General features: G+C 38.8%; 6 protein-coding genes and 1 pseudogene across 14 annotated transcripts in view; 3 read left to right on the forward strand and 4 right to left on the reverse strand.

Moving 5' to 3' along the window:
• The window catches only part of LOC113062306 (proteasome subunit beta type-2-like), an 8,963-nt gene extending 8,202 nt beyond the window's left edge, over window positions 1-761 (reverse strand). Inside the window, exon 1 of the mRNA XM_026232060.1 lies at window positions 423-761. Within this exon, the coding sequence (XP_026087845.1) occupies window positions 423-513 (91 nt within the window). The 5' untranslated portion in view covers window positions 514-761. The remainder of the gene's footprint in view (window positions 1-422) is intronic.
• Window positions 762-9,924: 9,163 nt separating this feature from the next.
• On the reverse strand, window positions 9,925-13,422 carry LOC113062310 (UPF0500 protein C1orf216 homolog). 3 transcript variants are annotated; one of them, XM_026232067.1, is made up of 2 exons: window positions 12,569-12,709; window positions 9,925-11,737 (listed from the first exon to the last, which is right to left on the reverse strand). In XM_026232067.1, the coding sequence occupies exons 1-2, from the start codon at window positions 12,625-12,627 to the stop codon at window positions 10,717-10,719; spliced, it is 1,080 nt and encodes a 359-aa protein (XP_026087852.1). In that variant the 5' UTR covers window positions 12,628-12,709; the 3' UTR covers window positions 9,925-10,716. The 3 variants fall into 3 exon arrangements, with proteins under 3 accessions (XP_026087852.1, XP_026087853.1, XP_026087854.1); XM_026232068.1 differs by lacking the exon at window positions 12,569-12,709 and adding an exon at window positions 12,730-13,422 and having other exon boundaries at window positions 9,926-11,737; XM_026232069.1 differs by having other exon boundaries at window positions 9,926-11,737; window positions 12,560-12,709.
• A 144-nt stretch (window positions 13,423-13,566) lies between these two features.
• LOC113062307 (claspin-like) lies at window positions 13,567-30,452 on the reverse strand. 2 transcript variants are annotated; one of them, XM_026232062.1, is made up of 24 exons: window positions 30,327-30,452; window positions 29,141-29,252; window positions 28,622-28,965; window positions 28,332-28,490; window positions 28,184-28,240; window positions 28,017-28,089; window positions 27,423-27,525; window positions 26,845-27,329; window positions 26,568-26,756; window positions 26,323-26,477; window positions 25,996-26,183; window positions 25,867-25,919; window positions 24,402-24,586; window positions 22,597-23,122; window positions 22,447-22,507; window positions 22,244-22,334; window positions 21,870-21,985; window positions 21,515-21,676; window positions 21,039-21,160; window positions 15,813-15,940; window positions 15,598-15,715; window positions 15,372-15,442; window positions 15,063-15,224; window positions 13,567-14,771 (listed from the first exon to the last, which is right to left on the reverse strand). In XM_026232062.1, the coding sequence occupies exons 2-24, from the start codon at window positions 29,199-29,201 to the stop codon at window positions 14,655-14,657; spliced, it is 3,726 nt and encodes a 1,241-aa protein (XP_026087847.1). In that variant the 5' UTR covers window positions 29,202-29,252; window positions 30,327-30,452; the 3' UTR covers window positions 13,567-14,654. The 2 variants fall into 2 exon arrangements, with proteins under 2 accessions (XP_026087847.1, XP_026087846.1); XM_026232061.1 differs by lacking the exon at window positions 30,327-30,452 and adding an exon at window positions 29,694-29,937.
• A 120-nt stretch (window positions 30,453-30,572) lies between these two features.
• LOC113062308 (protein argonaute-4) lies at window positions 30,573-44,327 on the forward strand. 4 transcript variants are annotated; one of them, XM_026232063.1, is made up of 18 exons: window positions 30,573-30,727; window positions 34,041-34,212; window positions 34,779-34,899; window positions 35,035-35,216; window positions 35,304-35,440; window positions 35,533-35,667; window positions 36,151-36,238; window positions 36,380-36,527; window positions 36,627-36,746; window positions 36,876-37,037; window positions 38,662-38,810; window positions 39,024-39,208; window positions 40,001-40,160; window positions 40,873-41,188; window positions 41,339-41,473; window positions 42,409-42,510; window positions 42,594-42,793; window positions 42,879-44,327. In XM_026232063.1, exons 1-18 carry the CDS (start codon window positions 30,709-30,711, stop codon window positions 42,985-42,987), a joined length of 2,640 nt encoding a protein of 879 aa, XP_026087848.1. In that variant the 5' UTR covers window positions 30,573-30,708; the 3' UTR covers window positions 42,988-44,327. The 4 variants fall into 4 exon arrangements, with proteins under 4 accessions (XP_026087848.1, XP_026087849.1, XP_026087850.1 ...); XM_026232064.1 differs by having other exon boundaries at window positions 38,677-38,810; XM_026232065.1 differs by having other exon boundaries at window positions 36,876-37,004.
• A 2,284-nt stretch (window positions 44,328-46,611) lies between these two features.
• On the forward strand, window positions 46,612-50,210 carry LOC113062312 (claudin-4-like). Its single transcript, XM_026232073.1, has one exon. The coding sequence runs from the start codon at window positions 48,666-48,668 to the stop codon at window positions 49,350-49,352; it is 687 nt and encodes a 228-aa protein (XP_026087858.1). The 5' UTR covers window positions 46,612-48,665; the 3' UTR covers window positions 49,353-50,210.
• An 86-nt stretch (window positions 50,211-50,296) lies between these two features.
• Window positions 50,297-52,073, reverse strand: LOC113062314 (uncharacterized protein C1orf109 homolog; annotated as a pseudogene).
• Window positions 52,074-52,180: 107 nt separating this feature from the next.
• On the forward strand, window positions 52,181-55,713 carry LOC113062311 (borealin). 3 transcript variants are annotated; one of them, XM_026232071.1, is made up of 11 exons: window positions 52,181-52,304; window positions 52,394-52,494; window positions 52,568-52,696; window positions 52,847-52,884; window positions 52,995-53,067; window positions 53,153-53,217; window positions 53,588-53,670; window positions 53,795-53,890; window positions 54,599-54,728; window positions 54,805-54,891; window positions 55,351-55,713. In XM_026232071.1, exons 2-11 carry the CDS (start codon window positions 52,401-52,403, stop codon window positions 55,381-55,383), a joined length of 828 nt encoding a protein of 275 aa, XP_026087856.1. In that variant the 5' UTR covers window positions 52,181-52,304; window positions 52,394-52,400; the 3' UTR covers window positions 55,384-55,713. The 3 variants fall into 3 exon arrangements, with proteins under 3 accessions (XP_026087856.1, XP_026087857.1, XP_026087855.1); XM_026232072.1 differs by having other exon boundaries at window positions 52,186-52,232; XM_026232070.1 differs by having other exon boundaries at window positions 52,228-52,494.
• Window positions 55,714-70,621: the final 14,908 nt, after the last annotated feature.

Below are 70,621 nucleotides of genomic sequence, written 5' to 3' on the forward strand. Positions count from 1 at the left end.
GGAGGCGCTCTTACTTTCACTTTCACAAATAAATCGCAAACTCATCCGAGGATAATCGACTGACACTATAGGGTTATCATACTACAAGAACTGACGTACTGCACTCGTTAATGTTTAAAAGTGCACCCTAAATGAAGTTTAATAGGTTGATTTTATTACATGGATATGTAAATCAGTTCAAAGCACAAACGGTGTCAGCACAGGGTAACGTTAGCTAAGTTCCTTCAGTTAAAACTTTGTTTTAAATTCCATACATTATGAAATGGTGACATCATTTAGATGCAATTAAGACATCAATGTGTAAACATTGAGGCGGGGTTAATTATTGTGATCTGTAACATTTGTTTTGGTTATTATGAGCGGTTATATTGCTGCGTGGCCGGTTAGCATGCTGCTAACATGCTACTGAACATCAAACTCACCGTGTTTCATCTGGATTATACTGCTGGCTGCTACATTATCTGCCGCAACCAGCACAAAGTCTGGCCCCTGAATCCCGATCAAGTATTCCATATTGCGGAGAGAGCTTAAAGAAAATACAACACACTCTGATCAGTAAGTAAACTAGCAATGCGGCTCTATCGGATATTACACAGCAAAAGCTGAATGGAGTTCAACGGCGGCGCACTGTTCAGACGTCATCAGAGTGTTCGTGCTCTTTTGTCACGTGACGATCTGTTTATGGATATGGAAAACAGGGCTGCGTTCAGTCCTTACAGTCTATGGTTCAGTCCAGAGAAAAAAACGGTGCAAAACGTTTTTTAAACGGAAACGGTGGTGCGTTGAACACCCTGTTCTGATGATGCAAGAGTTGCAACTATGGAAGCTGAGAAGGACATTCTTTGTGATCTTTTTGAATAATTTTCTGAGCCTAATGAAATACACAAAAACCGCTCGATGTTACTGTCACTTCCCTTGCGTACAAAATAAACGAGAACATCCCAATCCAGTGAAGGGATTTGTGGAAACTGTGCTGCCTAATTATTGTGATACATGTGCCTCGCATTTCAGGATGAAAAGACAAACATTTCAGGTGAAGGATAACCCACTTCTCAACTCCGAGACTGTGTTATGATCTATATGACTTTATTATTTTTATTGTGAGGCTTATCATAATTACTGATCACTGTTGTTTTGCTATGTTATTGCCATATTTACCACTATATAAATAGAGGAGTATAGAAAAGTTTAAGTGTCACTCCATAATACAATAGAAACATATTAATATTAATAGTATTTTTATGTTACATATATTAGTATTTAGCATACCTTTCTAACGAAAGGACCAGAAGACATTGCAATTACTAAATGATATTTAGACATACTTGAAGTATCAGATCTATACTCTAGAATCTATGTGCTCTTATTATTTTAGTTATTTTGCCTTTAATGTAAATAAACATGCACAAACAATATACTTGCTCTTTTGAATTTGTTTTGATGTTAATTACATTGTGTGAACAGTCTCTTTAATACCTCATGGTTTGCATACATGTTGCTGCTGACTGGGCTGACATGTTTGACACTCACCAAACGAGAAAATGCATCTCAAACCCTGTTGCACACCATTTCCAGGAAACATGTCATTCAAACTGGAAACTGTAGCAAAACGGTGCACACCGATTTAAGCTTGAACTTGCCCATGGGGCAAAATAACTAAAATAAAAAGAGCACAAATCTGGTCTCTCTAAATATCATTTAGTAATTGCAATGTCTTCTGGTCCATATCCTTTCCTTAGGAATGTGTGCTAAGTACTGATTAATGTAAAATTCTATACATATTTATATATTTTGCTATTGTATTATGGAGTGACACTTTCATAACCTTTTCTAAACTCCTCTGATTATATAATGGTAAATATTACCATATCATAGCACAACAACAGTGATCAGCAAAAATGATGATAATAATTATGTCATATAGATCATAATACAAGGTAAGAAGCAGATTATTCTTCACCTGAAATGTTTGCGAGGCAAATGTTGGATCACAATAATTAGGAACAACAGTTTTCACAAATCCCTTCACTCGAAGGGATGTTCTATTTTAATCTTTTATTTTGGACGCATGGGCAGTGACAGTAACATCAAGCGTATTTTGCAGTATATATACCAATTTCACCAGGCTCCAAAAGTTCTTCAAAAAGAGCACAAAGAATGGCCTTCTCAGATGCCATAGTTGCAACTCTTGCGTCATCAGAACAGGGTGTTCAACGCACCACCGTTTCTGTTTAAAAAACGCTTTGCACCATTTTTTTGTTGGGGCTGAACGCAGCCCTGGTGTGAGCCCTAAATACTGTCAGTTTCTCTGTCAGTTGGATAATATTACAGGGTGCACAATATTATAGTCATTAAAATATAACAGAGTTTTTGGTGTTTTCAGACCTGGAAAAGTCAAGGTAACTAATACAATTTTAAGTCATAAAGCTCTGATTTACATTTACATTTAGTCATTTTGCAGATGCTTTTATCAAGAAAATGCAATCTCTATATTAAATCTTTTAAAGTATTCTCTCTTACACGCACTCTCTGGATCAGAGGTGGGTAGAGTACCCAAAAACTGTACTCAAGTAAAAGTAAAAGTACTTCTACAAATATTTACTCAAGTAAAAGTAAAAGTACTAGTCTTGAATAGTTACTTGAGTAAGAGTAAAAGAGTATTGGATAAAAAATCTACTCAAGTAGTTAGTTACTAGTTACTTTGGGTCATATATACTGAGCCTATTTTTATTTAGATATATAGATAAAATGTATGTTATGTATGTGTGTGTGTGTATAAATGTATATATTTCATCAGCCTTTAATTTATGTAATTTATTATAAAACCCTGTCTGTTTACTTAAGTAACAACAGATAACATATGCCATAACATATTTTTAATACGACTGACTTTATATTAAATGTGAATTTAACATTGAAAGTTAATGTGATATAAATATTGCTACTAATCTTTCATTGTTCAGACAGAGAGTAAATAACATTTGCATTATTAAAGATCATTTTCACTGACAGTCTAGTCTAATCACTCTCAGAAACTCCCATTAAAATCACTGAAACTGTTAACACTGTGAAATCAATATCTTAATTATAGATTCGTACACACATCTGCACTTTGTTGTTTCTGACGAGAGAATTCGCCAGAAAGAGGTATTCAGTCAGTGAGCAATTGAAGGAAGCAACGGCATTTCAGCGATGACTCATCGGAACACCTCTGATTGGCCTGATTGCATTCAAAAGCTCAACAGAATCGTGTGTGATTGGTTAATGCGCAGCGCTGTAAAAACGCGTATATCTCTGTCTCAGCGCCAGCAAGCGATCACAGATCTGAATTTAGCAGCTGATAATATGACTTGCTGAACGTACTCGCACCGGTGTGATTGTATTAAACTTAATAAAACCTTAATCGGCTATTTTTTTTGTCTTTTGGAAGCTGCATTCAACTTGAATACCCTCGGTTATAAGCCACACACGTACAACAAACTAATGTGACAGTGGTATCGTGTACTGTAATCGAATGTAGCCCAAGTTATTACCTGTTAAACAGCAGACAGCACACGCGGTCATTCTAATAAGGATCTCCATCGCAAGCAAATAATAGCCTTTGCAGATTTGCTTTCAATTCAGTGCAGTTCCATGGCCCCGTTTTCAACGCTGCTGATGTTAAACGTTACAACTCTGAGTGAACCACTTCAGACGCTTAGCGCGTGCGGCAGGGAACTGACCGAATCCTTCAAACTGATTCATGAACTCGTTTGCCAATTGATTTGATCAAGCCTTTGAACAGAATTGACTCAAAAGAATGAATCATTAGCGAATGGGCATCGCTCATTGCCCAGAGAAAAGTAGACGGCGCGTTTGGAATAAACTGAAGCATTTATTGCATTAAGATAAAGTAACGAGAGTAGCGTCGCCCACAGTAACGAAGTAAAAGTACAGATTTTTCCCAAAAAATTTACTCAAGTAAGAGTATAAAGTACCCATCTTTAAATGTACTCCGAAAAGTATTAGTTACCCCAAAAAAATACTCAAGTAAATGTAACGAAGTAAATGTAACTCGTTACTACCCACCTCTGCTCTGGATAGATAAAAAGATTTGTTATTTTATGCACTTTGTTATACATATACATGTAGATGGTTTATAAACTTTTTCCAAAACCTGCCAAAAATCCTAAGACTTGTGATTTTATTATATGCGTTGCAGTGCATTAGTTAAAAAAAGTATATATATATATTAATAAACCCTGTTATGCCTATTCCATCCCCAATAGCTTCAGTACGAATGATTGATCATGTTGCTTAGACAGAAAGGGTTTCAGCTGCAGTAGGCACTTCTATAGCCCCCCAACCACGACAAAGACTCTCATTCATGTTCATTAGTTTTGCCTCTTTGTGTCCCTTTCTGTGGTGCAATTAATACACTTCATAGCATGTAGATGTATGGTGAGAAAAATGAAATCTTCTCCTGTCTGAGAGCTTTCGGTCTTCACTAGTTTTGTTTACATAGTGTGCAAATAGTTTTACTGTAGCATTAGAATTTTTTTAAGGTGGAAAATTGTGTATCCGTGTGATTAAAGTATTTCTCTCTCCCCATCTCTCTCTTTCGGTAGTTGTCACTGGTTCACCCTGGCTGCTTCGTTAGGACTCATCATTTGCATTCAGATTAATTATCTAATTACCGACAAATGTCCGGCGGCCACCCCGCACTCCGGCTCGTCAGCTCTGTGCCTGTAATTATTTTAATCATTTACTTTCATCTGGAGTGTTCCTGCCATACTTCTGTGTTTAGAGGCCATTCTTAATTACCCTGCCAAGACACTCTTCCCCTCTTTTCATGTGAGGAAAAGGGGCAGAGCGAAAGAGAGAGAGCCGATGGGGACAAAATCCAGGAATCTTGACAGCATCATAAAAGCTCCAAGCTCTGCTGGTTGTTCACTCTGTTTTCCCCCCTTCAACTTCTCTTTCTCCGTTTCTCTGTCTCCGACTCCCCCACCCCTCCGCCAACCCACATCCTTCTCCAATTCGAACTATTCCTCTCTCTTTCTCTCTCTCACTCCCCCACCCTCCCTCACTTCCTCCAGTTCCCCCTTTATCGCTAGCACACACAGGAATCGCCTCCGGGGCCCAGTGCTCTGACTACTAATACACTCACACACACTGTGACATACATCATGCGCCACGTTCCACGCACATTATCTGTTCAGTAAATCTATACACCTCTCTCTCTCTCTCTACAGCTTCTCTTTATTTAGGCACCACCAGTCTAGATCTTGGCTGCATCTGGTTTGTGTCTGGTAGTTGTTGGCTCAATTCTTGCCATCGCTGCTCTCGCTGTTGTAACCCTCTCAGCAACTGTGAGACACCCGCTGTGCACTGGTGCAAATATATAAGCTATAATTGGGGCCTCTGGCTGTTTAAGGATTATTCCAACTTTGGAATATCTAAAGTCTGGATGGTGGCATTTCACTTTCATTCAGTTTGAACTCATTAACCGAACATGTTTGTTTCCAGTCATCTGAAAGTAAAATAGTGCTCGAGCACTGTAATATACATGTTCAAAGGCATTCGCGTAAAAAAATAAAATAAAATAAAAAAACAGTTTTTGCTCCGTCCAGATAAAATGATGGGTTTACTTCCTCTATTGTCCTAATTTAAGATCAATTCTTCAGCCGGGAAGTCTGTAGAAAAAAAAAACAGCGCTGAGCATTAAGAGACACGTTGACTCCGGAGGGACTCGTCTGAGTTTGGGGATTATGGACTCATAGCCCAAGGGTTTGTTAACAGTAGGGTACGTTTTGAACTCAGATTAAGACTATAGGTGGTGCAACGGGGGCAGAGCAAATGAATAATATTCATGGTTTTTGTGTGGGCCTCACTTCAATCAGTGGATGAGAATTATGGTGGTTACAGTCTTCAGTTTGAAAAATAGTTCAAAATGCTGAGTATGGGGTGGGCAATCACACAATGGATGGCAAGATGTTCCTTTACAATAATATATCAGATCTATTTTTTATTTTACTAGTACCCATTTTATACTACGTTTTCCTTTTCTACTAGTTGCTAAACCAAATTTTAGAAAACTAGTATGAAAAAAAAAAACTGCCATTGAATTCTTTGGGGATCTGTAATTTAGATCTCAATTGTTGACCTCTTGACTAGAATTCTTTATATTCTTTAGTTATTAAAATACTAGGCTCTGTTTAAGTTCTTATACTAATTAAATTGGCAGCAACTCTTATTTCACTAGACACTATTGTGTGTCTTCTTACTGTTACTAGTAACAGTCTCACTAAGATTTTTAATTGAACTTTAAAGTAGGCGTAGTCAGACGGACTAAAAAAAATTAATAAACAACTGTATTAACTGAACTTGAGTTTAACTGCAATACTTAACTGAAAAACAGTATATTTGGATATTTACAAGTAGGCCTAAAAGTACAATAAAATTGATAGGCACCTGTAGCAAGCAGCATATATTTTCATACACTTTGATGGTTTAAAAGACAACATTGAGCATAATTATAGATTCAACTGCAACTACACTAACAGATGAGAGCAACATTTGAAATGAATTAAGCTAAAGCGGTTTCACAGCTGAAATTGAATTTATTTAATAATTGATTAATTCTGCAGCGTTAAAACTGCGACAGATATCAGTTTGAAGGAAAGATGTGAAAACAAATTGCCAAACGCAATGTGTTGCTGTAATATATTTATTCTTACTTTATCTAATCAAAACTTTGATTTTGAAGGTTGCATCAGGGAAAAATGGTCAGCCGTGATGTGAGTGTGTTCAACATTGCAATTTCCACATTTGCATTCTTGAAGAAATGCAACTCTGTGTCACCGGCTCCGCTTTTTCGGTTTAATATGCAATTTCACGGTGCTGAGAGCGCGCCGGGTTGAATTCATTGTTCCGGCCTGTCGTCGTTTAGCGCCGCTTTGCTTTTGTTAAGTGGTAGAGGGCGTCCACAGGACCTGGACACGAGAGGGACCACTTCATCTGAAGGGGCGAAAAAGAGCAAGCTAAATGGAAGTGACAGCCTCTGAAAAAATTCCTACCGGCAGCTGGGAGGATTTGACATGGCGAGCTCCCCCACCACCGTCGGGCCTGTGACCCCCGTGCCTGGCACACGCACCTGCCGCTCTGAGGCGCGCTTTCACCGGCAGAGAGATTATCGCGGGGCGTGGTGTGGCCGACCCGTCGTCAATAAAGTCCTGTGAAAACCCCCTTATGCGTGAAAAAGCCTCCATTCAATCGCCTTTGTTCAACACATTTTTATGGGCCAACATTGGCCATTATGAGGTTTCGAGATTTACATGGGACTCCATAGAGGGGTATAATCCTTTCAAGCAGCAAACGAATAAAAGTTTAAACCCGCTGTTTTCATATTTATTAGCTGGTTATAGCAGACGAGGCAGCTGATCCCACTTAAACCAACAGGCTTCAATATGTCTACTAGATTATTAAACACAGCCAAAACTGAACCAAGTTGTAATGTTCACCAAATAAAATCTGTAATGTTCATCTTTATTTTTAATCTATCTATCTATCTATCTATCTATCTATCTATCTATCTATCTATCTATCTATCTATCTATCTATCTATCTATCTATCTATCTATCCTTTTTTGTCATGCATGGACCCCAAGGCTGTCCACATCCCCCTGACTCTGCCACCCCTTCTCTGTCCAAGCTGATTGTTTCCACGCTAGTGGAGGGCTAGGGGCTACTTCACTGTCACACTGCATCATAAAGAGGGAAAGATGAGGGGAGAGGTAAGAAAGAAAGACAGAGAAAGAGACTTTAAAATCTTTGAGGGCACACATGAGAAGAGACATGGTTCCCAGCATTGATGGCCTTTCACTTGAATGTGACTGCTATTGCCCCCCAGTGTTGAGGAATGTTTAATGCAACCAGTCTCTTTCGCTTCACGTTGGCATTTTACTGGGTTGGAAATAAATGTATTCCGGGTGCCACGTACACCTACAGTTGTTGCAGGATTAAAAGTATTTTTACACAATACGAAAGAAATTTCGGGTTTCGACTTAACATGACTAGGCCTATATTATCTTAATGTAGCCTATTTTATTTTACACATACATGACATAATAATTACACAACTATAAAATATAATTACTAATTGGTATAAAGCCTAGTAGGAGTTGGAATAGAAACAGCGTCAATAATAATTCATAGTTGATTGATAAATAAATAAGCATACATTTGGTTGTGTTCATTTTTAGTTTAAAGTTGGTCCTTATTACATGTGTTGTCTATGAAAATATTATAATATATTTTCCATTTAGGTTTAATATAGGCCATATATATATATATATATATATATATATATATATATATGTGTGTGTGTGTGTGGGGGGGGGGGCATTTTAATTCTACTGTAGATGAGTTTAATGTTCTCTTGAAAGTGGCAGCTAATGAAATGAAATTATGTCCTCAAAAAGGGGCAATTCACCACAAAATTAAAAGTATGTAATTTTCTTGCCCTTAAGCTGTTCCAAACGTGTAGGCCTATGTATTAATTTTTTTCTCCTGAGATTTACATTTAATTTTTAATTTAATTTTCTCCCGAGATTTGAAGAATGTGAGACTTCCAAATAGCGAATATGGGGAGCATCAACTTGAGCATGAACTTTTACCTGAAGAAATGACTAGGCCTCAAATGTAGGCAGACCTGTCAGTTCATCGATAAAACGAAGTAGCCTACTGTCGATATTAGTTTTATTACATATTGAAACATCTTAAAACTTTAGTGCTGTGTTTAAAACGTATTCAAAATAGTTGACGGGTAGCAAACTTTGCTAGGGTCGCCAAAAATTGGGTTGCTCGCGTAAACCTCACCAGATTTCGGCCAGATAATATCACTATTCTAAACATATATCATTGTCCCACTTTGTCTAATATGCAGCGAATGCATAAATGAGCTGTTATTTGTGAAACCAGAAATGTTATACCTTGTAAAACACGCGTTTTCTTTAGCATGCCATTTTGTATCTGGTTAATTCTCACAGAACAGTTGTGCTCCGAGCCATAATGCTTTGTTAGCTCGCACTTTTGGTAGTGTTACATTGATCCAAAGACGACAAACCAAATCGTTAAACATGTTAATTCTTCAGTACATTCGCAAGGGGTGTGATAAGCGCTCACGGTTAGGAGTAAAAACTCCCCGCACTGGGTGAGACACCCTCGGATTATCCCTCATTTCGCCCCGGGGTTTTGGCTGCCGAGTCTGCCTGGACCTGCGGGCTGCTCACCGGGCCGGATTGGACCAGGTGCCCCGGGGCGTGCTCTGTCCAAATCCCTCAGGGACACGAACCAGTGCAACTCTTACCCTGCAGCTCTGCTTTGACTGTGGATTATAGGACAAACACTGGTATCTCCGTAAACACTCAGACACATGCATACTCAGAGAAAGGCCAGACGCTCTCAGCCCTGGGCAACAAGATATAGAGCCCGTACTGTTTAGATTGATGCAGGCCACTTTGATTTAAAACTCTCACCCAGCACTTTTCCCGTGTGATAAGGAGAAACAATTGAACACTGTGTGGTTCTTAAAGGAATCACTGTCATTAAAGGTCAAGAGGGGGTCTTGAATATATAATGCTGAAACAATATTAGGGCTTAGAGCACAAAAATGGTCATCTAATGTTATATAAGGTGTCAGTCTGAATTGTTTTTACACACTGGCTGGAAATGTGATCAAGTGAACATGTGCTGTTGTTACCCTAAGGAACATTTTCAACCTGATCTGACTCCTAAAATTATATATTTTTTTATAGTATAGTCATTGGTTTAGTCACAATATATTTGATTTTATTCAAATAATTAAGATATTATCACATGAAGTGCATTCTTAAGTTAAAATGTTTTTCAATGATTTACTCATCAAAACGGAGCATTTCATAAAAAGACACATTGTGCTTTTATTGTTAAATATAATTTATTACCACACAGAAACATTTATATGACACTTTCTAATTATTTTAACATATCAGGTTGGAGGAGTTCAGAAACATTAATAACCAACACAGTTCTCGGACACAGTTCAAGGTGATATTTGGGGGACTTTTAACCACATTTGTGACCCTTGACCACAAAACCCATTCATAAGGGTACATTTCTTGAAAAATTGAGATTTATGCATATGGTGAAAGCTGAATAAATAATCTTTCCATTGATATGGTTTGTAAGGATATTGCAATATTTGGCTGAGATACAACCATTTGAAGATCTGGAATCTGAGGGTGCAAAAAAAAAAAAAAAAAAAAAAAAAGTTAATATTAATACCACGCCTTTAAAGTGGTCCAAATAAGTTGTTAGCAGGACATATTACAAATCAAAAATTAAGTTTTGATATGTTTACGGTAAGAAACTTACAAAATATCTTAATGGAACATGATCTTTACTTAATATCCTAATGATTTTTGGCATAAAAGAAAACAAAAATTTTGACCCACACAATGGTTTTTTTGGCTATTGCCACAAATATACCCCAGCAACTTAAGACTGTTTCTTTGCTCCAGGGTCACATTTATGATAGTGAGAAAAGTTTGCCATTATGGAACATTAGGGCAAAATAGTTCAGAGACCCAGGAGGTAATTTGATTAAAAAGAATGAGATGCACAAAGATGCAAATATTACTTTACACATGATAATAGTCATCAGATGGTCTCATGAAATTTCTCAAATTTTCTCTGTTATTGGGCAGCAGTGGCAGCACCCATGCGTAGAAGCTCTTTCCTATGTGTAAGAATGACATCGAAACTTGACTGGAGGCGGTTTTGCTGCTCCTGGACACGATTTTGTAAGGTGCGAACCCACCGGATAAGGGCCAGGCGACGATACATGGTCAGCTGGACCTGATGCTTCTCCATCTCCTGTGCTTTAAACCGCTCTCGGTCCTGTAGTGTCCAAACAGCCTCCATAAGGTCCGGTAGCTCAGAACAGGGGTCGATATCAGAGTCGGACAAGTGATCTTCAACTGCATCTGTGCCCTCCAGGCTCTCTCTACGCCGCTCTGCTTTCTTATCCTCATGGTTTTGGTTTTTCAGGGTCTCTGCAGTCGCCTTCCTATTCCCATTGTCAGCTGTTGGACGTTCACGGCAGATTTGATCCCAGATGGAATTGTGGGACCCTGCGGCCCCAATGTCACCACTCTCTGTGCTGAATGGGGAAGAGCTTTCTGACCTGTAGCTGAAATCAAACTCTTCATCACTGTCAGCCCAGTCGATCACTCCATCCACCTCTTCATCATCATCCAGTAGGTCCTCCACTTTCTCACTCTTTCCCAGTGTCTTCTCCTTTTCATCATCTGTCACTCTCCTCATCTCTTCATCAACCTTGCCTTCCTCTGCACCATCTGGAGGCACTCTGCCACCCATATCGTCTCCACTTTCAATCTCTGGAAGAGGCTCCAAAGGGCTCCAGCATGGCAGACGAGACAATGGGGAGAGGGGTCCAGGTCCATAGTGGTTGGAAGAAAGAGGCAGATCACGGCCCAAAGCTCTTGGGCGCACCTGGTTGCGATTTTCATCTCCTGTCATAGTGTCATCATCCTGCCCCAGAAAGTTAAAGTTACCATCTTTCTCGCGTCTCTTTTGACTATTAGTATGGATGTGCAGAGTTAACTGTGGTGCAACCAGAGCTTGACTTCCCAGGACAGGGTTCATGGCCCGATCTTGCTGAAGCATTTTCAGTTTTGTTTGAGATTCAATCGCTCTTTGAAAAGGGCAGATACAAAAAAAAAGTGGTTAGTGGTTTGACAGAAGAGTCTACAAGATGCAAAAGCAAAGTAATACAATATATTGTTATATTTTGTCTGTTAATACAGATTCAGATAAAACAGAAAGTGCTGAAAGGCTACTAACACACTGCAAATAATATCTGTGGCTAAAATCACTTGCTAATAATGGTTAAAATAATACATAAAATATTCAGTGGTGCAATTCCACGGCATGTTCTCCATTTCGGTGACATGAAATATTCATATGTTCTCTCACAGATATAGCCACGCAATAACTTCGGGGCCCTGTCAATCACTCGGCGTGACAGGCGCTGCGCGGCCATGTGGTGCTGAAGAACAGCAACCAGAGATTCAGGGTTGCGCGCCTCAGGCGCCAATAATAAAATGATTGAGGACATAAAATCTGCGAGTAGTTCAGTTCCGCCCCAAGAATGTGTGCTAATCTGAACGACTCGGTGCATTTCGATATATTTAAAATTTCTACTGTATTTTACTCGACGATTTATGCAATTCGATTGGAATACCTCGAAGCGCCACGTTAAAATGAATAAATAAGATGCATGAACGAAATTAATGAACATTAAACCACCAATCAAACGCATTGGTTGGAGCTCGATGCTCGACTTGATGCCTCACGAGCACAAACGTCATCACAATAAATGTTATCGCATTTAGATCGTATTTAGATAATCAGCAAAAACAAACCAGTAACAGTGAATCGCTAAAGCCAAGCTAAAAAGATACTGATGAATAGGATCCAGGTAAATCGAGATTGGATTACGTAAGAACGGCGTTACCAGTCTCACCCCATCTCTCGGCTCCGCTTGCTCGGCCGGGAACGCGGCAAATAAACAGCAGCGCACATCTACACAAAGCCAAAACCTCGCTCCAATTTTATTTATCCGTTACATAAATGTCTGATTGCCAATAACATTTGAGAATCAATTAAAAGAGGGCATTGTCTTACGATTTGTTGTCCGTTTTTCGTCCGCGAATGAGATCGAGTCCTCCCCGTTTTCCCCTCCTTCGACCGAGCCTCTCTAGCGATGTTAATCTGATTCCTCCTCTCTCCCTCCCATCCGCTCTCCTTTCCCGTGTACTGCGACGGACCACTGGGCTATGACTCACTTCCTAAACTGGGAAGGGACCACATAGCTGGAAACCGGTGAAATTAGTGGAAAATAGTGTGGGAAAACAAATTCATGCAAAACATGATTTTAATTTCTGTCAATTCTGGCAGTACATAAAATGTACCTACTGTAATAATTTTATTATAGTGTAACAAATATATTACAGGAATATTTTTATTGTTTTCCTTTAAACTTCAGATTGCAGCAAAATGAAAAACCTTAAAAGTCCTAAACGGTCTAAAATACCCTCAACGTCATCAGACAAGAGTTAAAGACCATTTTACAACCAGGTTAACATCACTTAATGGAGCTGCACTTGTGTTGCTGTAGGTCTGTGGTGGCTAATCATGAGGCACTGTGTGACTGTGTTTTTGTGCTAGTACATCAGACAGACTCCGTAAGTACATTCCCTCCCTGTCTCATGACAAGCAATTGATGGCGACAGAAAAGAACTCTTCTCTCCCCCCGTGTCCAACAACATCCCCATTCAAGTGTTGCACCTTCAGGCTGTCTCTGGTCTCTTCCCCCTTCCATCTCTCAATAATAGCCTTAACACATGAAAAATACATCAAATAAAAAGTCTGCCCGCGGCTTCGTCACATGGAAAATCATCGACATCAAGCAAACAATCTGAGGAAGGAATAGGAATGAAGATGAGAGCAAGAGACAAGAGATGCTTCGCAAAATAAGCTTTAACACTTGCTGGATCAGTTCAAAAACACATTACTTGTAAAACACTACAGGTTAGGAGCAAGTCTATGCCACGATTTAAAAAAAGAAGAAAACAAGGCTGGATTGTGTCAAACACATACATGATAACTTGCAGTAAAAGTGTGCCATAGCCAGAAAACTGAAGCATGTGTTTAGATACGAGCAGCCTGCAGTTATGACCCATTTCCCTCAGTTCAGCTGCACGTCTCGGTCCAGGCGGTGTGAGCAGTGACAGAGCCCAGAGGAACTCACCCCTGGCACTGCTGTCAAAAGCCACCACTCTGATCCAGTATGGCAGCTACTATTCAACTAGTTGCCCAGAAGCTCGCTCTCTCACTCTCTACATATAAAGAAACACACACACACACACACACACACACCCCTAGTTTGACAAGGTCAGTTATCTGCAGAAGAGCATTTCTTTTTGGGATCACTGTTTAAAACGAAATGTGTGATGCAGAGACTCAACAAATCGCTGGAACCAAACTCAGATGTTACAATGAACCCAGAATTATCCAGTGGCTTTTGAGCTGATCTCAATATTCTCTTGACAATATGGTCACAATTCAGTGGCTGTTTCCACCCTGGAGCAAAGTTGATCTATTTATACAAAAAAACAAAACAAAAAAAACCTCCTGCTCCAAACCCAGAGGAGCTGATTAAAAGCACTTACAAAATGGAGTGAAACATACAAAAAGCAGGAACTCTCAAGTCAAACATGTCTGGTTAAACTCAAGTTGATTCAGTTTTTGCAGGTTAGATGAAGAAATTCATAGCCTGAGGGAGCCTGTGCTAACAGCTCAAGGGTTGATCTTTCAAGCATGACTCTTGGCCGAAAAATGCATATGATATTTAAAAATACACTTTAATACACAATTTTATTAAAAAAAACAAATAAAAATACATCACTTAAAAGGAGAAATCACAATATGTACATGATACAAATGGTTTAAAAGAAGACAAACTTTCAATATCATAGCATTTAGTATGGACAATGGGACAAATAGATATGTTTTAATTTTAAGTAATACTGGGAAGTTTGGAAGCAACTTCAGTTTTCGAGGTAGCTGAAAATACTTCGTGGTGGTCCTGTAGGTTTGAGGGAGTTCCCGAGACATGGCCGCTTGGCAGCAGGGCTAAAAGACTCCATCGATCCTCTTTTCTTAATCTGAAAAAGTGATTTACTCATTTTTACTCCTACTTAAGAGATGTCATATTTCAAAAGCTCATAATACATAATTTTACAATAAAACCTTTATCTTAAGTGAAGTAATAAGACATCTTGACTTGTGGCGTCTTAGTTTCAACAATCATTCTAAGACTCCAGCTCCATCCAGTGGTAGAACTATTAACTACATCCACAAATCTCTTTCTTTCCACAAATGTTATTCTAACTCCAAAGTAAAATATCCTTGTAAAAATGTGAATAACATGGAAAAAAAAAAAAAAAAAACTGTACCTGTTTTCTGGGTCCCTCTGATGCAGGTGTCTCTTTTTCCGGTGACAGAGTTTGGAAGAGAAAACCTCGTGTGTTACGAGGGGCCAAAGGGTTACTGTCAGAGATGCTGGCTAACTTTTGCAACATTGCTCGAGGTTGACTGAGTAATGAGCCTCTCTTAACCTAGGAATAAATTACAAGTCAAAAGATTACAAATCTGTCGAATTAAAAAATTGCTTCTTGAAAGCAATTTAAACAAGCTGACAGTGGCATTGCCATAAAAAAATAAAAACCCACTACAAAAACAGGAAGTGTGCTGTGGGTACTGACCATGGTGGACTGAAATGGCTTTGGAAACTGGTTGAGTGCTGCCTTCTCTTGCAGAGGAACAGCTGAAAGGTCTGTAAACGATTGAAAAACACTTCAGTAACATCGTAGTTGATAGTTGTTTAACCAGTAGAAAATGTCCATCATGAAGCAAACGAATAAATCAACCAGCACTTGTCTTAAATACTGTCAGCAAAAAAAAAAAAAAAAAAAAAAGGCATGTAGGTACCTCTCTTTTGAAGGGTCTTAGCAGTGAGCTTCTTGGCTAGCTTCATAAATTGGCTATCCTCTTCTTCGATCTTTTCCTCATCATCCCCATCCTCTCCCTTTTTGGCCCGGGCTTCAGTCTACATAACAGAATCGGAGTCAGATACATGTACACAAGCACGCACACATAACATCAACTTCTCACACACACACACACTCACACACACACACACACACCTGTTCTCTGATCCACTGTTCCCTCTCTAGTCGTTCTTTACGTCTTTGCAACTCCAGTTGATCGATTTCTTCATTTTCTTCTTCCTCCTCTCCATCAGCACCCATTCCATCAAACTCAAAGTTATCATCTGGTCAAAACAGAAAACCCATCAGAAAACACAGACACCTCTACTCCAGTCAGCTGCTTCAAGCACTGTCAGATTTAAGTATCTTTTTAAGTGATCACTTTCCAGGACTTTATTCCTCTTCAAAGTCTTTAAAACCATAGTTTATGGCCGACTCAACTATAAAATCACCTCTTTAATAGGAGTTCTTAATTATACATTAGGGGTGGTTAATCTGTCTGATTTCCCGATTCGATTCGATTACGATTATTGAAGTCCCGATTCGATTACAGTCGATTTTCGATTATTAACGATTCTCGATTAACGATTATTGATTATCCATTTCACAACAGTAAGTAGTAAACAAACTGTGTAAATCATTACTAATAAATGGTAGAAACAAACCGAATGCATGTAGCGGTTGGGATTTTCAGTTTACTACATGCAGCAGGCACTCTGATTCCATGTATGGGGCACATATATATTATTCATATGACACACAAACACAAGTAGACAAGACCTTTTTAGTTCAAAATCTATGCCCCGTGTCACATCGCCTCTGCTTCTGCTATGAGCATCGCGGCCAGATCTGCCTCGCGCACGCGCCGAGTGTGCACAGCTCGGACTACTGTCAGTGTCATTGCGACTCCCCACCTTGCCTCCTAACTGTCCTATGAATACTTCGACCTCGTCTAACATACCCAGAGGCATTAGACAAAGTCTCCACTACAATACTGTCACCGCGATTGCGGAGAGGTGCGGTCAGAAGACAAATATACATGTCTAGCGCGGAAAAAATCTCCCGCTTCGTCCCTGCAACAATAACACGCCTGCTAATTTCGCAATGAACACTCCGACCCCTGCAAACATTGTTCACACCTCTGACATTTGGCAAAGGACCATTTACATTGGGCAAAGGATTCACCGTTTGTGCTTGGTGTACTTTCACTTTCAATATCACCGTCATCTTCTGGATACAGATATTCCCCTTCAGAATCAGTGTCCGCGAATAGAAGTCCCAACACTTCATTGCGGGTTTATTGAAGCTTTATTGATGCCATTAGATAATAATAAAAATAATAATGATAATAATAATAATCTAATGCCAATACTCGCTGACGTTGACAACATTGGTCAGATAAAATGGCTCACTCTCACACTAGCTCCGCTTTTTTTTCGCACTGATTCAATGCGGTCTCGAAGATTTTGTTAAGGAGCATTACGTTTTTTTGAGTCAGAGATTAAGTATTACATGTCTGCTATCTGGTGCAGGGGAGGTCGCGTGAAATTTGACACCCTATTTGACAAAATCGGCCGTTTTATTCAGTGCCGCATCTTGTCGAGTAAACTCGACCATGGCGCCAAGAGGGTTAGAGCTCCTGCCATGAAAACCAAAATAAATCCACACGCTTGCTTTGAACCCAGATGGAGCTGGGTGGTTCGGTTGGTTGCTCGCTCCTGGTTTTTCCATTTTACACACCTGTTCTGGCTGCTTGCTAACGGGAACTGGGCGCGTTCGTGACGTTCAACTCCCGGTATAATTTTTTTTACAAAATAAAATAATGCAAAAAAAAAAAAAAAAAAAAAAAATCGATTTTTGAAAATGTAATAATCGATTCATACTCGTCCATAACATACTCGCGATTAATCAATAATCGATTTTTTTCACCACCCCTATTATACATTACAACAAAGGATTTTCAGAACCACATTCAGTACCATAGCAAAAAAATATTGAAAGTATTTAACTTTTTAACATGGTTCATTATTTATTCTAATGGTGACATTAAAGATAAACCATTGCATGTTCACGGAAAGTGCTGTAAATCTGCACGGAATCATTTAAAAGCAGCTGACTATAAGCAAGTATTGAATTGAGCTGGTACTACTGGAAATTATAAATAAACATTTTCCAGGGCCATATGATTTCCGCGATGCAGAAAACGCAGACGGAATCGCAGAATCCAGTCATAAAAACGGAATTTACAGTTTAACGGCGAATGTCACGGAATTTGCCAAATTTTAAATGAATTAAAAGTTGGTCATTGCACTTACATCAAAATGGAAATATGGACTAATATCTGTAAATATTAAACCTGAAAAGTCTATTTAAATATGAATCCTGCATGTTTGCGTGTCTGTGTTAATGAATGGCACAGAAGCGTGGCTTCGACTATTACACACACTGAAGCGCATGTGACGCTCACGGTGATTTCAGTTTCTGTGGTCTCACTAAATAACGATGTAAACATGAAAAGCACCTCCAGAATTTATCTGAGAGTCACTTCATGAGCATTTGACCATTTGATTTGAATAAAACTAGCATCACTACATACACAGAACTGTAAAAGGTATTCTCGTCAACCTGTCAAAATAAAAGTCCGGTTTGGTTTAAAGACAAGTGTTTGCCATAAATGTTCAGCAGAATGTACAAAGCCTAATACTATGACTACTAAAAACAAACATTTTTTTTAAGGTTTAAAATCACACAACATTTCTTCCATTTTTTATTTTTAGTAGTAAATCTCCTTTGTTTACCAAAAAATAAAGTTTGCTTAATTTTCAATAATTAAAAGATAAATTAAATGAATGTTTTATGCCTTAATTTGATAACCAGAAAAATGGAAATACACAACGGAATTTCGGAGCGGGACAACATTTCATAAGGTTATTTTTAGAAAAAATTGAATAAAATGTAATGATAAATGCATGAAAAAGGAGTGGAGAAAAATTAAAACGGGAAAAACTTAATTTGCAAAAAAATAAAACGAAATTTGAGAAAAAAATAAAACTGATTTCATAGGGCCCTAATTTTCTCATTGGATCTACACAAATCTCGTAGGTAAATTTTTACCAAAGGTGAGGATTTTGCATCTATAATTTGCTTCTACCAGTACTGCAGAACAACTGGTATTGTTGTATTTTTACAATTTCAGCATCGGCTTGGTAAAAAAAAAAAAAAAAAAAAAAACTTTTGACACTAATCAAGATTATTAGTTAAGTTCTTCTCTTGAAGTGGACCACTGGATAGAACATTGGGAAACAGTCAAAAGTCAGTAGTTATGCACCAGTCTTGAATTTTCATGTTTTCATGGCCACAACAGGCAAATTCTGATTAGTTAATATTTTATAAAGCAAGAGATGAGATGAAAATAAGAGTACATGAACAAGATGTTTTTTCTCCATTACAGGCCGAACTCTTTGTAGCAATTTAAAACTAAGAGGCAACCACTGCATCTGAAACAAGCTCTAAACAAAGATTAGGGCTGTGCAAAAAAAATCGAATGCGATTTTCATGCACATCTCATCAGTAAAGACGCTCCTTTAATTAGAAGTATTATCTCCAGCACGTGTGTTCAGATCAGGGTTGCCATGTTTTCACAACAAATCATGCCCTTTTGCTTCTCAAAACTAGTCCAAACCTAATTCGCGATTCCAGGAGGTTCCCAGATAAAAAAAAATTGCTTCCCGGGGTTAAAATATAAGTTTTGTTTTTTGGCATGGTTTTCTTGGTAAAATTAGCATTTTAGGGGCTAAATATCACGTTATTGGTATTGGGGCTGCTTCGAACCGCGGACATGAAAAACAACCGCAAACTTGGCAACACTGGTTCAGGTGGAGCGGCAGTTACTACACAGAGCCGTAGTCTACCGACAACTAACACAAAATCGCTTTCAAAATCGACAAAGAATCGCCACCGATTTTAAAATCGATTGTGTGTAGATTGGTTGGCATTTACTACACAGAGCCGTAATTAACTGACAGTGTTGCCAAGTCTGCGGTTGTTTTTCATGTCCGCGGGTCAAAGCGACAATACCAATATCGTGATATTTAGCCCCTAAAATGCGAATTTTACCAAGGCAACCATGCCATTAAACTTAAAATTTAACCCCGCAAAGCATTTCTTTTTTATCGGGGAACCTCTTGGAAACGCGATTTGGGCTAGTTTTGAGAAGCAACTAGGCAGGATTTGTTGTGAAAACCTGGCAATTATGATCTGAACACACGTGCTGGAGATATACTTCTAATTACAGGAGCGTCTTTACTGATGAGATGTGCATGAAAATCGCATTTGATTTGTTGCACAGCCCTAACAAAGCTGCTGCATTCATGAGCAGTTTCTGATTTGAATTGGTCTGACTTTACACCCTGATGAAGGCTTATTAGCAGCAACGCCTCGGTGCACTTGAATTGTTATTATTATTTTTTTTAAATGTAAAACCATATTCACTACATTTTTGAGTGCCTTGGCTTATGAGTTTTTAGTCTGACAGATTTGTGACATTATGCTACGTAAAACTTCTGGATGAAACAAAAACAGCAGACGGGCTGAATGAGATGCAAATTCATTCTGACACCAGGGGGCTCTTATTCGGTTGTTAAGTGATGACGTAAGAAGCGCTGTTTCCGGGTCCAAGCCTCAACTCACTTCACTTGAGAATACGACCTCAGCAGCCATTTATGAGCACTGTTTATTCATATTGATCATTTAAGCTAAACGCTTTCAAACTTACGGTATACACTACAGTCTCCATGCTCACAGCGTCCTAAACACAAATAATTTTTAGATATTTTTTTTATATTTTAATTGTCTGGCTATCTGGGACTTCGGTATGGAGTTAAAGGTTAAGATTATAACTTCTTCGCTAATATTCTATCACATTGTGAGTTTATATTAGTACCTTTTGTTGTTTTCTCATGGTAACTGATAGAGCGTTTGGACACGGAAGCGCTGCTACGTGACTTCAGACTTAACAAGCGAATAGAACAGCAGTAATACAGCGTTTCCCTGGTTACTGCAGTAAACAAAGCAGCCCTGCTTCTAGAAATACTTATTTTGTCTGCACAATGCAGAGGCAAGGTGAAAGAAACTAATCAGTTCCCCTCAGAGACACATTTATATAAACCCCATCCGCAATTCAATAAAGGATTTTCTTCAAATATTTCATTTATTTTATATATAATTATATATGTATTATATTTAATTTATTAATATACATTTCAATATTTTCCTTTGACATTTTCTCTTATTTTCCATGTGTTTTTCAGGACGCGTGGGAACCCTGTAAAATGATGCCTGTCACACTTTCAAGTGCTTTTCCAGATCACAAGGTGAACTCACCAATGTTTTTCCAGCGGAAACGACGAGCTCGTCCAGGTCCATCAGAATGCAGATCTCCATCAGCAAGGTAACGCTCCTGATAAAGCCGCAGTTTTCGCTTATCATCATCCATGACCTGCTTCCTGTTGGGAGAACATTATGAGCTTCATGTTCCTAGTGAAAGACAATGACAAGTCTATAAAAGTAGTACAGTTATTTTTAAAAGCAATCAAATTTAAGGCATTTATAACACTGGAATTGACTGATCACATGGCATAACAGAACTACCCAGCTTAGCTTTGATAAATAGGTGGCCCCCATGTGGCACATTGATGTAACAACAATTTTTTTGCATCAGACAAGCCAACATGTGAATTGAACTGTAAAATGCAAAAGCTACCAAACAAGCTGGCTTTGCAACTGGGTAACTCACCTGTTCCACCACCTACTAAAAGCACAACTCAAAGTAAGTGGAGGATTTAGATAACATTTCTTACATGTGAATCTTGTTAACTTGGTCCATCAATTCCTCATCTGATGGCAACTCTTCCTGTATCTCCTCCTCCTCATATTCGTCACCACCATCATCATCCTCATCCTCACTGCCCACATCACTGCCAGACAACTCTGCCTCGGATTCCACGAACTCTGCTAAACGGCTGTTGGGACACAAATACCATGCAGAGATATCAATACACACATAAAATGATTGTCATATAAGATCAAATATATTAATTAGCAGTAATTTCTAACCTGCGTCACCCTAAAATGCTTTTAAATAAATTACATTGTTCAGAAATATCATAATATTATAAAATTATAGTTTATAAAAATAAACTAATATAGACATACATTTTCTTTTTGCCAGTGTGTTTTCCAAAGACCGCTTCACGTTCCTCTTCCTGCTCCTCCTCCTCTTCATTCTCAGTTTCCTCTTCTTCAGCATCTGATTTATCCTCATTTTCATCCTTAAATGAAAAACAAATTGTTAACAGCTCTAAGCACTTAAGAGTAGTAACAATTACAAGCAAACATTAAAATGCACAGCTACAGGAAGTAATTTCGTTGCCACTATGCAATATTGCAGAAAAAAAAAAAAAAAAAACACTTTCTTAAAACACCCCTCCATTTTCTTGACAAACAGGTAGTCCCGCCCCAAACTCACACTACTGGTTGAACCAATGTTTACACATTAGGCAAAGTAACAAAACTTCTCTGTTGAGTACCTTTGCACTAAGGCTGTCTACATCTGACAGGAGCCGGAACTCACAGTCACCTTCCTCCTCTTCCTCTTGTTCCTCAGTTATGTTCTCGTTCCTGTGGGGACAGTTGGAGGGTATAAAGCATTTAGTATGTGGAGCAACAATACACAAACTATAATTTTCAAGGATATGCAATGAACCTATGTATACTGATTATAGCTTAGCACCTGTTTGTTTCAGACGGCTTTTCAAAGGCAGGACTTGAGACTGATGGCAGGGATGAAGCAGCTAAAAAGGGGTTAAAAAATTGTTTATCTACAAAACTTAAGTTCAGTATGGATCATTTTAACCCTCAGTATAAACAAAAAAAGACATACACGGGCTTCCTGTGAACTTGCCAGAACAGAGAGCCAGCAGCTGGTCCATGTCTGCCTCTGAGCTGACTTGACTCTCCCCTCTTTGCTCTTCCAGCTCCAAGGTCTTCTTGTTCTCCTTGGGTTTGATGACTGGTTCTTCAGGCTGTGTGGCAAAAGCTCCAGAACACAACCCCAGGAGCTCATCCTCTGCTGCAGGCTGAGAAGCCCCTGGCTGGGTCTTCACTGATCCAAAGCCCCCTGAGCAGAGCCCTAGGAGCTCACCCATGTTAGCATCCATGGCGTTTTCATCCAGACTGTCTAGTATAAGCTGCCGTTTGTGGGAACGGCTAGGCAAGCCACGAGGACCGACGTTTAAAAAGCCATCAGCATCCAGTAGCTGAGAGTGAGTATCCTCCTCCAGTGAGAACCGCCCCTGGGAATCCCCAGCCGGAGGGAGGGCGGACTCACTTGGGGACGAGGGAGCATAAAGGTCTTGAGAATCCTCCACAGGGAGAGAGAGGGAGGGTTCGGACATCTTACCTGAGCTCTGAAAAAGGAGACGTTTATTCATAAATATTTAGTCTTTCTAAAATTAGTAATTCACTAAAATGGCAAATCATTGTCATTTACAACTTACCACTATAACCTTGTGTATTTAAGATTTAGGAGATTAAATAAGTAAGTTTACAAAGGTAAAAAGGTACAGTCACATTAGTGACATTTTGATGAACTCACAGCTTTTTGTTGGTCAAAACTACAAATTTGTGAGAAATGTAAAAAATTTAATCTGTCTGGGGAACTTATTCACCCTTGCATGACTGTTGGAAAAACTGAATATTTCCCCCAAAAAAAGTTCATTTCAAGAGTTCCAACCAGCTTGCCAAAGCAAACAATCCAAAAGACTTTGCTCCAGCTGATAAACACCTTTAAACTACCAGCACATATTCGGCTAAATATGAGGGGGGAGGGGGTGCTGGGATGTTCTCTTTACCCCCAGTTGAAGAAAGACAAAGAGCTTTGCCGTGAGTATATATCAAGGCCTTTAGTAGGGATGCACCGATCATGATTTTTCATGGCCGATGCCGATTTTTTACAAGCAAACTGGCCGATTCCAATACAGATTTCCGATTTCTTTTTTCTTCTTTTAAGCAACAAACAAGACAGAAGGAAAGTGTGCATAAAAAAGATATTTAGTATTTAATAGGCCAAACTTGCTTTTGGCTATTGAAAACAATAACTGTAACCATCTGAAATATGGTCACAAGAGTCGACCGTTTCTGTCAGTGGTGTTTTAATTTTAAATATTGGCGATATCCTAACAAGAAAAGTAGGCTACAATGTTAAGTTAAAATGAGTTGCCGCTTGCTTGAGCACCTTATTATACAAACCTAGAAGTCAAATGCATGAATACGTAGTTTATATTTATTGAGTTTAAACTAATGTCTTTGCCTATTGGAATATTGTTACTGTTATGTGATAACGAGTCACAATGCCGAAAAATATTGTATTTTTTTTTTTTTAAACATGATTTGAAAAAAATAATGAACAAATGTTGTGTGTGGACTAAACAGCCGCGGATCAGTAGTGGACTGCAAACAGGTCCTGTGTGAAAGCACAATGAAGCACGTGCTACTTCTGCACCACATACGTAACGCACACGGACTGCATTCGCTCTGCAGACGGAGTATGTGTGAAACAGGCGTTAGAATGACTTTCATATACACGTCTATACAAATATTCACAATCAAACAAAAGGACTGTGCAAAAATATTCAAAGATCATATAAAAGCCACACTTGGCTTAACAGTCAAGCAAGAGACCCTCACCTTTGAAGCAGAGCCGAGGAAGCTGGATCTGAAGAGGGAGGGAGATGGAGAGCGGAATGCACTGTTGGACAGGCCTCTGCCAGCAGCTCTACTGACTGGCTGGTATGATGGGATCATTGAGCCCATCAGCTCAAAGCTACTGTTATGACTGCTGTCCTTAGCCATTGACAGACTGTCATACTCCTCTGTGAAAAGAACCAAACTTCAGTCTGATTTTACATACATTTGAAATTAATGATACTAAAAGCTTGACCATTTTTTAGAACAACAAATATAATTACTTGTTTTAAATAAAATTAAAAAAATGGAGTGTTTAATATAGGGCTGGGCGATATATTGTATATTAGCAGGATAATCAGAATAATTTTGATGACGATGTAAAATTTGAATATATCGGGAATATCGAATATTTCAAATTCAAGCATACTTTCCCAAAAGAACGCGACGAATGTCCAAAAAAGGAACCTGTAACTGCTAACTGCTCTACGCCCCTCTACTACGAGAGCTTTAATGATAGCGTTTACCAGATAACAAGAGTTTAAATCTCCGAATCAGAGCTCCACTGTTACAAGGATTCATTTTCTACCCGGTGTTTGCTTATTTTAAGCAATCTGGCAACCATGCGCACATGCTCACTCCTCATTGCGGAAGAGCCGCCGACAATAATCTGAAAACACTAATAAGCTTGAGAAATTGAGCGATCTAATGAAAGCGTCATTCAGCCGGTCTGTGTTCTGTCGTGAGATCTCAACTGTATTGTTTGCATTTGTGATCGCAAAATAAATGCACTTACTCGACCGCTGATGTTTGAATAGAGAAACATAGGCTATGGCCATTGGGAATTACTAGTGGGGAATTTCACTGATATGTTTACCAGTTTCCATAATATAGACAGAGAGAATGCAAAAGTCTTTGGTATTCATTTATATATAAGAAATAGCTATGTGCTTCAGCAACTAGCTCCCCATCTAAGAGGGTTTTTAGAGTCAGTAGGAACATAGTTTCATGCCACAGAGCTTCTCTTAAAACCGCAGACAGTTGACAGACTTGTGTTCTTAGCTTAAAAACTTGTTAAAAAAATTAAAATAAAATACTTATCCCAGTTGCATAGTTTAAATTGTGAATTGCATGCACTAAAAAGTTGACAGAATGCACTCTGTACTTAATTTGCACTTTTTCAGTTACATATAGGCCTACATGTATTCATTTAATAAAAAGCAGTAAGTGATCTCCTGGTTTAGATTTTTTTTTAACTGCTTAAATTAGCTGTTTAATCTAAATAGTTTTTTTTTTTTTTTTTTTTTTTAATGGGCAAAAGAAAATCATCATGTTTTTTTTATTATTTAAATGCAAATGCAAACATAGAGATATATATCGAATATCGTAAAAATGGACAATATCGAGATATCTTTTTTTTTTTTTTTTATATATCGCCCAGCCCTAGTTTAATACCATACACACTCACCCATTTTATTGTCAACTTCATGGCAAGATGTGCCTAATCTTCTTACACCATCCCTGGACAGAAAAAGACATTCAGTAAGTATTGACTACCGAGAATGGGTTGCAGCCCAATTAGGAATCATGCACATACCCGGTGCGGGAACAGGAGTTGCCGGCAAACAGCATCAATGTTCCATCAGTGTCTGCTGGACTTGGAGAGGGACTTTTGAAGCCTGGGGAGGGGCATGTTTTCGCTGAAACTTCATCTTCACCTTCCTCTTTGTCCACCACTTCTCCCTCATCTTCATCACCACCATCGCCCAGCAATTCATCAACACCCTAAAAAAAAAGGATTTGACAAATTTTACAATTTATAACTATAAAATTAGAAAAGTTGTGCTAAAAAGTGGCAGATCTGGAGAAGTTATTACACAAGAACACCACGAGAATATCCCAAATTAATGCCAATTTCTAGTACCTCTTCATCCTCTGACTCGGTCATCTCTGCTTCTTCTTCTTCCTCACAATCCTCATTGTCAAGGCGATGCAGAGCAGCTCTGCGCTCTCTCTCCTCCTTCCTGCGGATGGCCATGGCTTGTTGCAAGCGAGACTTCAACAGTACCAGTTTCTCACCTACAAAAACGCAAACAAGAAATATTGAATACACATATTAAAACTGTTCCCACACCTAAAAAGCAATATGATAAAAAATAGTGATTGTACCTGGTTTGACATTTGCGGGCTCATCCTCTCCCTCATTGACAGTAATTGTGATTGATTCAGAGCGCAGTTCTTCCTGTCCTGAGGGGGCGCTGTCTTTCCTCACCACATTAAGCTGCAATGTGTGCTCCCTTTTAGGACGAGGAGCAGGCTGGATGTGCTTCATGAAGCGTTCTTGTAGTGCTTTCAACGCTATATTACACACATACAAAAAAAAATCTATCATCAACTGTGGAAAAGGGTGAAGAACATTTAAAAAGTTATAATCCAAAAATCTCACCTGGGTTTTCCTGAGGTGGCTCCAGCTGGACAAAAGCCCCATCATCTGCACACAGCTTCGCCACAGGAGGAGGATCTAGACCAAGCTCTCTTAGTCTGGCTAGTTTATCCTTGCGAGGTCTGAGCATCTGAGCAGCAGCCTGGGCCTGATCAACTGAGGCCTGTTGCTGTTCTTGGTCCTTGTCTGAATGTTTAGGTCTCTCAGTTTCTTTCTCTTGAACCACAGGGTTGGGTTCACCAGTGCTTATGTTATGTGCTACTTCTGCTTCATTTGAGGTCTGTGGGTCACTTCCATTGGTACAATTGTCCTGATGAGTGCTGCTGGCAATGTCTGCTAGAGGAAGGGGTGTAGTGGAGGACCGGTTATCCAGAGATGATTCTGTTGGGGGGCTTGAGTCCTGCTCAGGCATGTGCTGAGGTCTTGTAGCTTGATCTGGAGGTGGTTGTGTAGTGCTCTCTAATATACAAGCCTGGTACTTGGCAGACCTTGAGGACAAGTGAAAAAATATTATATTGGTTATTTCCACTGTGAATTTATACAGGAGATAAATTAGTTAATTCGTGTTCGTGATCTCATACTTGAGTAAAGCCATGGCACCACCCTCTGGACGAGGTCTTCGCTTGAAGAACTGGTCAATACTTTTGGGCTCTGGCATGTAATATGGCAGATTGAGCATCGACTCTGCAAATGTTAAAGAAAGCGGTGTCAGAAAGTAACTTTTTTTTTCTTTTTTTTTTTAAATCACAAGATGATATTTGCCCCATCTACACATTTCACGAGTCACATAATCCTACAGAAATCATTCTTAATATGCTGATTTTTTTAATTCAAGAAACATTGTCTTATCAATGAAGATAAATGGTACTGCTGCTCATTTTTGTAGAACCTGTGATACAAAACAATTCACTTGAAATAGAAAACTTTTGTGGCATTATAAATGTCTTAAAGTATTTATTTGCATTCAAACCATTGCATGGTAGTGCATACATGTTAGTCCAAATTTTGCAAAGTCAATTTTGCTACAATTTCAGTCTAACTTAAAGCATTTATATAACTTTTTAAAAAGGCAAATAATTGTTTTAGTCAAACCAAAGTCAAACTCTTTAAGTGCATGTAAATGCACTTAGTGAGCCAAGCCTTTTAGCGCCTAGCTGATGCAACTTCAGACTGACCTCGCACAAGTCTCTGACTCTCACTGTGAAGCTGCTTGATTGCCTCCTTGCTGGCTCTTGCTGCTTTTCTCTCCTGAAAACAGTTTGTTCAGGAAAAGCAAGTGAGTGTTTTTGTTACACTAATTTAACCAAATCAATGTGTCTATCTCTATAATAAATAATCTCACCTTGCGTGGTGACCTGTTCTCTTGTTCCTCGTCTCCACTGAAGTCTGATAGCCGAGGCTATAAATAATATGAAAAAGTAACTACAAGTAACAGATTGAAATCAAGTGGAGACTTACACAAGACCGTGGAAGCAAAAGTCTGTGCTTACTTTGTGTCTGGCTTTCTTTTTCACAGCTGATCGGATAGCATCTAGAGACTCTTCCTCTTCCAATTGCTCTTCAGAGTCTTCCTCTAACTGAGCGTCAAATAGATCGGAGTCCCCGAGCAGACAGCCACTGTCATTGAGTGCTTTGATTGGAAGAACCTTCTTAAAAATCAAAAGTAATATTTCAGCCACCAAAAATGCCATTTTTTCATTTCCATTCATTCAATTTTCATTTCGGTGCACCCCTAATTAAATCTAATAACAGCTTGTGGTTTAATGTTCTAAGCACCCACCTCTGTTTTTTCTTTCAGTCGTTTTACAAGGGCAACATTGCGTTTCTCTTTTTCTCTGCGTCTTTGTGACTTCTCCCTCTTTTTCTTTGCTTCTTTTGGTTTGACTTGGACTTCTGCTTTCTCTGGATCACTGTCATCACTGTGCATTGAGATACGGGATACACGTTTTCCTTGCTTCTTTTTGATGCTTTCAGTCTCATTAGTTTTTGTCTCCTCATCGCTGGACTCCGACAGGACCAGAGCATTTGCCATTCCGGCCTCTTCCTGCTCCCCGTCACTGTCACTGTCCTGCAGTGCTTTCCGAGAGCGTCCCTTCCGACTAACAGTGATATCTTCATCTGAATCTGGAACACAATGGATTAAAAAAGTTCTGTCATCCCACAATATATTTTAGGTGTTCAGTGATCAGAAGTGTCAAAAGCATTCCTTTTGCTCATTCATCAACAAATACAAAGCAGTTAGGATGCATCAAATTCTCAAATAGTTAGTTGTCTCTCTTAAAAACCTTCCCTAACTTACCTTGTTGGTCCTCAGTGACCATGTTGTTGTCAATCACAGGATCCTCCACTGGTGAGCCCATTCCACTATCGGAATCACTTCCAGCTGTTCGTGCCTCAGGCAGATCTATAGGCTATACAATATAAAATTTGCCATGCATGTTAATACTACTTTGACAGATTTCCATTGCTAAAATAAACAGTGTAATTTGATGAACCGCGCGTTTTTGTAAACACGAGCACTACACTTCGACTAGAAACCAACCTAAATTGTATTTATTATTATTTTATTTGACAGTTAACACTACATAGAATATAACAAAACGAAATCCAACACTTGGAAACAAATAATATAAAATGGCAAATAAAGTGTGCACAATTCATCCGGTCTTACGTTACAATAGACAGGATGCATAGCTAAGCTGGCTAGCTAAACACAAATAACCTGAAGAATTCATTCAATATATTCATCATCTGTTGGGTGAATTAGTTGTCAACTAGTATTTGTTCAACAAATGTAGTCATTTACATCTATTTTGGAAGTAATTTATTGTTATTTCACTATGATACGTTACCCGCTCAGACAGAAGAGAGCTCATCTTAATGTCGTATTATTCGGTACAAAACTACATCAATTCCACGATGCTGTCACTCCAAAGTCGTGTAAACGTAGAAAACGCAGTCTTTTTTAATCCAAAACTTCATAAAACCTAGATGTAAAAGTTATTTTTGCAATGTCAAAATGCATAAATCCATCTCCCGCCTGATTGTGCTAAACTAAAGCACTTCACTCTTCTTCGCGCGCTGGGCTTGACCGCTTTTCTTTAACATTCTCCGTCATTCTTATTCGAGCTTCGCTATTGGATGAACGGTTGTTAGGCGCTTAGAGGCTGTACTGATTGGACAGGGCGGCCAGAGCTAAAACACCAATAACGCGTCGGATTGGTCAATGCTGACTGTAAATGGTCAACAACAGTCGAGTTCCAGCAAATAAGGCAAGTTGCCATTTGGGGGGCACGGGGCAGGTTATTTCTGTAATAAAATATATAATCTACAAAAACTTTCAAATAAAATATAATATACAACAACTTTCAGTATGCTTAATGGTAAACCGTTAAGATAACAAAGAGAAGGAAAAAGAAAAAATCCACAACGTTGTAAGTGCTTGTCATGCACAGTTTGTCATACACGGTTGAAACGTCACTTACAAATGAAATTAGTGGGCGCGCTGCCTGGATTTACATTGTAAACCGAATGCATTAATGTCAGTGCCAATGAGCCGTTCCTAAAATCAAATTACGTGGTGAGCCCCTGAATCCGTCTACTTCGCCCCAAACCTTTTATCATTTTCCCTGTGTGTGTCAATTATGTGCGCGTCCACCAACCGAATGTCGCGTCCCCGCGCATGCGTACTTACAAATCCCATGGATCTGCTTTAAATCACTCAAAGAACGCAGGCAGAGCGCTGCACATATACGCATCCTTCCATTTCTTAAATTAGCCACTTTAAGCTTCGAGATACCGCCCCCAATTTCAGTGTCGGTACGGAGCCGCCAGGCCGGGACTGAGACGGAGAGAGAGCCCTCGGCCATGGAAGCGCTCGGACCCGGTAAGTGCTAAAAAAATGAGCCGTGTGACAGCGTAGCGCGGGCCGTTGCGCTGCTCACTAGGGCCCGCGGCAGCGCGCTGTTTAGGCCTCGACGTAAAAAACGAAAACAATCTCCTATCACACTACGCCCGCTTGTCAAAACCGTACTAACGACACAAAGCTGTTGATAATCGCTATAAACATCGGGGAACGAGTTTTTAGGTAGCTAACAAGTGTGTGTTTATAACTGAATAAGCGTTACGTTACATTGTTTTAGTCCATTGCGGAAGACAGAACGGCATTGTGTGGTGGTGGGGATTTAACCACACGCATCTTTCTTCCGCGTCTGCCCTGAACACCCCTGCATAGTAAATAGCACGTCCTTTATTTAAAAAATGGCACATTTTTCGTTTCTTCCTCGACGGTTTGATAGTCAAGTGTACAAATATCGTTATGAATGTGTTGCGCGAGCTTGAAACGCAAATAGAACGCTCGGGTGCTTTGTAGTTGATACACGCGCGGAAAAGGTTTTTTTTCTCCCTCTCTCTGGCCTTTTTTTTTTATTGTTGGCGCATTGTGATCACCATGTGCGTTTGTTTATGCCTAAAGGCTGACCATGCCAGAGGATAACGGTTGACAGGACTTTATGCGCCAATATCACGTACCTAACTCTATGGACAGCTAACGATCAGCCGTTCTTACTGTAAAAATGAACTCGCTGACCTCTGGCAAATAGCCTTAATTATGTTTTTAGACCGTGACATGCATGATGATTAAGCGAAGTATACTTTTTGGAGAGCTAGTTTGGTTTGACTTCTTCAGATTGCCATGCATTTGTTTTCATTTTGTTTGTTAATGCTTCAGTGCTCCTGCTAATCTCAAATGATGCTTTAAATTAATCGTGCAGGTCTTCTGGCTCATTAACTTAATTTTTATTCAATAAGAATTGTCTCTAATCACGTTTGTTTATTGGACAAATGTAAAAGGCTTCTAAATGACTCCTAATTAGCACTTTGTTAGTGAGCATGCTTAAGAAAATGAATAGGGTGCATGTTGCTTGGTAAATCTAACTTCTTTTCTTAAGCTGTGAGGTCAGGCAATGCTAACGATCTGCCATCGAAGTGTTTGCTAGAATGACAGTGTATGTTGATTGCAGTATTTAACAGTTGTTTAATTCTGAGCTTGAGCACAATAAAGCTCTGAAAATGCTTGTTCATTGACATTCTGTAGCTGTCAGAGTATTGTGGCCTCTTCCAACCAACACCAGCATTGTTTTGGTCTATTACTACCAAAAAAAAAAGTAATATTTGGTAATCTAAAAAGAGTAAATGTATGAAAGCTCAATGGCTGTACACGCAGCTTTTGTTTGGGTAGCTGCATCCTCTTACAGATCTGGATTTATTTATTGTGGTTGTGGTGTGATTCAGTATGCAGTTAACCTGGATCCTACATGTCTTTGTCATGTCTAGCATCCGCTGTGTAATCCAGGTGATCTGCCTGTGTCATGAGACCTCAGTGTCATTACCGTGTCATCACCTACTCCAGATGCCCCTCAGTTTAAGCCTATCATGCCATTTAGATCACAGCATGACACTTTTAACATGTTGTCCTCCAGCAGAGAGATACTGCATGCAGGATATAGTTTGGAATTTTCATTTTTCATTGCCAAATTACAGGATCTTCTTGTTGACATTTGCAATGCAGCGGAGTAAAAATAAATGTGGCATGTTCATTTAAAGCATCCTTGATTTTTGTATAATTGTCATGTTAAGAGTTGCATTAATTGCATAATCGTTATCGACGTAACCTTTGAAACATAGATGTATTGTTCATGCAATAAATTATTTTAATGGTGTCTACTTGATTTTTTTGGGCTTAAATTTAAACTTCATAAAACCTGCAGAATCCCTGTATGTAATGGTGTATTCTTAACAGTATTCAGTAGATGCTAAGATGGTTTTCCATTTTCAACATGGCCTCACACTTTAAATGACTACTAGTTTGACAGGCAGTTGTTAGATGTTCTGGATCAAATAAGCAATCCAGTGCTTTTTTTGTTCATGGATTACTTTACGCATAATGCATTTGAAAGCATCAGGATACCACAAAGCACATGATCCATATTGAGTGCAGTTAGACCCTGATTGCAGAAAGAAGGCAGTAGCTGCCCACTTTTAGCAACCGTGTCTGACACTTCTTGTGTGTGAAGTGTAACAGCTGAGTGGTCTATATATAGAGTCCTCTTAGTTTTTGATGAATGTTGGTTTTCCCCCATCTCTCCACCCCAGCTGTGTTCATGTTCAGAGCGCTTTGTTGGCGTTGAGGAAGGGGAGCCATAGGCAGACAGTATGTGGAAGGGATGAGAGCGTGGTTATAGAGGCTCCTTATTGTATTTTTTGCCACTTGGCTTGCTAACTGGAGCTTGTGGATCTGTGAGGGGCTTAGACCACTGCAAACATCTCTCTGATGTGCCCCAGTAGCCATTCACCCCCCCCCCCCCAAAAAAAAAAAAAAAAAAACATTTTGAAAATAAGGAGAAACATTCATGTACATTTTGAAATAAGGAAGTGAATGTTCCTGCTTTATTGATGTCTGTTTGGATTAAATAGGACTACATTTCAATTGTCCATCATGTTTTAATATAAAAACAGGAAAATTATTTGATTGGTTGTGTTGGCATAATCCCAGTCTCTCTGCAGTGGTGGACACAATTTTTTATTTTTTTTTGGATGGCTTTGTGGGGCTGCCTGCCTGCCTCATCACTCTTTTTTTGTGTTAAACACAATCCACTACATATACACAACTTCATTTTAATGAATAACAAATGAAAAATAAATAAATAATAATAATCCATGACAAAGATATTACTATTATAAACTAGGTTAGTAGATAATTTAGCAACAAAAGATACTCTAGATTCTAGAAAAATCACGGGTGCACAATAATTTTATAAAATCTAGTAAAATATTTTATTTACAAATAAAAGTAAATCAATATGAAATCTGGTAAAATGTACACATTGCTTTTTGTATTGTTGTAAAATATATTAATGTAAAAAAACATTATATACATTTATATAGAAATATATAAAAGACATTTCTTTTAAATATATAGCACAGTAATAAAGGCAGCAACATATCATAGATAGGACAGAGCAAGAAAGACTATTAATAATATTTGATTGTGCAGAAAAGTATTAATACTAAAGCCAGTATCGGAGCTGAAACTGATCCCGAGTATCGGATCGATGCATCCCTAAGTGGGTTCTACTACATCAAGTGAAAGTTTTGCCTCTTGGCTTCATCTAAATAAAATTATTGTTTGTTTCTTCTAGGCCCGCCTGCCCCTACCTCCCTCTTCCAACCACCACGCCGGCCCGGCTTGGGTACGGTGGGGAAGCCGATTCGCCTGCTGGCCAATCACTTCCAGGTGCAGATCCCCAAGATCGACGTCTACCATTATGACATTGACATCAAGCCTGAAAAGCGACCCCGCCGGGTCAACAGGTTAGTCCAAGCAGATAAAGATCTTTCAAATAAATTAACACCCATTTATATATTCTGAATTGTACACTTACAGCATTCAGACAGTCCGATTTAATTTGCACTACCATTCAAAATAAGAGTTCTATCAAAACTAGTCCCGTAATGAGCTTTATGTTCACCAGGGCTGCATATATTTATTTTCCATCACTCCAGTCTTCAGTGTCACATGATCCTTCAAAAATCATTCTAATATGCTGCTTTGGTGCTCAAGAAAAATGTATTCTTGTCAATCTTGTAAACAGTTGTGCTTCCTAATGTTTTTATGGAAATTCTTTGAGTAGAATGTTTAAATAGAAATCTTTTGTAATGTTATAAATGTCTTCACTGTCACATTTAATCAGTTTAATGCATCCTTGCTGATTAAAAGCATTAGTTTCCTAAAAAAATTAATAAAATACATACGCGGACTCACACACACTATTGTTTAACAGTTTATTTATTTTGGGCATGTATTTGTGAAAATTGCTAATCAGCAGTGGAAATGTATTCAAATTATTGTTAATTTGGGACATGTTTTATTGCTATAGAGAGGTGGTGGACACAATGGTGAGACATTTTAAGATGCAGATCTTTGGGGACAGGCAGCCTGGTTATGATGGCAAGAGGAACATGTATACAGCAAATCCACTACCCATCGGGAGAGACCGGGTAACCAAAGCTTGATCCCATTCATTTTTTGTGTGTCCCCAGATGTTTAAGAAATGTAACCATATCCTTGTTTAACTTCTAATTGCAAGGAGAAAAGCTCCTTTTAAAAATAAACGTTCTTGACCTGTGATGCAGGTGGATCTGGAGGTGACATTGCCAGGTGAAGGGAAGGATCAGACCTTCAAGGTGTCTCTGCAGTGGGTGTCAGTGGTGAGTCTGCAGATGCTCCTGGAAGCTTTGTCTGGTCACTTGAACGAGGTCCCGGAGGATTCTGTACAGGCTCTGGATGTCATCACTCGTCACCTGCCCTCCATGCGGTAAGCCACAGTCTCTGAAACCCTGTCTGTTCAGGTGAGTTGTGAAAACTCATATTTCGGGTTTGCCTTTCGTACTTTTTGATACAGGTACACTCCAGTAGGTCGTTCCTTCTTCTCGCCACCAGAGGGGTATTACCACCCGCTGGGAGGAGGGAGGGAGGTTTGGTTTGGTTTCCATCAGTCTGTCCGTCCAGCGATGTGGAACATGATGCTCAACATAGATGGTATATTTTATCTTCCAAAGTCTTTCCCTTCTATGTGTTTTTGTAAATTTTGATAGTGCCCATTTAAAAAAAAAATCTCCCTCACACTGCAGTGTCAGCTACAGCTTTCTACCGAGCCCAGCCTGTCATTGAGTTCATGTGTGAGGTTCTGGACATCCAGAACATCAATGAGCAGACCAAGCCCCTCACAGATTCACAACGTGTCAAGTTCACCAAGGAGATTCGAGGTGAGCGGTGAAGCATTTTGCTGTAAAATGGTTTATGTAATTTAGCTTAACTTAAACCACTGGTCAAAAGTTTTTTGAAGACTCTCTTACTCTTATGCTCACCAAGGCTACCTTTATTTGATCAAAATTATATTTGAAACAACACTATTTAAATATTATTACAATTGAATAACTGGTTTCTATTTTAATATATTTTAACATTTATTCCTGTGATGGCAAAGCTGAATTTTCAACATACAATTTTTCTAAGATGATTTAGGGTTCAAAAAACACTTCTCATCAATGTTAAAAACCGTTATTGCTTAAAATTTGTGTGGAAACCAGTATTTTTTTCAAAAGAGCAACTATTATTTGAAATGTCAATCTTTTGTGACATCTTTACTGTCACTTCACATCAAGTGACATGATGCCACATCAAGGGCCATGACTGCTTCAATTGTGGTTGTGTATTGAATTGCTGAGTTAATATCATTGTGTGTTTAGGACTGAAAGTGGAGGTCACACACTGCGGCCAGATGAAGAGGAAGTACCGTGTGTGCAATGTCACACGACGCCCAGCCAGCCATCAGACGTTAGTGCTTTTTTTTTTTTTTTTTTTTTTTTTTTTTATCAGCATTTGCTGTAATATATGGTTAAGCATTTAAAATACTATTTATGAGTTATGTTATATACCCCTCAGTGATTTCCACTTATTTTCTGCACATTTCTTTAGATTTCCTTTGCAGCTTGAGAATGGACAAGCTATGGAGTGCACTGTTGCCCAGTATTTTAAACAAAAGTACAGCCTGCAGCTCAAATACCCCCACCTGCCCTGCCTCCAGGTGGGGCAAGAACAGAAGCACACCTATCTGCCCCTTGAGGTAAGAGACACGCAAATCATATGAAGTGTTTTCCCAGCTTCCAGATGTACAGAAATGAATGTGATTTGACTTGGCACTCATCTTGTATCCTCCATAAAGGTTTGTAACATAGTGGCAGGACAGCGCTGTATAAAGAAACTAACAGATAACCAGACCTCGACCATGATTAAAGCTACGGCCCGCTCAGCCCCAGACAGACAGGAAGAGATCAGCAGACTGGTGAGTGGCACTTGCTGAGAAATGCTCAATATGGCAGCAGTACAAAGGGAAGTCAAGTCTCATGATTAAAAGAGCCAGACACTTTGTTTATACAATATTTATCACTAAATCTCTTGTTAATCCTTTCAGGTCAAAAGTAACAGCATGGTGGGCGGGCCTGACCCTTACCTGAAAGAGTTTGGCATTGTGGTTCACAATGATATGACAGAGGTGACTGGGCGGGTCCTCCCAGCGCCCATGCTTCAGTATGGGGGCCGGGTGAGTACAGACACTGGGAGGGACTGTAGCAGGGTGAGTACTGGGGCTCGGGTGCAGGGTGAGTACGGGTGGGCTGGGAGCAATGGCATGTGTGTACGTGTGTGTGTGTGTGTGTTGTCGTGGGATGAATGGACTAACCAAAGGAATGATGATCAGACTCCACTGGTGTGTTTTGGCCAATGCTGTTCAGCAAAATAAACAATCTGTTTTAAAGGGGTCATGAACTGCCTTCGTTTTTATTTTGAACTGTTCTCAGAGGTCTACTTATAATGTTATCAAAATCTTTACATAAAGATACATCCATTAGATGTGCCAGATTGTAGACTCAGAAGTAAACTGCCACTGCTATGATTGGCTAATGTTTGACAGCCTACATCCTTCATAGATGGATGCTGCTGTGATTTATGTAAAAAATGCATAAATACACAACCTATCAAACGATCTGTAAAAACAAAGCAATTGTGACCAAATAATAAAAACAGTTAATCTGTCATGTGGTGCGACATGACTGTCGGATCCAATACAGTCGGCACAGTATCATCTTTTAGATGCAATATTCCTCACAAATTCTGTATTGAATTGTGCTTTGTTTGTAAATGAATCCGCGGTAAAATGAATTAAACTAAGGACCTTGACAGGGTCTGGATATTCCTTAAAAAGAAAGTTCATCCACTATTTTCTGATGTTGCGATCAGAAGGAAGCAGGCTTCGTCTTTTGCGGGGCCGATGTTTAGCCACACTGTTACATCAATAAAGTGGCACATTCACAACCTGTCGTTTTGGCAGATTGGCTTCAATGTAAGCAATTTATAGACTTAACAAGAAAGCCGAGTTCTGAAACTTACAGGATGTTTTTTAAAAGTAACCCTTCCAGTAGAGTTTTATCTTCATTCCTGTGAGATAACAACCTTTTGGGAGATTGCTTTCTCTTTGCAAACAATAGTTGTTTTAGTTAAGTTGGAGAAACTGTTGTATGTAAAGAGATGCAACCTTGTGTCTTTGCTACTAAATTTCACTTATTCGCTGTCACTAACTTGTACTATGCATTAAATATGGGAGCAGTCAATATTATCACTGTTATTAATTTGTAATGAACTAATCTGAAATTTCTGAGTAACCATTATCTCTGACATCTTGCTTGTGTACTTGTTATCTCAGATGCTCCAGTCTTTAGGGCCTTTTTATTGTATTGTATTATATTGTGTAGTAGTAGTATTGAAATTTCATCAAATATAATGTTTTTTCAATGTTTACAATTTACAATGTTTATTGTAAAATTGTTATTGTGGACCTTTTCAGAGTATTTCATACGCCCTGAACACTGGAGCACTTCTTTTTTTGTATTAAATTCAAATAACTCCTGTATTGATATTTCAGATGCAATCCTCCTTGAATGAATGATTTTTGTTATTGCATGAATTTACTTGCTTCATGCTTGACCTTTACAGATAATTTGTACTGCATTTTTAGACTAAATTCTTTTAAAATATTATAAAATTCTGTGTTTAACCAATGGGAGGTTGGCGGTGGGTCTTTTTTGCAGTCTAGGTTCTGCTATTAGCCCAGGCCTGCTTGAGTCGGGTGGGGTTGGGTTTTGTTGGGTATTGGGTAGAATGTGTATCTCTTGATGAGAATGAGAGATTCACTAAGAGTGTAGGGACTCTCTCCCCAGAACAAGACCGTGGCCACACCCAACCAGGGTGTCTGGGACATGAGGGGAAAACAGTTTTATGCGGGTATAGAGATCAAGGTGTGGGCCGTAGCCTGCTTCGCACCACAGAAACAATGCCGAGAAGATTTGCTCAAGTAAGGATTTTCAATTTATAATTTTTCTGTAGTCTCTCTTAATCTTCTCCTAAAGATGCAATGATTTTGAGTAAAACACTTATTATAAACCTTTTGATTTTGAAAATTTGGTTTAAATTTATGGTTTGAAAAGGATATTCAAACATTGAAAAACATTTTCAAACATCTTTCTATAAGGGCTTGATTAAGGTTTATTTTTCTTTGTATGTATAGGAGTTTCACTGACCAGCTGCGTAAAATCTCCAAGGACGCAGGGATGCCCATCCAAGGCCAGCCCTGCTTCTGCAAGTACGCCCAGGGAGCAGACAGTGTGGAGCCGATGTTCAAGCATCTAAAGATGTCTTATGTGGGACTACAGCTCATTGTGGTCATTCTGCCTGGGAAAACACCAGTCTATGGTAAAGAAAGATCCTCTGTTGAAGCATTGAACACTGTGATCTAGGGCTGGGCGATAATCGAATAATGGAATACAATTGCAGTATTTTTTGTAATTTAAGCTATAGCTTTTACACTTTTAACATGATATTGAGGTGCTATGTTTGGTTCTAACTGTGGTTATCATGATCTAAATGTATGCTATTGTGAAAGACCAATGGTTAATTTTTAACTTAAACGTAAACCCCTCAGTCAGAATAAAATGTCTCATAAAAATAGTTGTTCAAATTTTTACAGATGGTACAATTTAATGAACTGTTTTGATAATGAATAAATTGACATCTGCATCCTTAGTCTTGCTGCTACTACTGTCAACTCAAACTACCGTCAAATGTACATAATAGACAAAAAGTGTAATATTATTAGTATTGCAGTCTGCACTGCAAACTTTACTGAAGATGCATGGCATCAAAGTCAGGCAACACAAACTTGTTTCACGATTTGAAACAATATCACGCATTAGAACATGCATAAACTAAGTTACATTTTCTATTACCGTAATATATTATTTTTTAAGGAAAAATGACTGGAAAAGTGGAAAGCATTTTAATATGTGAAGGGTTTGTCAAGTTCTGACCATAAAGAGAGTTTAGTTTAAAATCACAATTAATGATCTGGTTTCTACAACGTTTACTTTAGGAGCAAAAATCTGCCTTTGATAATTATCGATATATATCAACTGGTATGAAAAAAAATTATACTGGCCATATCGCCCAGCACTACTGTGATACTAAAGTGGTTTTGTGCGTCTCCAGCGGAAGTGAAGCGTGTGGGAGATACTCTGCTGGGAATGGCCACTCAATGTGTTCAGGTGAAAAATGTGGTGAAGACGTCCCCTCAGACCCTGTCCAATCTTTGTCTGAAGATCAACGCCAAGCTAGGAGGCATCAACAATGTACTGGTGCCACATCAAAGGTGGGATTTGGAAAAAAGAAATTTGGTACTGAATTATTTGAAATTAATACCCATGCATCTTTTAGCCCAGTTTGTGATTTTCATATTGTAATGCCTATTGGACCCAAACAATGGACTTTTTCACATTTCCAAGTTTCTCAGCAGCAGAAGTCTTCATAGCAGGGAATAGGAGACTATCAAAATATATATTTTTGCATTTCCATTTGCTCAAATAGCAAAAAAAAAAAAAAAAAACGTTGTTTTTATGATTTTCAAAAAAATACAAAAAAGTTTTAATTAAAAAAAAATACAATTGTTAATGGCAGTCAGTAGAAAGAACAATGTCCAATTTGCTGTCACTATCATAGACGCTGTATAAAAAAAACACTCTCTCCTTGGCGTTAACAATGTTTTTTTTTTTGTTTTTTTTTTTGTAATTTGGTAATATAATAGAAAATATAGTTTTATTAATGTACATAACAATTTAAATACAAAAAACTTTGAAGGATTTACGATGCTGATGACCATTGAAACAACATGTCTTGTGAAATGGTTCCATGCTTGCATAAAATGTTCATTTTTAGTCCACAAAAAAAAAACATTGCCTAGCAACAGGATTGACAGTCATAGGCAATTTTAAAGAGCTTTAATGCATTGTCAGGCTGAAAATTCCCCAAACAAAGAAAGGAAACTTATTCTGTTCCTTCATATGTCTGTTTTTGCTTTCCATCAGGCCCTCAGTGTTCCAGCAGCCGGTCATCTTCTTGGGGGCTGATGTCACTCACCCACCTGCAGGCGATGGGAAGAAACCATCCATTGCAGCTGTGGTGGGAAGCATGGATGGGCATCCTAGCCGCTATTGTGCCACCGTGCGAGTGCAAACCTCACGCCAGGACCTGTCCCAGGAACAGTTCTACAGCCAGGAAGTCATCCAAGATCTTACCAACATGGTGCGAGAGCTCCTCATTCAGTTCTACAAGTCTACTCGATTCAAGCCCACTCGCATCATCTACTACCGAGGAGGAGTCTCTGAGGGCCAGATGAAGCAGGTGAGTCATCCGGAGATGAGGCATGGATTCTGACTGCTGCTACATTGATAATATTTGAAAGCTGATTTTATTTAAATAAAATTTTGGGAAGGATAAATGTTATGTTCAGTTTTTCTTCTAAAAGTAATATTTTAATATTGTCTTGTGCAGGTTGCCTGGCCAGAGCTGATCGCCATCAGGAAAGCTTGCATCAGTCTAGAAGAGGACTACAGACCAGGAATCACCTACATCGTAGTGCAGAAACGTCACCACACCCGACTCTTTTGCTCTGACAAAGCTGAGAGGGTGAGTTTCCAGTAGATGTTGTCGGTGTGGTGTTTTTTTTTTTTTTTTTTTTTTTTTTTACTGCACTCCAGTCACATGATCCTTCAAAAAGCATTCTAATATGCTGATTTGCTACTCAAGAAATGTTTATTATAATCAATGTTGCAACAGTTGAGCTGCTAAATATTTTGTGGTAAGTTCTTTTACCACAATCTTACTGAAATCTAATCCGTAAGATTAGATGAGTGTATGATTCCTCATTTTCAATCAAATGTAAAGCTTCAATTTTTTTTGTTTTATTTATTAGGTACTGTGTTTAACTGTTTAAGACCTCTTAAGAGAGTTGTTAAACTGCCTCTTCTTTGGTTAAAGGGGTGGTTGATTTGTAATTTCACTTATTGAACTGTAGTTAGTGCGTAATGTGGTTTTTGTTGTTGTTGTTCGAGCACAAATAACGTTTGCAAAGTTACGATGCTCAAGAGTTCAATGCAAAGGGAGATGGGAGAGATTTTCTTTTAAAGAAATGGCTGTTTAAGGACTACAAAAAACGTCTGGTAGAATTACAACAAGCTGTTTCCTGAGTTTGTGACATCACTAACCCCGATCTTTACATAAACCCTGCCCCTGGGAACACCCAACTACCCATAATGTTAAAAGGGGTGTGATGTTTCTGGATGTGCACTAGGTGGTTAGCGAATCACAAACACTGAGCCCGCATCAGAGCCCATGGTTTAAATCTGAGGGAGGGGCTTCATGGAACCAGCCACTCAGCAGAACGTTTTGATGAGAATGGCATTAGTAGTGTAGAATAAATTTGAAATGTGTGAATAATGTTTTTTACAAAACTGTGGTTTGTCATTTCTGACTGTCTAAGTGGGTGGTTCATGGTCAGAATATGCGTAGTAGACATACAGAGGAAGACTTGTAAATCTTGTATACAAATTTCTTTGACTTAGGTTGGGAAGAGTGGCAATGTCCCAGCAGGCACTACAGTGGACAGCACCATTACACACCCCTCAGAGTTTGACTTCTACCTGTGCAGCCATGCTGGTATCCAGGTGAGTCACAGCCCAGTTGCTTATTTTCTAATTTATCAATTTTTCCATTCAAGATTTCACACATTTGCATTTCCTATCCACAGGGCACAAGCCGTCCCTCCCACTATCACGTCTTGTGGGATGATAACTGTTTCACAGCCGATGAACTGCAACTTTTGACTTACCAGCTCTGCCACACCTATGTGCGCTGCACCCGCTCCGTCTCTATCCCCGCACCAGCCTACTACGCACGGCTTGTGGCATTCCGTGCCCGCTACCACTTAGTGGACAAAGACCATGACAGGTTATTAGCATATCATTATTAATAGGACTATCTTGTAAAGTTAATAAAATTATTTTAATGCTTTCTGTATCATTTCTGTGTGCAGTGCTGAGGGCAGTCACGTATCAGGACAGAGTAATGGCCGAGACCCTCAGGCCTTGGCAAAGGCGGTCCAGATTCACTATGATACCCAGCACACTATGTACTTCGCCTGACGTCAGCCAGCAGGAGACGCAATTCTACACTCCTTCAGTCTGTCTCTCTCTCTCTCTCTCTCTCTCTTCCCGTTTCTCTCTATCGCGTCTTTGTCTGGAGCAAAGCAGTTCTGAAGCCAGGGGGCCATCTGTCAGTCGAGTCAAAATTGGTCGGCCTCAGAAGAACCAACCTCTACCAGCAGTCCTGCACTGAGAGGCTTTTGGCCTCCAATGCACAGAGAAAAAAAAATCAAATTGAGCCATTTTTAACTTTTCATTTCTCTTTTGATTTTGAATGTCTTTTTAATTTGTAATATACACTGAGTATGAGCAAACCTGCGCCATTGGTCAGGGCAGCTCTGGCTCTCTCAGCTAAGCTGGACTCTGTCTACTTTTACCTCAAGCCACCATTGGCTGAATCTTGTCACATGTCTTTTGGGGCGGGTTGGGTGGATCTTGCATGTCGGGGAGGTTGGGTTGAATTGGATGGATTTGTTTTTCTCCTTTTTATGGTCGTATTTTTGACTCTCCTTTCAGTCTTTTACAAACGAGGTGACCTTGGTATACATACCCATTACCCACTGCCATTTTGTGCGCTTGTGTGGATGTGTGTTTGTTTGTGTGAATGTAGGTTTATGTCTCATGGCAGGCCACTGAAATGTAAAGGGAAATCTAGGAGCAAACTGCTGTAAATGCCTTTTTTTTTTTTTTTTTTTTTTTAACAACACACACAGATATATACAAATATATAAATATTTGCAGCTCTATAAGCATATTCTTCTTGATGATCTAACAGGCTTTCATAAGCTGATGGTTTTGTGTAGCAGTAGCATTACCCATCGTCTCCTCTGTGAGAGTTGGGGTTGTTGGACCTGGGCAAACAGGGCTTGGTACAGGTGCTATTCTGCCTGTGGCAAGACTGGAAACACGTACATCTTATTCGGAAGTTTATTTTGCAGGGTTGAAAGGTATGGCCATTGCACAGTTACAGACGTAGCGCTAAAGCACCGTCTGATAGGCTAGGCTTGCAACATACAGCACTCTTCCTTTTATGCATTTATACATAAGATTCAAATCAGATTTGTAAGAGTTTAATATAAATGGTTTTTGTGGTAAACTTTAACAATTTGTTAGAGTAGATAGTCGTTGTTCTTGTCGTTCTTAATGTTGCTATTGATCAGTTGTCTGCGATTCGGTCTAATAATTAATTGATCCAGGAGTCATTGTGGTTGTAAATGGAGAGTTTTTTTTGTCTTTTTTTATACAGCTTAAATTCTTGTAGCGTTGTGGCAATGGTAATGCGGGCCCAAAATGCTTTGGTTTGTCCACGAAGTGTTTTTTTTTTTTTTTTTTTTGACTTTGAACAGATCAAAGTTTTGAGTTTTAGCTCATTTCTGTACCAAGTTAATAGAAAGTAAGTAGTGACAAATCAGAAATTTGGGGGTAAATCTTAGCAATCTTCAGCAGTTATATGAATTTTACACTTAAAGTGTGTTTATTACTTCTGTGTGTATGTGAACTTGAATCTATAATATAAATCTGAATGAACTTTCTCTTCAATATTAAAAATAGGACACCATACATTAAGACACACGAGCATAAGCACTGCCTTTGGACTGAACGGCACCGACCGGTGCAGTTTGAAGGGTCTCCAGCGCGCACGCCTCGGTGGGGGGCCGCTCTGCCAAAACCCTTTTGTAATAAACCATCCATAAAGCAGCAGGTTTGCTATAAATGAGTTTGAGCACCAGCCTGTCGTTGGCGTGGACGCTGGTCCCATGAAAGAAGAACAGGAAGTGGGCAAGGGCATCACATGCAATAAGTTGGATTTAAGCATTGAATGCTAAATTGGTTTCTCGATGTCAAAGCTTCCAGAGAATAACGTGACTGAGGAGTGTGTGTGTGTCCTTTTTAGGCATTTTCACTAAATTATTAATGACCTTTAATTCCAGTTTCTATCATGATATCATTGCAAAGCAATATAACCCAAAATCTAGAACAATATAAAAGCTGTAATACTTTTGTCAGTGTGACTATTGGTTGGATTCTTATTGCCATTTTATATTGTTTATGTACTTCTTTTGCTTGTATCAATCAGTGGGAATGTGCATATGGTGGACTAGCTCTTTAGGCTATGTGGAACATTTTCAAATTTAAACTGCTCGCCTGCATGCCAGAGTATTGTTCTAATCTCTTATAAAATATTTATTATTGTGCAGAATTTTTTTTTTTTAATGTGTAAATCAATACAGTGAGACGGTTTTGTGTAGCAATTGTTATCCAGTCTCATTTTCAAGATTTTAAAAATTTATCCAGAAATGTCAATAACTCTGAGGGACAGATTTGGGGGCTGAAGGGGTGAGGATGTCAGTCTTTGGGAGCTTCAACCCAAACGAGGTATTTTCTTCAATCACTGGGCCGCTAAGACTGACCTCCTCAACCTTTCTTTCCATCCTCATGGTAATGAGGACCCCTTTTACTCACTGTCTTGTTCCCTCTCTGCTCCTGGGCTCTCCAGTGCTGTGGCGCCGCCCTGGTGGCACCTCCACACATGCACTTCCTCTCTGCATGTAGTGGGCCCCAAGGGCCCGCTGCACAAGGATTACCTCTTAAACTTCTTTTTAACCCGTTCTCTGTCCCGATTTAAAGAGAGCATGATTTTTTTTTTTTTTTTTTTCATATTTGATATATAAGGCTTTGTTATTTGAAAAATGTGTATTGTAATTTAATTTTTAGTTTTTCTTACAGGTGTGTAGCTTTTTTTTGTGCTGTTCTATTCTCGTGTTCTGAGCTGTGTGACTTGTCCAATAGCAATAGGGGCACTTTCTTTGACCTGCTGGGGAACGCTCAGGACTCCTGTAGCTTCTCCTATCTTGGTGCCCCATCAGTTGCTGTATTTGCTTTGTGACATTTTAAAGAAAAATCTACCCCCTTTTTTTTTTTTTTTTTTTAGCCTGCAGGGAATATCTGTGTTATTGTGCAAAGTAATAAATTGGTATTTTATGCCTGTAACACACACCTCTGTCTCCTGTCATTTTTGAAGTTATCCTACTGAAAAAAACAAAAGAAATTCATCAATACTAATTGTGTAGTTCTCAATTATTGAAGTTATAAATGATCTAAATGTTGATTGTTTAAAATTTTCTTAATTATAGGACTTTTTTTTTTGTTTTCTAAAAATAGATTGAACTTAGAGCCACTAGATGGCAACACCTGCTTCTACAAGGTAAACCATTCATTCATTCATTCATTACTATCCAGCTTAAATGGTTTTCTCTGCTGTATGTTTATGTAGGAATTATATACATTTACATATGAATTTAACAGACAAACACTTCAAATACTCTATAAAAAATAAAACTTGCTTCATAGCTTTGGTAACTTATAGTTTTTTTTTTTTTATTGTATGATAAAGAGTAGCTTGGACATTTTGCTTTAAATAACTCCTTTTGTGTTCCACAGACAAAAGAACTTGAAAATAGGATTTCTCTCTCTTTTTATTTTATCCCCCAATATCATTTGAGAAGTGTATACTACTTGTTGATCCTTTAAGATAAGCTGTTGATATTACAGAGTTCACATTTCTTTATTACACAGGTTGTCATTTAAAATGCTGTATGATTGTTGAATTACACTTGAGCTTCATTGTGGGCCATCACTCATCCATCTGCTCGCTCTCTCTCTTTCTCTCTCTCTTTTGTGTACCCACTCTCATTTCCTGTTCTGTGCTGTTGTCATGACTACTGTTGCCAAGGAGAGGCAGCCACAAGAGAAAGGAAACCTAAACCAGAGATCTTGTAGCTGTAATATTTAATTCATCAACTCAGACTCTAATGTTTGCATGTTATGGAGAAGAATGAAACAAAGGAAAAGGGCAAAATGACACAAATACAATAAAGCAGAATGAAATAACTAGGTAGTCTCTATCAAATAATTATATTTTAAAATGTAAGTTACAATACGCCCCCCACCCCCACTATCAATTCATCTTTAATCACCTCGCAAGGTAACCTTATATTGCTGTAATCAGATCATTTGTACCTTTGTAAAATATCCCCTTACGACTTGACAGCCATGTTAATTTGCACTTCTGCCTAAAACACTGTTACAATGACAGTGTTTTTGAAATGAAGTAGATTACCGATATTCTCCATCACAAAAAAAATGGACTGGTATACTAGTGAGAGGATTTTGGTTTTTTAGTCATCACAGTCGTCGTTAGAATTGCCCACAACAGCAAACACCCTCACAAGCCTGTCTTTATAAAGCAATTTCTATGTCAAAACAGTCTCATAAATGAAAAGGGCAAGCACTCTTTTCAGCGTCCCTTAAAAAGCGCTGAATGTTTTGAGGCGTATTGTTGACAGCCCCTAGATTGTCTTTGTGCTAATTGATCTGCTAGCAGACACCACTCTCGCCCTCCCTCCTCTGTCTCGCTCTGTCTCCCTTTATATCCAGCCATCCACTGCTTTCCTTTCAGGATGAGAGTGGCTTTACTCGACATTGTTTCCAAAGATGGATGAGACTGGCACACTTGAAACACCTGTAAGTGTTATCGGCCTGCCCAATAGGAGATCGCCACTCTGACAGCAAGAAACCAACCCATGAAGGTTTTGTTGCAGGGAGCAGAACATTGTCTTTGCCTAAGTGTCCTGAAGCACAGCACTTTTTTGTGTTTGCTCTCGATACGACCCTCTCCTCTATAAGAGCAGCTAAACTAAAGAGCTTGAAAGAGGACAACGTCTTTACTTTTGGCATCTATTCACACAGGTTTCACATCTGAAGAACTTTTCTTTTTAATTGTGGATATATATTTTTTTTTTTACGAAGGCCTTTGCCATAGTTCAAACCCTAGTTTAGGGTCTGTTTGATGTTTGTTGGGTGCTTGGAAGTAATGGATCTTTGACCGCCACTGCATCTATGTCACGGTATCAAATTAAATCGGTGTGACCTGTTTGGGTAAGGCAACACCGGACTGGGTTGCAACAGAGGCACATGTCCCTGTGATAAGAGCAGATCTTTCTTTACCGAGAAGACAACAAGTCCACACCACTTTACAGTGGTACAAGACCAACTTCTACCCTCTGGACGTAGCCTGTGATGGTGGTACCCTCACTGAAGTTCAATCAATCCCAATCGGTTGAGTTGACACAACTGCCAGCAGTTCTTCAATTATTCATCACTTCAAAGAAAGACTAGGCGAAAGTAAACACGACTGTTTGAGAAACCAAAAGATGGACTAGAATTTGCCTGAACAAAACGCTGTTCCAAGAAACGTTCCAAGTTTCTTTTTGAGGAGGACTGACCAAGACTATTTGCGCAAGATTTGCAAATCTATCGAGACCAAAAAATGGACTAGTATGCGCCTGAACAAAACTTTGCTTTAAGAAATTTGAAAAAGACAGAACTGAGAGGTCACGAGAGGGACAAGAGGACTGACTGAGACTTCTTGCAGAGAACTGACAAACGTGGCAACCAAAAGAGGGACTAGTCCAAACTTCTGAAAGAGAAAAAACAGAGGTCTAGCAAGGAACTTTCAAAGAAGGTCTGGCCTAAACTTCTTGCTAAGGATTGACAAACGTGCCGAACTCTGTGGGCAAGGAGGACTGAAGCTATTATCTATAGTTGGACCACCTGAAAGCGGAAAAGTGTCGTCGAGGTTGTGGCCCGAGGAGGCGTGGTACTCAGAGGGTGGCGAGATGGTGAACACAGGTATGCAGCTGATCAGCTTCACCTGTGCTGTGACAGGTTGGGTGATGGCTATAGCAGTGACTGCACTGCCCCAGTGGAAGGTCACGGCGTTCATAGGCAGCAACATCTTGACCTCCGAAATTGTTTGGCAGGGGATCTGGATGAACTGCATCTACCAGACCACTGGCCATATGCAGTGTAAGACCTACGACTCCATGCTGGCTCTACCACCTGATATCCAGGCAGCACGGGCACTGATGTGCATTGCTATCTTCTTGGGCTGGTTGTCCTGCACCGTTTCTTGCTGTGGAATGAAGTGCACCACCTGTGCCGGGGACGATCGCCATGCCAAGGCTGGCATAGCACTGTCCGGTGGGGTGCTCTTCATCCTGACAGGCCTGTGCGTCCTAGTGCCGGTTTCCTGGACAGCAAACACTGTGGTGCAGGACTTCTACAACCCCAATGTTCCCCTCCAGCACAAGCGGGAGCTGGGTCAGGCCATTTACCTGGGATGGGCAGCAGCAGTGATTCTTATGATCAGCGGGGCAGTGCTGAGCAGTACCTGCCCGCACATCGAGAGAGGAGGGTACAGACGTGGGTACATAGGTCGTAGTTTTGCAAACTCAAGGTCTTCTACTCCAGATCCGCTAAAGCCAATCACCACCAGTACCATGCCTCTTAAGGAGTATGTATGATTAAGATAAATGAATGAAATGTGGGAAGGTGTGGATAAACCGGGATAATGATTAAATGTGCATTCAGTAATTTGTGTTTCAATGGACAGATGCATTTTGTGTCATTGTCATTGAGGCGATCATGTCCATGTCTGCCATATGAAGTCCCATTTATCTGCTCTTCTTCTTTCATTGCTCATACATGATCGGACACATTGATGCTGTTGACTACAGCTCCTTCATTATGTTGCCTGTAATAGACATATTGTACTTACTGTTATATTGTTTGGTTTGCATATATTCTTAAGAGTCATTTCTGAAAATTTGAATTTGTAGCTTTAATGTATCTAATTTCTGCACCACTAGCAAAACAGCATTGAAAAAATCAGGACTGCTATTTAACACTCAAAAATTGATACCCCAATTATTGGAATGAATGACACGCTTTAAACTTTAATTGAACACAGCTGGCCAAGTGATCTCAGCTTGCTTCAGTAGGCGTGATTGTACATTGTTTTTAATTTGTCAAAAGTATTATTCCTTTCTTCAGGGGTAAGGGTTTCAATGTGGAAAAATGTACTGAGTGCAACTTTAATCAAAGACAGTCTATCTAGAATTAAGCATATAGAGTTTGAGCAGTAATATTCTAATAGTATTGCAGTGGGTCCAAGATTTTCAGAAACATTTTTCTTTTACCTTATTGTTTGTCACTCTCTCTTTTGTCACATTTCTCGTATGAAGTGTTCATTCAAGGTATTCAACAATTGGTGACAACTATATATAGGTTAGTTTTTACCACATTTTGATTCACCTTTGTTTGTTTTTTAGTCCAATAGAATTAATTCTTAGGCCCATTTTGCAGTGTTTTTTGTTTTGTTTTTTGTTTTAAATCTATCTTGTGCCTTGTAGACAAATGACAGCTTTCCACTGTTGTGCTTTGAAACAGTACACTCACACTCAGTATGTCTGATTGCTGTGTTCATTGTGATTTCTCTGTATTTATTAATTTAAACTGTGTAAACTTGAACCATTTGAGGAAAAAATAAAAAGACATTTTATGTGACATATATTCACCAACAGTGCAATCATTTCTATCAATATAAATAATAAAATGCATAAATTAAATAACAACATTTTTAAAATAGAGCACTGCTCTTACAATGATACTGATAGTCAGTCTTTGTCAAGCTAATGGCTAAAACAAAATAAAATGAATCCAGGAGTCTGAGTTTCACCATTACCATACCACTCTCTCTCTCTCTTTCTCTCTCTCTCTTTTAAAAAGGATCCTTCGTTGACATACTGAGAACAACAGCCAACACAGGATGTGGAAACGACTTCTTGATATCACAGCTGACATTCATTCAGTCTCCATGAAGAATGATACTTGACACAATGCATCTAAAACACCAAAATATGTAATAAAATATATATTTAGAAACCAAAGTCTCAGATTTTTATATTATACATTTCATATATTTGTATACATTACATGTACATGCATTCTAATTTATGACTTATAAAATGTCACACTTTACAACAAACTAATGATTAATAGATGCAGCCAAACAATTGCACAGTATCAGATTCTCTGTTTACACCTGGTATCAACATATTAAATGTGTTTTTATGGCCACTTGTGATAAGACTGAACCGCTGTTTATGCCTGTTTATAGTTCCAGTTCTATTCTAGAAAAGGGGAAATACCTGCAATTCTCTGCTCTCCAGAAGCTGAAAGTAGAGATTCCCATTTCTTTGGTGCCGTTTCCATTAACGTAAGATCATTGGGTTTCAGTGTCTGCAGGAGGTTCCTTCTTTGCACTAATCTAACCAGATTAATTGAGGATTCATTGCAAAATAATGCATGTAACCAAACACAGAGAGAGATGAAGTATAACATAGATGCCAACAGTGGTCATGAGGAATGTGACTTAAAGGATACTGTAGGCGGTAATAGCGATCTGCATCTTGAAGCCACTCTAACATGTCTGAGGTGGAGGGACAGATGGCTGATCTGGAGACACAACCAGCAATGTCAAGAGTGTCTGCGTTCTTCTCATAGAACTGGAAAACAGCAGACACCTGTTGACTGATAGCATCCCGCACACTCTGAACAGCATCCCAGGGAATAAAGACAACATCAAATGAATATTGGTTTTAATGTGCATTAAGATTATTATCTAGTAGGACTCACATTTTCTCTGCTAGTTTACCCAGAACTGCATCCACAGCCAGAGACAGTTTGTAATGAAGGCGTTCTTGTAAACTAGGGAAATTGGCATGAGGTGTGTTTGCAATCTGAATCCGTTTTTCAATGCCTTCAGCTGCACTGCAAGGTTTCCAAGAGAGCTCATGAGAGGGTGACTATTTCACGGTCCCAAACACTTTTATTCACTTTTAACGTATCAAAGCATTTTTGCAGATGTTGGTGCAATGATAATAAATCAGCACTGGACATTTTTAAAAATCCTTTCCAGTGGCAGAACTTGAGAACCACTGTGAAAGTTATTTTACAGAGGATTCATATTACCAATCAAAATAATACTAATAATAATAATAATCACACACCGCCAATATTTAAATGTATCTGATAAACCACAAATCACATCTGTGAAAGCTTATAAAATCTTTCGGCTTCCTTCGTAAAAGCACATTATGCATACTGCGAACAGAGCTCCTTCCGGGAAAATGTGTATAATCATCATCCACCAATCCGCTTGTTTCTTTCTGTAGCTGTGACAGTAAAACACTCAACCATTGGCCAGATTCTTCGTTTAAGAGAGGCGATATCTTATTGGTCACAGCACAGAGCGTATTTACAAATGGACGTCAAAGCTGCGTGCTGATTGGCTTATTGACGTGGTAGCGTTAAATTTGAAAAGGCCCTTCCTGAACTCTGCAGTCAGTGAGAAAAAGTGTTTCAACGTAGACCAGGCTATTAGATTAGGAAACATATTAATGTCCTTTAAATAGGTTTAATACGATTTAAGTGACTACGTACTAATATATACATGAGCTTAATCGCCGAGGGGTTAAAGTAGTTCATAGTGTTTGTTTTTCAGGTTCACCATGGCGCCAAGAAAACGCACCCAGAATGCTAAAAACAAGAAGAATTCCAAAACGCCGAAACTGGAAGCTTTTTTGCTTGATTTTGACGATGAAGGTAAAATTTGTCGCAAGTGTCTGCATACAAGTATTTGTGTACAAATTTGGAAAGCTTTATACTTTGTTTGTAGTTCATACAATTGTTGAAAGACTGAAGGAGAAGACGAACAATCTTCTGAAAGATGCAGACAACCTTTACAAGACCGCTCTGATAAAGCTTCCCATGGCAGTGAGGAAAATTAACTGGATCGAGTACTGCAGTAAGTCATATTTGTCAATTGCAAAAAAAAAAAAAAGAAAATTGTCTATTGCACAGTATTTGACATAGTCCATGTCGTGTCTGGTAATATGTGGTAAAATAGCATGGGAATCAATATCGTACATAAATACAGTTCTCATTTAACCTTCAGATATAGAGAAGCCAAAATCACCAGTGGATGATTCAAAGGTAACGTTGCTTGCATTAAACATGTTTGTTTTTACCTTTACATGTTGTAAACTCGTCAATATTGTTAAATCGATCACTGTTGGTCTATGTGAAGTCTTCTCTCTGTTCAGGTGAGGGAGGAAGCTGCTCAAGTGGAGCTTGCTATTGCCGAGAATCATGTGATTCCCAAGTCTGCTGCCAAAGGTACATTTTGCATCCGCTGTCAGCTTGAAAAACCTTCTTACCTGTAGTTTCGAAGCTGATTTTCCCACTTTCACCTCATTTAAAGAAGCCAAGAATGGTACAAACTCGGAGGATGAAAACTTGGCACCTCTAAAGTCTACGGTGAAGAAGGTTTGTGGTATTTGTCATCTACCAAGTAAGGCATTAAAACCATGTTGAAGTTATTGTACTGACTAGATGAACATATGTGATTGTCATCATGTCACTATGTAGCAGTGGAAAACTCGTTGAGCCTCAAGAAATAAATGTAAAAATATGTAACATGTTCATATTACATCTAAAATCAGGATTACCACTTTTAAATGTCTAATTAGGAAATTTTGAAGGGAGTGTCGTCCCTGCTGTTTAATCTAAAGTTAGTTATGTCTAAGATAATGGTTTGTAATTTATAATTTAAGGAATAGTAGTCCTTGAGAAAATTGGGCCCCTGTTTGCGTGTACAGGATCCTGACTCCTTTTCTCTTTAATTTGTCTAATGTAGAAGAAAGCATCAAAGAAGGCACCTTCTACATCCAAGAAAGCCAGAGCGCTCTCCATCAGCAAACAGGGAAATACTATCCAAAGGTAAAGAAACTATACAGTCAGCTAATATTAAACGCACAGATCTTGTCCTAACTCTGCTGCCTCTCAGAATCCCAATGGATTGGTCTTTGTAAAGTCTGAATCCATGTTTGCTTATTGAACACAGGTCTACAAGAAAGCCTCTGATCACTCCTGCTAGAAGTTTACTTGAGTCTTCAATCATAGGCACCACTCCGCTCATCACACCACGTTTTGACCCAAGGTATATTCATGATGTTTTAATAAATGTATTGACTGTATTGAAAGAAGAAAAAAAAACTCTCAATCTACAAGATCCCATTTCAGTATATCAAAATAAACTTGCCATTGCATATTCACCATTTATGTAATCCGAACACAATTTTTGCATCCTCAAGGTCCAGATAATTTAAAAATGGTTCCCAAACTTCTGACTCCTGACATTTTTAGAAGGACTATTTGTAGGGTGGCCAACTGCACCGTTCATACGGCACACGTCCAGGTTTTTAATAATGCCTAAAATATCCAGGTTTTGTCTATTTGCACTGTGCAGGTTGATCATTGTGTAACATTTCTGAGAGCTATAAAGAGCAAAGCAGAGGGCTCCTTATGCTTTCGTTTCACTTTCACATGTTTGTTCGTTTGTTTGACTTGAAGCATTGTGGCGCACTTTGTTTTTTTTTGTTTTTTGGATTTGTGCGCAGCAATGCTTCAAGTCCATCGAATGAACAAACACGTGTGCATATTTGCATCACTTTGATCATTCCCTCTAGATCTCACCTTCTCACATGCAGCCCCGCGATTGGTCGATTGTGTACAATACCTGCATGTTTATTGGTCCAACTGCTCTGGATGTTTTAGGCAATATTAAAATCCTGTCCAGGACGTGTCCCGTATAAATGGCGCATATGTCCACCCTAACTATTAGTGTAAATGTCTATTTTTCTGACAGATTGCCCAAGACTCCATCATTGAGACTTCCACGTCACAGGGAGAAGGTGTTCAGCATGTCTGTTAATGGCTCACCTATTGCTGGCAGTGGAGAAGACATTGTCATTAGTGTCCCCATTGGAAACGGAGAGGTAGGTGATTGCTACTAATGGAGCAAAACACATTGTCTGTGTATGCATACATGACGCATGTTCTTTATCATTTCAGTGCATTCAGCTGCTGGCCAGTGAAATGGACTCTGTGGATCTGAGTCAGCTGGATGAGAGGGCCCTACGCAGTATCAGAAACCTGCAGGTATGTGTTGCTGTGTTCATTCTTAATGGAACTACCTGGAAGGCATGGCTATTACTGAATGGATTTTCAAGCAACACTATGTAAATTTTGGTGCTCTAGTAGTTAAACAGAACTGCGCACATCCCAAAGGAAGAACATTAATAACTTTTGTCTATGGCGATTCATGCAGGTATGTGTTCTGCAGCGGTGATGACCCGAACACACTACAATAGTCCAAAAATAATCCCTTATTATAAATGTACCATAGTGATTTGGGATAAGACAAAAAAGTGTTTTGGGAGAGGAATTTATGATGTTCTCGCTCACTATGTACATTTTGCAAATTTTGAACCGAAAAAATTATATAGTGTTGCTTTTAAATTAAATTGACTTTAAATGTAATCAGTTTTTATAGTGATATCACCTTTTAAATTGGCAGAAATAAAAAATAAATGTTCCTTTTTTTTTTTTTTAATGCAGAATCGTCTCACGACTCTTTGTGGAACAAACTGAACTCCCCTTCAAACCATCAGCATTGCGTTCTCCTGTCCTTTCCCATTTTTATTTTTGTATTATAACCATAATAGCTTTTAATTTTTTCCTCCATGTTTTCAATATTTGCTATAATTTCATTACCAAGAGCTTTTAAAGGGTAAATGTAAATAAGATGTGCTGTACTTCCTTTTGTAAATATGACCCTTAAAAAGACCCTGGTTCCACATCCCTGCTGTCTCTTCCTTTTCCTTGTGCTATGTTTTGAAAGATTATTATTATAAGATAACTGGAGAAACAGAGATGCTGCATCAATGTGTATGAACTGGATCCATCTGAAATGGTTAGTTCTTTATTTATTTTTTTATATGGTATATGTATAAGGTAACTAGAAGCTCTCAGGCTCTGAAAAGGGATATAAAAACACAGAAAAGGTGTATGATGGCAAAGAAAAATAAGTTGTTAATGTCCGATAATATTCGTCTTTCACCAGCACATTTCAATTAACACATGTGAGAAATTTATATATACATACATACATACATACATACATACATACAGCCTAGAGATAAAGACAGCGCCTGTTCTATAGTATTACTTAAAGTAGATTGCCCTCTGGTGGTTGCGGAATAAAACATTTTCAGGTGGACTGATGTTAAGTTTCAAACGAAATTGGCTCCATTCTCATGAAAAAGAAAAACTGGTTGGGGAGAAAATTTACTGAATGATTGTGAATACCTAAGTTTACAGCCATATTCATCTTGACCCATGCCAAATTGAAAGCCTATAGGCCTATTGTCTACAAAGAGAAGTATGCTTTCTCTAAGGGATCTGTGATAATGACAAAAATAATATAACGAAACTGAAGGTCTGGCTACGCGAGACTACTCTTCGTGTGACATAAATTATATAAGATTATATAAATATAAAAGTCATTTGGGGGCATATTTGCCCCCTTAATCTTGATTTTTGTAGGAATTTTAAATCTAAATTACTATATAGACGATATAAATCGGAACACCCCAATATGAATGGGCATTTTAGTTTCATTATAGAAATTATCTGGAAAAAATAAATATATATATATATATTATAATTTAAATTAACTTTTTTTATTATAAAAATAAATGTATTTATTGCTTAAGTTTTTTAATATTTTTTTTGTTTTTATTTTCATAATTTGTTTATATTTTATGGAAATATTTGTAATTTCTGAATATGTGACAGTCACTGGGCTGCCAGTGTTTGTATGTCACTAGAGGGCAGTGTGCACATATCCATACAACACCATTGCCTAGGTTGCGCAGAGAATCGTCCAAGGACAAAGCAGAACAGCTGACTGCAGCTCCTTTCCAAAGATCTCAGTCAGTTTAATCATTATTCGAGTTCAAGAGCTTTAAAAACTTTTTTTGTAAAAAGTTACTTCAGTATCATTGAAAAAGAAAGAGAAACACCTAACAAATGAATCACATTTGAAACACAGCATATCTCCCCCATCCCCCCCAACCCACAGTCTCGTCTCTTCCTCTGTCTCTGACCTTCAGGGGTGGGAAGATCCAGTAAAAATGCATCCAATTAGTGATTGTTAATGCACTGCCCTCATTACAGGAGAGAGCAGGAGATGAGCTCAACATTATCTTCATTCTGCTTAACATCTTCAGGCAGGCCTCCTCCAGCACACACATTCAAAACATATATGCTCTACATCCACTGTAGACAAACTCACTGTGCCATTCAAAGATCACTGCTGAAGAACTCTGTGGCTTTATGGGATTGAACAGATGTTGTACTTACTGAGGCATTGAGTTCAGATCCCCTGTTGGCAAACGTACGCCAGCACACCTGCTTCATGAATCGCATCCACACCGCTGTTATGCTTCAGCTATTGAGCTGGATAATATTTTCCTCCCTAGATACTTGAATTGAGTTACAGAATAATATGTGTGGATGTAGTCCATTGGACAAATAGGCCCTGTCCCAAATAGTGCACTGTAGGCCTAAACAATCATAAGGTCAGAGTATTTACATCTTTGCTAAGTCGGTTAACTGTGATATCCTTTTAGTCTGAGCTTCCATATTTTCACACCTAAACTAAATTTGTTTTTCATTACAAACAATCGTGTGCTACATCAGAGCCATGTTTTCCACACATGCATCATCACCAAAATTCCAAAGGAGACGGGCGCCTAATTATGCAGTGGGATGGAGGAAATTGGAAAATTTGTGGGGAGATGGATTGCCTTGGCACTGCTCTCACCGGCCAAATGAATTCCTCTGTCTGCCCTGTCCCCGTTATGAGACCATCCGTCAAGCAGGTCCTCTAATCGATTTATTCACAGCTTCTCAGTCTGCCACAGTGGCACTTCCTTCTCACTTAGTTGAGCTAGATTACAGCTATGCATAGAGGCAATGTGCTGCTGAATTTGTATAGTGTGTTGTGTGAGCATACGCTTATGTTTTGGTCCATGAGAGGAATTTTTGTATGGCACAGAATATACACAATAAGAGGTTAAGGTTTTGCTTAATACTCGTGCTTCCATTGTAGGAATATGCACAAAATGTTTTTATGAAAGGCAGAGACAATAGCTTATTTTATGCTTTCAAGAGCAAAAAAAATAAAAAAAAATAAAAAATAATAATAATTAAAAAAAAGTTTGGGATCAGTATGATTGTAAAAGAAAAAGTTAATGATTATGTAATGTAATTATAATTCTTGTTCAGCAAGGATGCATTAAATTGTAAAAAAAAAAGAAAAAGTAATTTAACCACAATACATCAATTGAGATGTGCTGGAAATGCAATTGTGGTGGATATTTTGTTTCAGAAAAAAAAAAAAAAAGACAGGATATGTCTGTAATGCATGAATATCCATGGTTGAAGATTGCTATTAAAGAGCTTAAAAATGAAAAAAAAAGCATGTTTTAAGAGTTTATTCTCAGTAAACAACCAGATCCATCCATCCCAACCCTAGATGTTCCATGGAGAAAACCCAATTGTTTAATTATGTGGTGAAATGTCTTGGCCGTTTGATGACCCTGGTAATTAGATACTAGAGCCTGACATTCCCGTAGATGATACAGCACCAGTCTGGGCACGTACCCTTTGCCAAATGGCCTGAGTCTTAATAGTGTTTTGATGGGCCACCCCTCTGTCACCACAAACCCGAGGTGGTGCAGAAACAAGGACATCTGCTGCCAGAAAGTTGTACTCCTTTACAACCCACTTTGCAAATGAATCAATGTATAGGAGCTGTCAGCAGACTCTCAGGACATGTTTTGCCCTCCTGGCATGTCCCATGATGTTTTATCTGTCAGCAAGACTGAATAAGCCATGGAACATCAAAGAGACAGAGGAAGGCCCTCCGAGGTTCTGATTCAGTACAACAGAGCCCATGCTAATTCTTCCATGCCAGCCTCGTCTATGAGGACGTCTTATTATTTGAGAAATGTGAGGTGCGTGCAGGCGAATTAGCATTGGTTTTATTTTTTCTCTTATATTTTGTGGGGGTTCGGATGACAAACATTCTTCTCTTAACACTGAGAATTAAATTTAGCTTTAAAAACGTGCTTGCAGTCTTTGAAAAAGCAAAGTCTCCAATTGCTTCGGTGCATAGCTCCTCTTTTTCTGTAAAGTGCCTCAATAAAGTCTATCACTTTATTTGAGAAAGTAATATGGCCCAGTGCGATCCCAAATTACATATAAATGACACAGCAAATTGGAAAATTAGGAGAGGAGGTAAGGGTAATTTGCAAGCAAACAGGGTAAAACCAATTTATTAGGAGAGCAGGGAGAAAAATAGCCACAGCCGACATCCATAAAAACATCAGTCTCTCATTCAGACTCACAGGTGTACCTCTGAAATCCTCCTCAGGTTAAATATCTGAAAAGGATGACGTTTAAATCATTTGCATTTTCAAATGAGAAAAAGTGTTTTGAATAAAGTCTAACACATGAACTGGTTTTGCTGATGTTCTGACTGCTTCTTGGAGAGATGAGGAATCTGAAGGAAAGGCCATTAGTGTGCACCCTCACTGTGCTCTATCACTCATTTGGCATTTGTCCTTCACCGGGTATGCGTCTAAAGCGAGGGTCAGATCTCAGGTGAGGACATGTCCATCTGAAGTTGAAAGCACAAATCCGTACAGCTTGGTTCACATAAGACAGTTTATATATAGCACCCAAAAGAATTTATACAATTTTAAACCTGGTGTTTAAAACATTTTTTAATTCACATATTTATTAGTATTCAAGGTTGGATTCAGCTATCATTTTTGCATTTTTTCAAAATATATATATATATGTGTGTGTGTGTGTGTGAGCCATTAAATAGATCAATGTTGATTGAAAACAGTTGTGCTGCTTATGATTATTTTGGAACCTGTGATACGGTTATCAAAATATAAATCTTTTGTGGTTTTTCATCAGTTTAGCATATCCATGCTGAAGAAAAGTACTAATTTCTTTCAAAAAAATAAAGAAAAATGTATTGACAGTTTGACACCCAAACCCACTTTTGAACTGTAGTGTATTTCATTATAAAAGTTTTTCTTTATTATTTTGTAGAAATTCTAAAACATTTTATACATCTAAGAATTCTGAAAAATGTATCACAGGTTGCTAATAAATCAGCATTGGACATTGGTAGACAAATTAAATCAACTAGTCAGGGTGAGAAAAGTGTTTTAAAAGTTTAAGTCCACAGGCCAAAATTGCCATACACTAGTTGCATACAGAACAGAGATAGTCATTCCAGTAAATGCATTTTTTTTATTGTTTGTTTATAGTTCTGCTTTGTGTTCAGCTGAAATGCTGACCTTACTCTTTGAGGAGAACAGCCAGCTCAGCCTTTCACGCTACTGTGGACCTCCAGGTCCTAAAAAAAAGACAGTGTTACATATAGGTAAGTCCCAAAACAAATGCACACTCCAGAAGCAGCCTATATTTATTCAGATGCAGAGACAGATAGATTGATGTTGTTCTGTTTCTGCGTCCTGCTGTGGAGGCTCTGTGGTTAATGTTTCTGGCCGTGGTAATATAACAGCTGAGTCGTTTGACTTTGTGGGGTTGCTATGTTGACAAAAAGCAAGCGGAAGCGCAATTCGAATAAAGACCAGGGCTGTGTTCAGCCCCGACAAAACGTTGCACAACGTTTTTTAAAAAGAAACGGTGATGCGTTGAACACACTGTTCTGATGACGCAAGAGTTGCAACTATGGCAGCTGAGAAGGCCATTCTTTGTGTTCTTTGTGAAGAATTTTCGGAGCCATCTATTTAGCCTCACATACTGACTTTATTTGTAGTTCATACGGTTTTAAAACCCTGTATTTTCTTTCTCATTTTAAGGAAAAGCACTTAATTACCATTGTTTATTTCTATACCAAATGTCATACACTTGCAATGAAGCTAAAAATATAAACAACTACATCATTATGTTGATATATTTATATTACAATAAAACTTACGACAAACATGTCTTCTAATATCCTCAGTTGTTTTATACCGAGCTGCAACGAACACATTTGTACATTATTTTCCTTGAAGCCATTGTGCGAGTTCACTTTTATAGAGCATCACAGTCCCGCCCACAGCTGGTGCCGGAAGTAAAAATTAAATGCAATTTCTGCATTAATATTTGGGGTATAAGCCATAAAAACGTAACCATACATGGTAGACTTAAAGCCAGCTACGGCTGTACTAAGCGATAGTATATGCTCATATAAACGCAAAAGGATCATGGGGCACTAACCTTGTTTTGAGATAAATGCCTTTTATTCACGATGTCTTGGCTAATTCATTAATAGAGATCATTAGATCATTAATAAAAAAATGAAATAAAATAAAAACCTGTGTTGCGTTTTTACACTGTAGACTTATTATAACGTTAGTTAGCATTATCGTCCACTTTAGCAAGGCTAATGTAGCCTTCATATGGTATGAGTCATATCAAGCATTTTATAATGCCACTGTAAAAACAATATTTAGCCTAGGCATACCTTTTTGTGCATTTACTGAACATTTGTGTAATGGCAACGACATGTGTTGACTACTGAGCGGTGATTGCAGTCAGGTACAAAGCACTGCACCATGTTGCTGACGTTATTGTTAACCACTTTCACACACGCACACAATATAAAATACACGATGATAAATATAAAAAACAATACACAATACCTATATAAAACACTATTTATTCACATGATTAATACTGAAAGAACTGCTATTACTGCACATTCACTATATAAAATTAGATTCACTGTAGGAAAAAGTTCGCGCGAGCGGCCTTCATCAGATTCGGAAGTCGCTCAAAAGGCTCGTTCGCAGTTGTGGCTTTAGTCGAATTCAGTGAGGCGCGGTGGTTTATGGGATGAGTAGTTCCTGCTCTCGAAATGAAAATATGTACACAGTCTTGTACCTTTGACTTTTTTTGGATTTCTTCTTAATTGTTTCACTTGAAATGATATGTTATATGCTTATGAGTTCAGCGGTAGCTGGTTATCCTCAGACATGCTCTAAAACTCTTTAGATACGGATTTTTCCAAAAGTCAATGGGAGAAATCAATGGGAAATTTACTTCCGGCACCAAAGCTCTCTCGGGCTGTGGGTGGGACTATGATGCTCTATACCGCGTGGTTTATAAACATGTTGCTGCTGATTGGACTGCAGTTCTGTCACACCCACCAAACAAGAGAAAATGCATCTCAAACCCCATTGCACACCGGTGCATGCCGTTTCCAGAAAACATTACGTTCAACCCTGAAACCGTAGCAAAACGTTGCGCACCGTTTTGAACTTGAACCTGCCTTCAATGCCACCTTCCAATCAAAGCTTAAAGCAAAAGCAAATTTTAGCTGCATATCTGTGGTCAAATTGCTTACTGCTGACACAAATTAGCATGTCTTTTCAGAATGTTTCAGGCTGCTGTCAAACCAAATCAGCTAAAAACTGTTCAAAGCAAGCACTGAAGCCATCAAGCCAAATGTGTAATTTAAAGACATAGTCTGAAAAGGTTTTTAATCATATTTTTAGGGAGGACAACCCTCGGGTGGAGGGGGGGGGTCCTGTCCCCAACTGACCCCCATTCCACCCGAGGGTTGTCCTCCCTAAAAATATGATTAAAAACCTCTTTATGAATTGTATATAACGTTTTATACTTTAAATAACTTTGTAAGTAGTAAAACAAACGGGGAAAAATGCGTTTTAAGTTTAGAAACATTTTGAGTCTCCCCCTCCCTTGCCCCACAGTAGTTTGGTCCAAATGTCTGCTTTCCACTTTTACAATACCTCAGTGTTGCCAAGTACTTTACCTGCTATCGCTGTCTCCTTGTTACACTAATAGTAAGGCTTTCTGCTGTGTAAACTTTTCTTTACCAAAACAATTGTAGTTGTATTATTTGTGTCCCCTTCAAAAATTGCCCTTGAGAAATTTTGATTATTGACTTAAAAAAAAGGGTCTCTAGACTCCATTCCCCTGTCTTGTGTTTTTTTGCAAAAATGTGTTCTGTGTGAATGACTGCTAACTCCGTATCAGAAACTTCCATTGAACAGTCATTGAATGTCTTTTTTCGAATAAATTATGGGTGAGTCACAAAGAACTTGCAAGTTGTGAGTAATGGAAGGAGTTGTTCGCACAGTCTTTGCTTTTATAAAAGTCGAAGTCTCAAGACGTATTTTTTTTTTTTTGAATGCTGTGAAATGCACTTGAACTTCAACTGGTAATTGGTAGTTGCAACATAAGGCCATTCACACAGAACACGGTTTCACATTCCCCAGCACTGCTTTTCCATAGTTTTTCTATCTATGTAAACATTCTGGATACATTTGACAATTGTGATGTCAAGATAAAGTTTGTTACATAGACCTTTTTTTTTCATTCTCCTTCCCTTTGTCTTGTATTTTTAAACACAAAAATGTGTTCTGTATGAATGGACCCTGACTCTGCCACTATTAAGACAGGCATTGTGTCTTTTGGCTGTTCAGCTAGTAACTTAAAGTAATTGAAAAGCAATGCTTGACTGAAATTGCAAGAACAACCTTTGCCGTTTTTGTATGTGCTGCTTTAGACATGACTAAAGCCAACGATACGCATAAGTGAAAATCTCTTGAGTTAACTATTTCTGTCTTCCTGCCAGAATATGGCAGATTTCACAGGCTGCAGATGGATGGCCAGTGTGAGTCCGGAGAGTTTGATGTCCCAGGTTTGAAGTTTCTGACCATCAAATGGGCCTCATGGGTTTCACTGGAGAACCAGCTCCTCTCACACCATCTGTTAGCCTCTTCCTGATCTTGACACCTGGGAAACCTGTCCAGTCAGTAAGAAAAGGGCAGCCATGTTGGATCACAGCCATTCACATGCTGGCCTTGTAGCAACCTATAAGGCCATGTTATCCATTCTAAATAGGACAAAGACAACCCAAGTTGTTATCAGCACTCAGTTCAGAAGCCTTCATCTCTGATGGTATGGGGTTGCATGAGTGCGTGTGGCATGGGCAGCTTACACATCTGGAAAGGCACCATCAATATTGAAAGATATATCCAAGTTCTAGAACAACATATGCTCCCATCCAGTCCCCGTCTCTTTCAGGGAAGACCTTGCATTTTCCAACATGACAATTCCAGACACCAGGGAAACCTGTCCAGTCAGTAAGAAAAGGGCAGCCATGTTGGATCACAGCCATTCACACGCTGGCCTTGTAGCAACATATTGTACTACAGCACATTTTTTTGGTTCATTTGTACAAATAATGGATCAATAACATCTCTCAGCAAGATGTCTTATTCAAGACTGATGTTCAAGCAAATATTTGATAGATATTTCCATAAAGGTATTTTTTTTGGGTTTGTTAGAAAGTCTGTATGGAGGACGCCTAGCTATTAATTCAGACTGGAATGTAATGGGAACACAAGGAAAGCTGATGCTATGGACAAAAAAGATCCAGCCATCTTTTTTGTCCATAGCATCAGCTTTCCTTATGCTCAGTTTTTTTAGTAACCAGCGGGAAAACATATCATAAAGACTTTAAAGTATCAAAAGGATGCCACACTTAATAATGGATGTTTTTCTTTCACAGAAAGTTCTTCAGATACTGTTCTGACAGAAGGCCCCCATAGGCCTGTAGAAATAAGAAAGAATGTAATCGATACAGTGGTAAGTTTAGCTTTTCTTTGGAAAGTTCTCTCACTCAAACTGGGAAGGGCATTTGTAGTTCCCAGCATGCTTTGCATTGGGCGTAAATATTGGTTATTTTAAAAGTTCTTTATAAAGTGTTGTTTCAGAGAAGGTGACTTGATAGTGTTTAATGTAAAAGTAAAGTGAATATGTTGTTTTATAGTGTGTATCTTTGAATTTATGTGAAAAATAGTTTTCTGACTAAGACTTGATTCAAACACTGCTTGATGCACTCCCCTATATTTTACTAATATAAACTGTATATTTACTAATATGAATTACAGTACTATATATATATATATATATATATATATATATATATATAGAGAGAGAGAGAGAGAGAGAGAGAGAGAGAGAGAGAGAGAGAGAGAGAAAATAAAAATGTAGACTCTGTTTCAGACTCCGCTTTCGCACTGTACTCACCTGAAACCATAAAATGCATGCTTTCATATATATATATATATATATATATATATATATATATATATATATATATATATATATATATATATATATATATATATGACACACACACACACCAACCCGATTCCAAAAAAGTTGGGACACTGTGCAAATTGTGAGAAAAAAAGGAATGGAATCATTTACAAATCTCATAAACTTATATTTTATTCACAATTTAGATAACATATCAAATGTTGAAAGTGAGACATTTTGAAATGTCATGCCAAATATTGGCTCATTTTGGATTTCATGAGAGCTCCACATTCTAAAAAAGTTGGGACAGATAGCAATAAGAGGCCGGAAAAGTTGAATGTACATGTACGGAATAGCTGGAGGACCAATTTGCAAATTATTAGGTTAATAGGCAACATGATTGGGTATAAAAAGAGCCTCTCAGAGTGGTAGTGTCTCTCAGAAGTCAAGATGGGCAGAGGATCACCAATTCCCCAAATGCTGCAGTGAAAAATAGTGGAGCAATATCAGAAAGGAGTTTCTCAGAGAAAAATTGCAAAACGTTTGAAGTTATCATCATCTACAGTGCATAATATCATCCAAAGATCTGGAATCTCTTAGCAATCTCTGTGCGTAAGGGTCAAGGCAAGAAAACCATACTGGATGCCCGTGATCTTCGGGCCCTTAGACGGCACTGCATCACATACAGTAATGATACACAACATGGGCTCAGGAATACTTCCAAAAAACATTGTCGGGTGAACACAATCCACCGTGCCATTCGCCATTGCCGGCTAAAACTCTATAGGTCAAAAAAGAAGCCATATCTAAACATGATCCAGAAGCGCAGGTGTTTTCTCTGGGCCAAGCTCATTTAAAATGGAAAAAAGTTAAAGTGGAAAATGGTTCTGTGGTCAGACCAATCTAAATTTGAAGTTCTTTTTGGAAAACTGGGACGCCATGTCATCCGGACTAAAGAGGACAAGCACACCCCAAGTTGTTATCAGCGCTCACTTCAGAAGCCTGCATCTCTGATGGTATGGGGTTGCATGAGTGTGTGTGGCATGGGCAGCTTACACATCTGGAAAGGCACCATCAATGCTGAAAGGTATATACAAGTTCTAGAACAACATATGCTCCCATCCAGACGTAGTCTCTTTTAGGGAAGACCTTGCTTTTTCAAACATGACAATGCCAGACCACATACTGCATTAATTACAACATCATGGATCTGGGTATTGAAATGGCCAGCCTGCAGTCCAGATCTTTCACCCATAGAAAACATTTGGCGCATCATAAAGAGTAACATTTGACAAAGACCTAAGACAGCTGAGCAACTAGAAGCCTGTATTAGACAAGAATGGGACAACATTCCTATTCCTAAACTTGAGCAACTTGTCTGCTCAGTACCCAGAGTGTTTGCAGACTGTTATAAAAAGAAGAGGGGATGCCACACAGTGGTAAACATGGCCTTGTCCCAACTTTTTGGAGATGTGTTGATGCCGTGAATTTTAAATTCAACTTATTTTTTTCCCCTTAAAATTATACATTTTCTCAGTTTAAACATTTGAGATGTCATCTATGTTGTATTGTGAATAAAATATTGTAATTTGAAACTTCCACATCATTGCATTGTTTTTATTCACAATATGTACCATGTCCCAGTGGTTTGTGTGTGTGTGTGTGTGTGTATGTATATATATATATATATATATATATATATATATATATATATATATATTTTTTTTTTTTATTCAGTTATACACTGTACATTAAATTTGTCATTGCTGTGTGTTCACTGCCATCGATTAAGAGGGAGTTTCTTTACCCCTAGTGTTGAAGCCTTCCTTTTCATGAACATGGAAGAGTGTACAAGGTCTGTTGCTTCAAATGGCCTTATCTTGCTCTGCTATCTATGATCAATGCTATGAACTTGCTTTACTGCGGCTACACCACAGACATCAGTCAGCTTTGCCTGCATGTCGTTTTTATTGCAAACACATATCGTAGCATCCACACTCCTTACATTCTTACCAGACTCCAGACATACTGGAAGATGAAAGTTCCACACTTATTTGATTTTGCAGGCATAGTGGGGGTCGGCTGAATAAAAAAAAAAAAAAAAAAAAAGATTAATTTCATTAAGAGGTCATGAAAAGCGAATGATTCTGCAAATAAATTCAGCATTGATTCGACTGAAATAAGATGAATATGTATCATTCTTCCATTTGTGATGTTTGAGGGCATTGTTAAAGTCTTACACACAAACCATCAAACAATATGAGAGGGATATTTATAAAATGGCCCCATTTAAATCAGTCAAGGCAGAACGGTTGCCAAGGTAATGTTGCAATTTCCTGCTGCAAAACTGCTGGGGTTTTAAAGATGGGGCTGGTTGGTTTTATAGATAGGCCAGGCATCTCAAAATTAAGAGACCTGAAACCGACCTAAGCAGTCTCCTCATTACGAATATTAAAATGTGTAGTGAGAGATGCGCAAAGCTTGCTATCCTGACATGAGTACGAAGACTTGGAATTGGAAATTTTGGCAAAAAAGATGGAGAGGAAAAAAGAGATGGATGGGGTGCTGCATGGCGAGCCGCTCTTTGTAAACCGACATGAGGCAAGCAAATTAAGAACGGTGACATATGAGGATGAAGGTCACCGCTATCTTCGAGTGAAGTGCTCAATCTTAAGTGTGAAAGTGAAAATTCTTCTGTCAGACCACATGATGAGGAGGAATTATTCAAACTCATCCTGGTGTGTGGGTTGCCTATTGAGATATTTAGTAATTTTTTAGTTTTTTCAGTCTTTGTTTAAAAACATACATAAACATTAATGGTGGATTTGTTTTAAGGATTTATTCAGTCAGATGCTACCCACAATGTCCCTCCTTCTACCTACTGTAGTCTACATATGAAGTGTGCATGGGGGAACTGAGCTGTCATTTCAAATAACATGGCCTTAATTTTTTTAATATGTAATATTTAAATAATTGTTGAATGAACGGTTAAAGTAATGCTTTTCTTTTACTTTCTTCAGTTATTTATTTTTAATAATATTTGAGCCCATTTTAGGGTAAAAATAAACAAATTTACAAAATATATTTTAAGCATTTTTTTGTAATTAATTTGACAAAAAGTAACACAATTACTGCATTATACTATTTTTTTTCATTTACATGTACCATGGTTCAATAGCTCTCAGTAGTTCCAAACAAACTATTAATACATTTGAAAAATAAATATTAAGACATGATTAAACACTAAGTTTTTTAAATGTGAAATTTATGGGGCTTTCACTCTGGGTGTTTAGTGCGGAACCGGGCACGGTTTGCATGAAAAATCGCTAATGTGAACGCTGTCATCGGACCCTGGAGTGCACTGGGTTAACGAACCCGAGACTACCTGGAGAAGGTAGTCCGAGTTCGGTTGCTCCCGAGCTGTGGCGCGGTTCGCGTGAATGAGCTAGCAACACGGACTCGGGTGCGCACTTGTTCAGGAAGCAAAGTATCCTGCGCATGCGTAAGGGGCCGTTCACATATCGCGCCTAAAAACGCGTAGAAAACGCTAGGCGCGCCGCTTTGTCCTTCTTTCCAAAGCGCCTGGGGGCTAAGCAACCATGACGTGCTCTCTCCATGAAGACGAGGATATTTCAGCAAAGGATAAATGGATTTGCAGCACAAAAAATCGCTCTAAGTAGCTCTGCTACTAAATTTATTTCAAAATGGCAATCCATATACAGCTATGAACAGCTGTTCCTTCATCTTGGCTGAGTTTTCAACGTTGTTACGGGAAAGGATGAAGCTGATTGGTTAGTACTTGTCACATGACCCGCAGTGCGCTTGCGGCATTCTGAAAAGTTGAGATGTTTTTAACTCCATGCGGTGCGGATGCGCCTGGAAAAAACGGGCGCGTCGCACCGCGTGCGCGTCGCTTCCATTATGAGTGCGCATGCCGCGCGCCTACATTGGAAATAACGAACTTGCGCGCGCAAAATACGCGACATGTGAACGGCCCCTAACACTGTCGATATCATTGTTTCCTCAACACACGAGAGAGCCGATGTTGATTTCACACACTCCTAAAAGTCAAAATTAAATTAATTAAATGTATATAATTTAAAGTAATTATTGTACTGTGCATAATAGCACCAAAAACAAAAAAAAATTACAACTATGTTCAGTCGCGTTGTATTCTCTATGCGTTTTCTGTGAGCGTTTGCGATGACATGAAATGACTGCAGACGCACCTGTGTTGTATTTTCTTGGATGCTTTCTTGGGAATATACATTTGCCTACTTAGCAGTTGAGCCCCATTAGAACACTTCCCAGTGTTCATAAGTGTGTTTATCATTTAACCTTGACTAATATCTGCTTGCATGGTAAACTGAATGCTTACAGTTGTGTGATTGTTTGTTTGCTATGTTACATCGAAGCCAAGGTAAGTCAATGATGGTGCATGAGGCACTAGGCCCAACTGGAAACCCATCAGTCAATGCAGTGAAAAAATGTACACTGTCAATGTTTACATTTCCATGTATGTGCTTTGGCTCCTTTAACAGCTGTCTAATGCACACATCCTGGCACCCGTGGTTTCAGCCATCTCTCTCAGCGCCCACCTTCAAGATGTAATAACACCAACTCAGTGAGATAAAGCAAGCTGATGAAGGAATGGGGGCATGCCATTCCTTTAGAGGAGAAACCTCCAAAGTGTCAGCAGAAAAAGGTGCTTGTTTTGTTTCTTTCGGCTAATTAGTACTTTTTGAGCAGATGTTCTGTTCTCATATCAGTGCATGTGCATTTCCATTCCGATGAGGCTGAGCTATAGTCACAGGTATGTGGGCAGCCTTTGCTGATGATGTCTTTACTCTAGATGACTGGTCTCGGTCTTACCTTGTGGATTGGTGTGGGTGGAGTTTCGAAATGATTAATAATATTTTTTCAAGAGTTCTGAGTTTTGTCTGGGCTTTCTTTAGTGCAAAAGAGGTAGTTTAGGGGAGGGTCCAAATTAGATAAACATACACAGTTATAACACCTCTCTCTGCCTCTCCTTGTATTTCTCATTCTATCTCTGTTTTTTGCTTTGCTTCTTTCTTATAATGTTATCTTAGATGCTAGTGAATGTCATGTTCTCAGTCACCAGCCCAGAACTACATTTCCCAGCAGCCTGTCTGGTTCACACCAGCACCCTGTCCTTAACCAGCACACCTGATACTGATCTTTTACCAATTTGCACTTTTACCAATTCTCAAACCTTGTGTTTGTTCACATCTACCTACCTGCCAAATTAAGGATACATTGTGTGTGGATGGTTAAGTTTTATGTCTTCTGGAGTTTTGGTGAACATCAACCTGTCTACTCATCTGAAGTTCTTAGCCTACCTGGCTTCCCCTACCTGCCCTTCTGCCTTTGGCTGTTTATTTCTTCTATACCTGCAAGAGAAAAAGGAAACAAATTATCATGAGAAGTCATTTGAACTCTTTATCAAATCTGGACACTTACCTGAGTTGCTGTTTGAAATTCCCCGTTGGATCTTACTGTTTGACTATCTTGCTAAAGCAAAGACTGTTTTCCTTTAAGTTATGTGACGAATATCAAGTCTGAATGTACCAGACTCAGTTTGCTTCTCCTGTATGAATAAACATATCCCAGTTAACTTGCCTGTGCTTCTCCTAGTGTG

Source organism: Carassius auratus, chromosome 44 (genome assembly GCF_003368295.1).
Source record: "Carassius auratus strain Wakin chromosome 44, ASM336829v1, whole genome shotgun sequence".
Lineage (NCBI taxonomy): Eukaryota > Metazoa > Chordata > Actinopteri > Cypriniformes > Cyprinidae > Carassius > Carassius auratus.

Bases quoted from the DNA above. Each gene is read 5' to 3' on its own strand.
- LOC113062310 (XM_026232067.1), bottom strand. From the start codon at position 12,627: ATGTGCGCTGCTGTTTATTTGCCGCGTTCCCGGCCGAGCAAGCGGAGC. The intron at 11,738-12,568 runs GTGAGACTGGTA...CCCTTTTCAAAG, and splicing joins AAGCGGAGCCGAGAGATGGG to AGCGATTGAATCTCAAACAA.
- LOC113062307 (XM_026232061.1), bottom strand. From the start codon at position 29,717: ATGAGCTCTCTTCTGTCTGAGCGG. The intron at 26,757-26,844 runs GTGAGATTTTTG...TGTGTAATATAG, and splicing joins GCCACCTCAGGAAAACCCAG to CGTTGAAAGCACTACAAGAA. The intron at 22,508-22,596 runs GTATGTCTTTTT...ACCCCTTTTTAG, and splicing joins CAAGTTCACAGGAAGCCCGT to CTGCTTCATCCCTGCCATCA.
- LOC113062308 (XM_026232063.1), top strand. The intron at 35,441-35,532 runs GTATATTTTATC...CTCACACTGCAG, and splicing joins CATGATGCTCAACATAGATG to TGTCAGCTACAGCTTTCTAC. The intron at 36,747-36,875 runs GTGAGTGGCACT...TAATCCTTTCAG, and splicing joins AGGAAGAGATCAGCAGACTG to GTCAAAAGTAACAGCATGGT.
- LOC113062312 (XM_026232073.1), top strand. From the start codon at position 48,666: ATGGTGAACACAGGTATGCAGCTGATCAGCTTCACCTGTGCTGTGACA.
- LOC113062311 (XM_026232071.1), top strand. From the start codon at position 52,401: ATGGCGCCAAGAAAACGCACCCAGAATGCTAAAAACAAGAAGAATTCC. The intron at 53,671-53,794 runs GTAAAGAAACTA...TATTGAACACAG, and splicing joins CAGGGAAATACTATCCAAAG to GTCTACAAGAAAGCCTCTGA. The intron at 54,729-54,804 runs GTAGGTGATTGC...TTATCATTTCAG, and splicing joins TCCCCATTGGAAACGGAGAG to TGCATTCAGCTGCTGGCCAG.